Here is a 72089-nt window from a genome sequence, read left to right on the forward strand (position 1 = left end):
GTATAATAATTATAACATATATATATATTTATATATATATATATATATATATATATATATATATATATATATATATATATATATATATATATATATATATATATATATATATATATATATATATATACAGTATATATGTGTAGGTAATAATAACCGTGATATGACATTTCTTATATCGTGACATCCCCAATCCGATCTTACAGGATTCATTGTGTCATTCGCTGCACTAACATGTTCTGCACACAAACAATCCCGGTGAATAAACTAGTCAGCATTTTAGTTGTCGTATTCACAGCCATCTCTCCTTCTCCTTGGAAAAAAACCCAGCGTTTTGCCTTATCTGCTGAAGAATGTGGGAACAATAATGAGACATTAAGTGGTACTCTCATCACTCTTGAAGTAAGTGCACATGCTGAAAGCTCCTGTTACACACACACACCATCAGTGTCCGGTGAGTCAGCGTGCATGGACGTGTGATAGAACAGGTTTTTTAAAGGTCCCATCTGAGCGTTCTCACTCTGTGTTGCTACCTGCTGCTGCCATTAAGGGGGGTATGTGTCAATCCCCCCCTAAGTACAGCAAAAGGTCACCAAATGCTCTTGTTTATTAGCACGCCCCCAAACCGTCCTGTGGATTAGCTTGGAGTGCGCTCCTGCATCTTGAAGTATTTATTTGTACTGAATAAGTCTGCTACTAACAACTATTTTGATTGTCAACCATTATCTTAACCATTAATCGGATAATAAAGCGTACACATATTTATTGGCTCTAATTTTTCCATTGACTTTTAAATTTAGCGTAAGTTGTTTTAAGCATTTGCTTTCAATCAATCAATCAATTATTTATATAGCCCTAAATCACGAGTGTCTCAAAGGACTGCACAAGCCACAACGACATCCTCAGCTCAGATCCCACAAGCAACAAAGATGAATAATTTGTTCATAAATATGTATTTATACTGTAAATGTGCTGCCTATTCCACTGTTACAAAAATTAACATGATTATTAAAATGTATTCAGTACAAAGAAAGGAAAGGGAAAGTGCTAAAAAGACAGTTGACCTTGTTTATGTATTAAAAAACAGGTAATATAGCAGCAATGAAAACAAACAAACAAAACACAAAATCTAACTAAGGAAGCATTTTGTGATGTTTAAAAAGTTGCACACTGATATATTGATTATTGATTAACTGTTGGCAGTTTTATCACTCTAATAAACTCCATCCATCCGTCTTCTTCCGCTTATCCGAGGTCGGGTCGTGGGGGCAGCAGCCTAAGCAGGGAAGCCCAGACTTCCCTCTCCCCAGCCACTTCGTCCAGCTCCTTCCGGGGGATCCCGAGGCGTTCCCAGGCCAGCCGGGAGACATAGTCTTCCCAACGTGTCCTGGGTCTTCCCCGTGGCCTCCTACCGGTCGGACGTGCCCGAAACACCTCCCTAGGGAGGCGTTCGGGTGGCATCCTGACCAGATGCCCGAACCACCTCATCTGGCTCCTCTCCATGTGGAGGAGCAGCGGCTTTACTTTGAGCTCCTCCCAGATGACAGAGCTTCTCACCCTATCTCTAAGGGAGAGACCCGCCACCCGGCGGAGGAAACTCATTTGGGCCGCTTGTACCTGTGATCTTGTCCTTTCGGTCATAACCCAAAGCTCATGACCATAGGTGAGGATGGGAACGTAGATCGACCGGTAAATTGAGAGCTTTGCCTTCCGGCTCAGCTCCTTCTTCACCACAACGGATCGATACAGCGTCCGCATTACTGAAGACGCCGCACCGATCCGCCTGTCGATCTCACCATCCACTCTTCCCTCACTCGTGAACAAGACCCCGAGGTACTTGAACTCCTCCACTTGGCGCAAGATCTCCTCCCCAACCCGGAGATGGCACTCCACCTCTAATAAACTTAAAGGCCTACTGAAATGATTTTTTAAAATTTAAACGGGGATATCAGATCCATTTTTTTGTGTCATACTTGATCATTTCGCGATATTGCCATATTTTTGCTGAAAGGATTTAGTAGAGAACAACGACGATAAAGATTGCAACTTTTGGTATCTGATAAAAAAAAGCCTTGCCCCTCCTGGAAGTAGCATGACGTAGTCAGTTGAAAGGCTCCTCACATTTTCCTATTGTTTTCAATGCAGCTAGAGCGATTCGGACCGAGAAAGCGACGATTACCCCATTAATTTGAGCGAGGATGAAAGATTCGTGGATGAGGAACATTAGAGTGAAGGACTAGAATGCAGTGCAAGACATATCTTTTTTCGCTCTGACCGTAACTTAGGTACAAGCTGGCTCATTGGATTCCACACTCTCTCCTTTTTCTATTGTGGATCACGGATTTGTATTTTAAACCACCTGGGATACTATATCCTCTTGAAAATGAGAGTCGAGAACGCGAAATGGACATTCACAGTGACTTTTATCTCCACGACAATACATCGACGAAAAACTTTAGCTACGGAGCTAACGTGATAGCATCGTGCTTAACTGCATATAGAAACAAAATAAATAAATCCCTGTCTGGGAGGATAGACAGAAGATCAACAATACTATTAAACCATGGACATGTAACTACACAGTTAATGCTTTCCAGCCTGGCGAAGCTTAACAATGCTGTTGCTAACGACGCCATTGAAGCTAATTTAGCTACGGGACCTCGCAGAGCTATGCTAAAAACATTAGCTATCAACCTACGCCAGCCATCTGCTCATCAACACCCGTGCTCACCTGCGTTCCAGCGATCGACGGTGCGACGAAGGACTTCACCCGATCACAGATGCGGTCGGCGAGACGGGGGAAGTTAAGGTGAGTTCGGCGGCTAGCGCGTCTGCTATCCATCTCTGTCCTCCTGGCTGTGTTGCTTTAGTCCGCCGCTAATACACCGATCCCACCTACAACTTTCTTCTTTGCAGTCTCCATTGTTCATTAAACAAATTGCAAAAGATTCACCAACACAGATGTCCAGAATACTGTGGAATTTTGAAATGAAAACAGAGCTTTTTTGTATTGTATTCAATGGGGTACCAATACTTCCGTATCAACCGTTGACGTCACGCGCATACGTCATCATACAGAGACGTTTTCAACCGAAAGTGTGGCGGGAAATTTCAAATGTCACTTTATAAGTTAACCCGGCCGTATTGGCATGTGTTGCAATAATAAGATTTCATCATTGATATATAAACTATCAGACTGCGTGGTCGCTAGTAGTGGCTTTCAGTAGGCCTTTAATGTGTAGAATTATATCTTTGATTAATTATTAAAATGTTGGCTACTTAATAGATTGTAGAGCTGAAACGATTCCTCAAGTAATTCGATTACAAAATATATTTGAGGAATTTTCGCTGCCGTTAAGTTTTTGTTAGTTTTTTTACGGTATTTTGCCTCGTTTAGTAGTCAAAGTTCACGTTTCGCACGGACTGTTTAGGTGTTGCACCGCGTGTTTACGTCAGATCATACGCCCCCTGCACTGCACAACACCGCTCCTTTAAATACGCTTGAGTTTAGTACATTTTTTGGCCGACATAACTGGCAATGGCAGACGCCACAGAAAGCAGTGGACAGGAGCCATAGCAAAACCAGGGAGTTAAAAAAACGACACAAGTTGTCTAAGGTGTGGGAACACTTCACACTAAAATGGAAGGAGAACACAGTGGTATGCAAACATTGCAAAGTGGAGCTGGCATACCACAATAGCACAAGTTCCATGCTGTAGCACCTGTCGAGAAAGCATCCGATTTGAGGGACGTCATCTATTATCAAATGTAAACGCAAAAGTTGTGTTGGTAAAATAAATGTTATTCATTATGATAACCAGGATGTGTTCTCTCACTCCCGCCAAGTCATCAAATGCCGCCAAAAGGTGTTGAAAACTAACAACGCTATCCGAGCTGTCGTGTTCATTTAGCCTTTCATTAAAGGCCTACTGAAACCCACTACTACCGACCACGCAGTCTGATAGTTTATATATCAATGATGAAATCTTAACATTATAACACATGCCAATACGGCCGGGTTAACTTATAAAGTGACATTTTAAATTTGCCGCTAAACTTCCGGTTCGAAACGCCTCTGAGGATGACGTATGCGCGTGACGTAGCCCGACGAACACGGGTATGCCTTCCACATTGAAGCCGATACGAAAACGCTCTGTTTTCATTTCATAATTCCACAGTATTCTGGACATCTGTGTTCGTGAATCTGTTTCAATCATGTTCATTGCATTATGGAGAAGGAAGCCAAGCAAGCAAAGAAGAAAGTTGTCGGTGCGAAATGGACGTATTTTTCGAACGTAGTCAGCCACAACAGTACACAGCCGGCGCTTCTTTGTTTACATTCCCGAAAGATGCAGTCAAGATGGAAGAACTCGGATAACAGAGACTCTAACCAGGAGGACTTTTGATTTGGATACACAGACGCCTGTAGAGAACTGGGACAACACAGACTCTTACCAGGATTACTTTGATTTGGATGACAAAGACGCAGACGTGCTACTGTGAGTATGCAGCTTTGGCTTTTTTTTGCGTATGTACGTAACTTTTTTAAAATATATAAGCTTTATGAACCTTGGGTTAGGTGAACGGTCTTTTGGGCTGAGTGATTGTGTGTGTTGATCATGTGTTTGAATTGTATTGGCGTGTTCTATGGAGCTAGGAGCTAGCAGAGGAGCTAGGAGCTAGCATAACACGTACCGTACCGTAAGTGCGCGTCACGTACGTAACTTTTTAAAAATATATAAGCTTTATGAACCTTGGGTTAGGTGAACGGTCTTTTGGGCTGAGTGATTGTGTGTGTTGATCGGGTGTTTGAATTGTATTGGCGTGTTCTATGGAGCTAGGAGCTAGCAGAGGAGCTAGGAGCTAGCATAACAAACACGCAGGTGTTATTATGCAGGATTAATTTGTGGCATATTAAATATAAGCCTGGTTGTGTTGTGGCTAATAGAGTATATATATGTCTTGTGTTTATTTACTGTTGTAGTCATTCCCAGCTGAATATCAGGTACCGTGAGTATGCAGCCTTGGCTGCTAAACATTCGATAACTTGACCGTATGTGCGCGTCACGTACGTAACTTTTTAAAAATATATAAGCTTTATGAACCTTGGGTTAGGTAAACGGTCTTTTGGGCTGAGTGATTGTGTGTGTTGATCAGGTGTTTGAATTGTATTGGCGTGTTCTATGGAGCTAGGAGCTAGCAGAGGAGCTAGGAGCTAGCATAACAAACACGCAGGTGTTTTTATGCAGGATTAATTTGTGGCATATTAAATATAAGCCTGGTTGTGTTGTGGCTAATAGAGTATATATATGTCTTGTGTTTATTTACTGTTGTAGTCATTCCCAGCTGAATATCAGGTCACCCCCGGCTCTCACAGCATCTTCCCTATCTGAATAGCTTCAACTCCCCACTAGTCCTTCACTTGCACTTTACTCATCCACAAATCTTTCATCCTCGCTCAAATTAATGGGGAAATTGTCGCTTTCTCGGTCCGAATCTCTCTCACTTCATGCGGCCATCATTGTAAACAATAGGGAACTTTGCGTATATGTTCAACTGACTACGTCACGCTACTTCCGGTAGGTGCAAGCCTTTTTTTTATCAGATACCAAAAGTTGCAATCTTTATCGTCGTTGTTCTATACTAAATCCTTTCAGCAAAAATATGGCAATATCGCGAAATGATCAAGTATGACACATAGAATAGATCTGCTATCCCCGTTTAAATAAAAAAAATTCATTTCAGTAGGCCTTTAATAACCATGCGAAAGTAGTCATGCAAAGTTATTCAAGTCATGCAAGCACACGCTACTTGGATAGCTTGCACTTGCACCCAATATAGTCTCTATAGCGTAGGTGCCGATCTACATTTCTGCCAGTGGGTGCTTGGACGGGTGGTAAATCTGACGCTACTTGTTTGAGCATTCACGGTTTTTGCTTGGTGGTGACTCACCACTGGTTGCACATTTCAAATGCAGTATTAACGGCACTACCTAATCCGCTTTTTATGTTTGATATCATGAAAACTGTTCTTATTGTTTTATTTTTGATACTAAGAATATATTTTTATTTTAACTTTCTCAGGGAATATTAATTTTGAACAAATGTTATACTGTTAAGGACAAACCGTGGATCACAAAGGGACTATTGAAGTCCTGCAAAAAGAAAAATGATCTTCACAGAAGACATTTAAAGCACAGAACCAAAGAAACTGAACACAAATATAAAACGTACAAAAATAAGTTGACACAAATAATAAAGCACAGCAAAAGAACATATTACTGTAACCTATTAGAACAACATAAAAATAGCATCCAGGGTACGTGGAAAGTTTTGAATGGTATCATTAAAAAAAACATGACAAATAAGGAACATCCAAGCTATTTCATAGAAAATAATCAAACTATAAATGACCCTTAGGAAATAACGGATGCTTTTAACACCTTCTTTGTGAATGTTGCACCCAATTTAGCAAATGAAATTGTACAACCCGAAAACAGTGTCAAATTTAATGAACATACCATTCAAAGCAACTTAGAATCGTTTTTTATTTCCCCCATTCATGAAAGTGAAATCACAAAAATTGTAAATTCTCAGGAAAACAAGAAGTCAACAGACTGCTGTGACTTGGACTTTTCTCTGATCAAGGAAATTGTTGATTTTATAGCTGTTCCCTTCACTTATGTATGTAATAGTTCTTTTATAAAAGGTGTTTTCCCAAAGAAAATGAAAACGGCAAAAGTTATTCCCATCTTCAAAAGTGGAGATAAGCATCAGTTCACCAACTATAGGCCTATTTCTCTACTCTCACAATTTTCAGAAGTCCTTGAAAAATTATTTGTGTCAAGATGAGACAGTTTTATTGATAAGCATCACTTGCTAAGTGAACACCAATACAGTTTTCTACCAAACAGGTCCACTTCCATGGCAGTGATGGAACTAGTTGAGGAGGTAACCACTGCAATTGATAAGAGGGAGTTTGTTGTTGGCCTTTTTATTGACCTGAGCAAGGCCTTTGACACCATCGATCACACATTGCTTTGAAACAAAATGCAGAGGTATGGTGTCAGAGGTCTTGCTCATGATTGGTTGAAGAGTTATCTTGGTGGCAGAGAACAGTACGTGCATATGAATAATGTAGATTCAGATAAAAAGATTATAACACATGGAGTACCCCAAGGTTCTGTACTGGGACCAAAATAGTTTTTATTGTATATTAATGATATCTGTAAAAACTTTAAAAAACTCAACTGTATTCTCTTTGCTGATGATACAAGTCTGTACTGTTCTGGGCAAGACCTTGGCCAACTCTTAGGGACTGTAGAGAGTGAACTCCATATACTAAAGCAATGGTTTGATGCCAATAAACTATCAATCAACCTAAATAAAACAAAATATATAATTTTTGGAAATAGAAAAAATAACATACAGTGTCATATAATAATTGATGATTTGGAGATAGAAAGGGTGTATTCAACACAATTTTTGGGAATCTATATACATGATAAATTAAATTGGAAACTGCACATAAATATACTTAAGACAAAGATGGCAAAAAATATTGCTATGTTACATAAAATCAAAAACTCCGTAAATCAAAAGGCTCTTAAAGGCCTACTGAAAGCCACTACTACCGACCACGCAGTCTGATAGTTTATATATCAATGATGACATCTTAACATTGCAACACACGCCAATACGGCCGGGTTAACTTATAAAGTGACATTTTAAAATTTTCCGCTAAACTTCCGGTTAAAAACGCCTTTGGAGGATGACGTATGCGCGTGACGTAGCCAGGAGAACAGAGGTTTGGCTTCCCCATTGAATACAATACAAAAAAGCTCTGTTTTCATTTCATAATTCCACAGTATTCTGGACATCTGTGTTGGTGAATCTTTTGTAATTTGTTTAATGAACAATGGAGATTGCAAAGAAGAAAGTTGTAGGTGGGATCGGTGTATTAGCGGCTGGCTGTAGCAACACAACAAGAAGGACTTACTTGGATAGCAGACGCGCCAGCCGATGCTAGCCGCCAACCGCATCTGTGTTGGGGTGAAGTCCTTCGTCGCGCCGTCGATCGCTGGAACGCAGGTGAGCACGGGTGTTGATGAGCAGATGAAGGCTGGCTGGCGTAGGTGGAGCGCTAATGTTTTTATCATAGCTCTGTGAGGTCCGGTTGCTAAGTTGCTAAGTTAGCCTTAGCCTCGTTAGCAACAGAATTGTTAAGCTTTGCCAGGCTGAGAATTATTAACCGTGTAGTTACATGTCCATGGTTTAATAGTATTGTTGATCTTCTGTCTATACTTCCAGTCAGGGATTTATTTATTTTGTTTCCATCTGCATTTGAGACAGATGCTATCACGTTAGCTCAGTAGCTAAAGAGCTTCGTCGATGTATTGTCGTGGAGATAAAAGTCACTGTGAATGTCCATTTCGCGTTCTCGACTCTCATTTTCAAGAGGATATAGTATCCGAGGTGGTTTAAAATACAAATCCGTGATCCACAATAGAAAAAGGAGAGAGTGTGGAATCCAATGAGCCAGCTTGTACCTAAGTTACGGACAGAGCGAAAAAAGATATGTATTTCACTGCATTCTAGTCCGTCACTCTAACGTTCCTCATCCACAAATCTTTCATCCTCGCTCAAATTAATGGGGTAATCTTTGCTTTCTCGGTCCGAATAGCTCTAGCTGCGTTGAAAACAATAGGAAAATATGAGGAAGTGAACAACTGACAACGTCACGCTGCTTCCGGTAGGGGCAAGGCTTTTTTTTTATCAGAGAACAAAAGTTGCTAACTTTATCGTCGTTGTTCTCTACTAAATCCTTTCAGCAAAAATATGGCAATATCGCAAAATGATCAAGTATGACACATAGAATGGATCTGCTATCCCCGTTTAAATAAAAAATTTTAATTTCAGTAGGCCTTTAACATGTTATATAATTCGTTCGTACTCCCATATCTTAATTATTGTGTTGAAATCTGGGGTAAAAATTACAAAACAAACATTAACTCTGTATTCTTACTTCAAAAGAAAGTGATTAGAATTGTAAATTATGCAGATTATCATGACCATACCAATGCTCTGTTTATTAAATTAAAAACATTAAAACTGCACAATCTTGTTGACCTCAACACTGCTATTGTGACGTACAAAGCTCATAACCACATGCTGCCTGGGTGTCTACAGGAGAGGTTTAAACCCAGAGAGAATCCCTATGACCTCAGAGGTTCAGCTGTCTTCCAGGGGCCGTACTTATCAAGCTTCTTAGAGTGCCATTTTACACTTAAGTCCTGAGAATTTGCGAAATTTAGTCCTACTCTCAAACTTAAGAATAAAAGCTTTTCATCAACGTTCTTAAGTCTAAGAATCACTCCTACTCTCCACGATATTTAAGAGACCTTCAGAGGTGTCTTAAGTGGTTAGGAGTTGCCAGCAGGGGATGGCACTGAGGCGAGAGAGACGTGCGCGAACATTCAGGGAGCGGAACGATGTTCTGGATTTGTTTGATGACGAGCAGCTGATCAAACGGTATCGTTTAGACAGAGCGGGTATTATTTTTGTCACAGATTTAATACTTTTCGATTCCATGTTGATTTCTGCATGTGGCTGCAGTGGGCTAGTATATATAGAGCCACCCACACCAGTTTCAAATTAGTTGCCTAATTAATGAATTGGAAAGAAAATGTTATGACAGTAGCGTATGTGTGTGGCCGTGAGGTGAGTGACGTCAGTGAGTGTGTGGGCGAGAGAAGAGAGGGAGCGGTAGCGTGAGTGCCGACGGGGACTAGTTTGTTTTGTATTATTTTGTAGTTTATTGTCAAAATATACACTCCCATTGTCCACTTAAATATTTCCAAGATATTTCTTTATTCTTAGACAACGGATTCCATTCCGTGATTGGTCATTTCTATGGACACAGAAATGACGTCACCTAAAATTCCATTTACGGCACATAGTAATGTCGTAATTCAGCTCTGAGTGTGACACTTAAGATTCAGTCCTACACTTCGCTGAAAGTGTGAGTAAGACGCTTGATAACTAACTTTTAAGTGCAGCTTTCAGCCAAGAATTTATTTACTCTTAAGTCAACTCTTAGCAGACTTCTTAGGAGTCATTCTGAGAAGCTTGATAAGTACGGCCCCAGAAAGCTAAGATAAGAACAAGCTTAAAAAGTAGATGTGTTTCTGTCAGGGGGGTTCATCTGTGGAACAGCTTGGATGATTCCTTCAAATGTTCCACTTCCATTCACACATTTTAAAAACACTTTAAGACTAATGTCTTAAAAAATATATCACTCTTGAATCAACACAGTAGTTAATACTATGATCAATGTTAATTCAAATACTAAATGTGGGATATAAATAATAATGGAAGTACAATTGTTTGTATATAGTATATAAATTGGTACAAAGGTTTAACACGTGTACAAGGATATTTCACATGCATATAATTGAACTGTGTTTATGTTGTGTATAATGTGTATTTATAATATGTTGTACATAGGACATTTAATAATTTTCGGAAGTTCATTTTGTACTTGACATTGTTTATAGGGTTAGGCCAGGGGTCGGCAACCCGCGGCTCCGGAGCCGCATGCGGCTCTTGGACCACTCTGATGCGGCTCAGCTGCATACTTGCCGACCCTCCCGGTTTTCCCAGTATACTTAACGAACCCCCCGATTTTCCCAGGAGACTGCCTTTCCTAGAAATCTCCCAGTGCAAATATTATCCTATTTTCACTCTAATGACTTAATCAAGGGCGTGCCCTAATGGCACTGCATTAATTGTCCTCTATAGCATTTACAAACAGCGTGCCAGCCCGGCCACATGTTATATGTTGCTTGTACTTGCACACGTAGGAGACAGCAAAGCATACTTGGTCAACAGCCACACAGCTTACACTGACGGTAGTCGTACAAAAACAACTTTAACACTGTTACGTTACAAATATGCGCCACACTGTGAACCCACACCAAAAAAGAATGACAAAAACATTTCTGGAGAACATCCGCACCGTAACACAACACAACAAATACCCAGAATCCCATGCAGCCCTAACTCTTCCGGTCTACATTATACACCCCCGCTACCACCAAACCCCCCACACATCAATGCAATGAACTGTATCGCATTCTTAAAATTTGAAACTGTTGTCGCCATTATTAAGTTGTTTGTCTTTTTAGAATGTTTATGTATTGTTGGCAGGTTGAAAACAGCTCAGCGGATTTGCGTGGAGAAACCACCATTTAAACGGCACCGTATAATAATCATCAGAAAGGCGCGAGAGACAAGAACTTCGTTTATGCGGTCACACCACACAGCACGAAGGGTTGTGAGCGCACCTGTTTTTATTAGCACACACACATTGGCACAATCAACCACGGGCGCATTTCAGCTGTGCGTGTCAGCCTTCAATAATGAAAGCAGGCGTTTAGGAAATAAAAGACAATTAGGCCAAACACAATAATTGAGGGCACATCTTAGCATGTATAATTAAACCTTAATTAAGCAAAAATATCCGGCCAGGCTTCACCAAATAATAATAAAAATCCATTTAATAAAGTCAAAATACAAATAAGGCAACGAGAAATATCCCACACTTCTTTTTTGTAAAGTAATTTGTACAGCCGATATGGGCATCTACAAACCCCGTTTCCATATGAGTTGGGAAATGGTGTTAGATGTAAATATAAACGGAATACAATGATTTGCAAATCCTTTTCCAGCCATATTCAGTTGAATATGCTACAAAGACAACATATTTGATGTTCAAACTGATAAACTTTTTTTTTTTTTGCAAATAATCATTAACTTTAGAATTTGATGGCAGCAACACGTGACAAAGAAGTTGGGAAAGGTGGCAATAAATACTGATAAAGTTGAGGAATGCTCATCAAACACTTATTTGGAACATCCCACAGGTGAACAGGCTAATTGGGAACAGGTGGGTGCCATGATTGGGTATAAAAGTAGATTCCATGAAATGCTCAGTCATTCACAAACAAGGATGGGGCAAGGGTCACCACTTTGTCAACAAATGCCTGAGCAAATTGTTGAACAGTTTAAGAAGAACCTTTCTCAAGCAGCTATTGCAAGGAATTTAGGGATTTCACCATCTACGCTCCGTAATATCAGAGAATGTGGAGAAATCACTGCACGTAAGCAGCTAAGCCTGTGACCTTCCATCCCTCAGGCTGTACTGCATCAACAAGCGACATCAGTGTGTAAAGGATATCACCACATGGGCTCAGGAACACTTCAGAAACCCACTGTCAGTAACTACGGTTGGTCGCTACATCTGTAAGTGCAAGTTAGAACTCTTATGCAAGGCGAAAACCGTTTATCAACAACACCCAGAAACGCCGTCGGCTTCGCTGGGCCTGAACTCATCTAATATGGACTGATGCAAAGTGGAAAAGTGTTCTGTGGTCTGACGAGTCCACATTTCAAATTGTTTTTGGAAACTGTGGACGTCGTGTCCTCCGGACCAAAGAGGAAAAGAACCATCCGGATTGTTCTAGGTGCAAAGTGTAAAAGGCAGCATGTGTGATGGTATGGGGGTGTATTAGTGGCCAAGACATGGGTAACTTACACATCTGTGAAGGCACCATTAATGCTGAAAGGGACATACAGCTTTTGGAGCAACATATGTTGCCATCCAAGCAACGTTACCATGGACGCCCCTGCTTATTTCAGCAAGACAATGCCAAGCCAGGTGTTACATCAACGTGGCTTCATAGTAAAAGAGTGCGGGTACTAGACTGGCCTGCCTGTAGTCCAGACATTGAAAATGTGTGGCACCTAAAATATGAGAAGGGAGACCCCCGGACTGTTGAACAACTTAAGCTGTACATCAAGCAAGAATGGGAAAGAATTCCACTTCAAAAATGTGTCTCCTCACTTTCCAAACCTTTACTGAGTGTTGTTAAAAGGAAAGGCCATGTAACACAGTGGTGAACATGCCCTTTCCCAACTACTTTGGCACGTGTTGCAGCCATGACATTCTAAGTTCATTATTATTTGCAAAAAAAAAATAAAGTTTATGAGTTTGAACATGAAATATGTTGTCTTTGTAGCATATTCAACTGAATATGGCTTGAAAAGGATTTGCAAATCATTGTATTCCGTTTATATTTACATCTAACACCATTTCCCAACTCATATGGAAACGGGGTTTGTACATCTACTATATGATTTGCCTAGGAAGCTGGACAGGACCAAAAATGTAAGCAAAAATATGATTTATTCGATTAATCGATCAGGATATTCGATAGAATACTCCATTACTAAAATATTCGATAGCTGCTGCTCTAAAAGATTGTATGTTTAATCTTATGATACCTATGCATTGGTGTGTGTGTGTGTGTGTTGTTGTATTTCTTCCCTTCTTGAGACACGAAGAAGGAAAAGTATCTTCCATATGAGGAGGTGTGAACAAGTGATGACATAAATCATGGTCCCAATAACATTGCATCTAATAGACAATGTCTCATTTGCACCCCTGCTGGTGACATCTATCAACATGAGGGTGGTCCCAAAAAGGAGGGATTTTTCCCATTGATTGTGTGTCGCTTTTAAAATATGTATTTGTAAATATGTATTTCCTTAGAATATCTTATTATTTTTATTGTATTGTAAACAGGTTATGATGTATAGTACAGTACAATAAAATGCATATCTTATATATTAATTTAGTATGTGTAATCACAAACAAAAGTGAAAGAGAAAAAAACAAATATGTATATTTTTATTTTTTTTGAATAACGAGATAACTCATGGGATTAATCCCAAAATAATCATTGCATTAATCATGCATACGTGCAGATTAAACGCACACATTTCGCTTCAAAATGCACCCAGACGGAACTTTAGATATAACTTTTACTAAGTTTTGAGCAAATAAACAATGTGCATTTAAGTAAACTCATTTCAAAAATGCTCCTGACAAAAAAATTGCATTCAAATTGCAAATAACAAGCTTTTTTTTCTAAATTAATTGAAATTAATCAAGCTAATTTTAACCTAATTAATCATGATTAATCCAAATTTAAAAGTGTGATTAATTTGGTTAAAAAAATGTAATCATTTGACAGCACTCATTTTATTACATGTATTATTTATTGGGGTCCTGGGAAAAATGTTTATTGGAAAATATTTATTCAAGAATCAATTTCTAAAAATACTTTTTTAGGCCCAATTTGCACTTACATGCGGTATTAGCCATTAGCTAAGAGGAGCTTTTGTCATCTGTAACCTATTTTGTTATCATTTGTATACCAACATTTCTAGAATGGGTTTGAAGTTGATTTAAAAAATCAGAATCAAATCAAACCGTGAGTTGTTGTGAGAGTCACATCCCTAATTACTTGTATATTAAATATATGATATTACCTTTATGTTATATGTTCAAATCATTTGGAAGAACCACTTGGCTTACCAGCGGCGTAGCATCTTTGTCATCGCCATGACAACCAACACAGGCGTAGGTCCACCTCCGACCCAAAACAAAATTGTCCAATAAATGATGTAAATCAGGAATAATCCGTTCCGGTGTCAAACTGGGGCCATCATAAGAGTTTTTTAGGTGAGTTGAGTTCTGAGCGTTTTGTTCCGGGGATAATTGTGTGACTCTTAGAGCACATTTTACACTGCGGACCAGAGACGGAACGTTCTAGTTTTACATGCGGTGACCAGCAGAACGGAGAAAAGTAGGATTCAGCACACAAGACACCCCACTGTGTGCTTTGGCTCCGTCTTTGCAATTAGAATCGGATCTGCATGAGATCTCCTTGCCCGTGACACACACACACACACACACACACACACACACACACACACACACACACACACACACACACACACACACACACACACACACACACACACACACACACACACACACACACACACACACACACACACACACACACACACACACACACACACGAGTGAAATGACACCTGTCCACAATGATTAGAAATGCTATGCTAACACGTGCCCTAGCTAATGTAGGATACATTAACAGAGATGATGCATTCACTTCCAAATGTTCTTTCTTGCAGGAAGTGTGGATCTTCTGAAGGCGGAAGTCAATCTCAGGACTGTGGTAACTTGGCGGAGGTGTTGGGAAGTCGTCTCTAAGACCGTCATGTGGCTAAAAGAGGTAATAATGACATATTAGTATATAACAGCTCAGTGTAGTTTAATGCAGTCAATCAATCATCAATCAATTGTCTCAAAGGGCTGCACAAGCCACAACGACATCCCACATAATAACGTCTTATTTGTGCTTCAGGGGGTCAAACAGTAATGGCCGCCCTCTTACAAGAAATAATACATCAATATCAATGTAGAAGGACTTGCCTATGCATTCCAATAACATATATTGTTTACGGACACTGTAGACAAATTACAATATTTACATTTTATGGTTTAAAAAAAAAATTTGCACCTCAGTTGCCAAATTTTTACTGTAAAATGTGTGGTATTGCTGTCAAAGGGAAAAACAGTGGCAATGTTTTTATGGTAAAAATTACAAAACTGTACTTTAAAATTGATGGTGTTTTTTTTTTTACAGCATATTATCCTAAATGGAAAAACAGTACTGCTTATTTTTTACCGTGAAATCTGTTTTTATACCATTAAATATGTCGAATAAATGTTTTTATACGGTTTCATAAATACACCTTACGGTGCAACCTGGACACATCATCAGTGATTCTCCCGGGGTCATAGGGTGTTTCGGGTCTTAATCAAACACCCTCTCCCGGGCGACCCAGCCGAGGGTGATCAGTCCCTCGACTTGTGTCCAGGTAGCGCTCCACGCCACGCGTCCCCCCTCCGACGGTCTGCCCCGGGGTTGCGCCGGTGGTGCTTGGAGGTTCCAGGCACTGTGGGGAGTGTCCGGGCCTGGGTCCTCCTCCGTCTCATCAGGGCCGTACAAGGTACTGGCCCTGTGCGTTGCACCACGGGTTTCCTCAGGCAGCCTATCTTGATCTTATGTGTCTTCAGGGTTTTTCGCAGCGTTATATGGGCGCTCCCTTGCGGGAGCTGCAACTTGGGATGCTACCCCTCCCTGCCCCGGTTGCCGTCTTTCCGAGCTGTCAACTGTCTCTCCAGTTGTCACCACTCTTTCGGGGTTGTCATCCAGCCTCTTCCTGGAAGTCAATGGCGACGCCATACTGGATCGGTTTCATACAATTAAATATGAGAAATAACTGTTTTTATACCATTAAATGTGTCAAATAACTGTTTTTATAACAATAAATATGTCAAATAACTACTTTAATACCATTAAATATTTCAAATAACTATTTTAACCCATTAAATATGTGAAATAATTGTTTTTATACCATTAGATATGTGAAATAACTGTTTCTATACCATTAAATATATGAAGTAACTGTTTTTATACCATTAAATATGTGAAATAACTGTTTTTATACCATTAAATATGTCCAATAATTGTTTTTGTACCATTAAATATGAGAAATAACTGTTTTTATACCATTAAATGTGTCAAATAACTGTTTTTATAACAATAAGTCTGTCAAATAACTACTTTAATACCATTAAATATTTCAAATAACTGTTTTAACCCATTAAATATGTGAAATAATTGTTTTTATACCATTAAATATGTGAAATAACTGTTTCTATACCATTAAATATATGAAAGAACTGTTTTTATACCATTAAATATGTGAAATAGTTGTTTTTATACCATTAAATATGTGAAATAACTGTTTTTATACCATTAAATATGTCCAATAATTGTTTTAACCCATTAAATATGTGAAATAATTGTTTTTATACCATTAAATATGTGAAATAACTGTTTCTATACCATTAAATATATGAAAGAACTGTTTTTATACCATTAAATATGTGAAATAGTTGTTTTTATACCATTAAATATGTGAAATAACTGTTTTTATACCATTAAATATGTCCAATAATTGTTTTTGTACCATTAAATATGAGAAATAACTGTTTTTATACCATTAAATGTGTCAAATAAATGTTTTTATACCATTAAATATGTCAAAGAATTATTGTACCCCATTAAATGTGTCAAATAAATGTTTTATACCATTAAATATGTCAAAGAACTGTTGTACCCCATTAAATATGTCAAAGAACTGTTGTACCCCATTAAATATGTCAAATAACTGTTTTTATATCATTAAATATGTCAAATAACTGTTTTTATACCATTTAATATCTCAAATAACTGTTTTTATACCATTAATTATGTCCAATAATTGTTTTTATACCATTATATATGAGAAATAACAGTTTTTATACCATTAAATATGTCAAATAACTGTTTTTATACCATTAAATATGTCAAAGAACTATTGTACCCCATTAAATATGTCAAATAACTGTTTTTATATCATTAAATATGTCAAGTAACTTTTTTTATACCATTTAATATCTCAAATAACTGTTTTTATACCATTAAACGTGTCAAATAACTGTTTTTATAACACTAAATATGTCAAATAACTGTTTGTATAACATTAAATATGACAAATAACTGTTTTTATATCAATTCATATGTCAAATAACTGTTTTTAAACCATTTAATACCTCAAATAACTGTTTTTATACCATTAATTGTGTCAACTAACTGTTTTTATACCATTGAATGTGAGAAATAACTGTTATATATATGTTAAATATGTCAAATAACTGTTTTTATACCATTTAATATGTCAAATCTTTGTTTTTATACCATTAAATATGTCAAATCATTGTTTTTATACCATTAAATATGTCAAATAACTGTTTTTATACCATTAATTGTCAACTAACTGTTTTTATACCATTGAATATGAGAAATAACTGTTTTTATACCATTGAATATGTCAAATAACTGCTTTTATACAATTAGCTATGAAAAATAAGTGTTTTTATATCATTAATTGTCAACTAACTGTTTTTATACCATTGAGTATGAGAAATAACTGTTTTTATACCATTGAATATGACAAATAACTGCTTTTATACAATAAAAAATGTCAAATAACTGTTTTTATACCATTAAATATGTCAAATATGCGACTTATTTTTAGCATTTTTACCAAACTTCAGGTAAAAAAAAAGGGTACTTCCCTAAAGATAAAAAAAACCTCCATTTGAAAATGAACAACTCCAAATGGCCACCGCATGTTTAGATTTTTTCAGTGAGTGGTCCTCAGCGGACAAAGTTTGGACCGAGTGGATCAGTTTTCCTGGCTCAGGTGAAACAAACACCTGGATGATGGCACACCCACAACAAGACCAGCATGCAAATGAGTCTGCGCCCCTGCGCATGTCATTAGACACGTCATGAGGCGCGTTTGCTTCTTGACTTGTGACAAGTCGCTGTTTGCTCAGGCGTCCCCAAGATTCCCAGGAAGTGACCCGACTTCACGGCCTCTTTCCTCGGGGGGCTAATGTGTTTCCACCATCTTAATGAGCTGCCTCATAAATAAATGCATGCCTCTAATTAGAGGATGGCCACTTCTTCTGGAGATCACATGATGATGATGATGATGATGATGATGATGGCCTTTGAGCAGATGCTCACCTCCACGCCCGCCTTTCATCTAAATCTATTAAGCCGCTCCTCGCTGGGCGCCGCTCGGCCCGCCAGCTGCCGGGACCGGCCACGCCGCTAATCTGGGCCGCGACCGTCAGCAGGAGAACGAGGGCACGGGAAGTAAACACTTTATGGTGTGACACCGGCCCGCTTATGTCGACAACCGATCAGCAAGTCCACCACTAAGTTGACATGTTGGTGTGGACATGCGTCGCTATGGTAACGTGTCACTAAGCAGTAACGTATGCTTAGTTTCCACCTGGCTTGTGTCAACTTTAGTCCAAGTGTCCTCCTGAAGGACTTCCCCTGTGTTGTCAAAATCAATGGTGGTCTTGCTTTGACGGGCAGACCATCAAATGATATCAATATGTATCGCCATCGATACAACACCAAATGCCTTCCATGAAGCCTTCAATGGTGGGAGTAAAAGGGGAAAAGTCACCTTTAGGATTTTTCTCTGAAACGGACCGTAGTCAAGACCAATGTGGTCTGTAGATGATGCAAGGCAAACGCGCTGATACCAGACTACCTTAGCCACGCTCACCCTTTAGAGCACAGCTGCAGAAAATAGTTCTTCTCAGGTTTCTATGTTTACATTTTCACACTTTGCACTATTTTCTTACACTTTATGAAGCATTTCTTACATATTCTTTATTTTTTAAGATCTTATAGTTAAAGGCCTACTGAAAGCCACTACTAGCGACCACGCAGTCTGATAGTTTATATATCAATGATGAAATCTTAACATTGCAACACATGCCAATACGGCCGGGTTAACTTATAAAGTGACATTTTAAATTTCCCGCCACACTTTCGGTTGGAAACGTCTATGAATGATGACGTATGCGCGTGACGTAAACGGTTGATACGGAAGTATTGGTACCTCATTGAATACAATACAAAAAAGCTCTGTTTTCATTTCAAAATTCCACAGTATTCTGGACATCTGTGTTGGTGAATCGTTTGCAATTTGTTTAATGAACAATGGAGACTGCAAAGAAGAAAGTTGTAGGTGGGATCGGTGTATTAGCGGCTGGCTGCAGCAACACAGACAGGAGGACAGAGATGGATAGCAGACGCGCTAGCCGCCGAACTCACCTTAACTTCCCCCGCCGGGTTAACTTATAAAGTGACATTTTAAATTTCCCGCCACACTTCCAGTTGAAAAACTCCTTTGGATATGATTTATGCGCGTGACGTCACAAAAGCAACGGAAGTGGTTGGACCCCATCGGACCCGATAGAAAAACCTCTTGTTTTCTTCGACAAAATTCCACAGTATTCTGGACATCTGTGTTGGTGAATCTTTTGCAATTTGTTTAATGAACAATGGAGGCTGCAAAGAAGAACGTTGTAGGTGGGATCGATCGGTGTCTTAGCGGCTAAGTACAATACTTACAGCAACACAACAAGGACTACAGCTGTGGCTACGAAAGTAGCTTACCACCACCAGGTGTGAATGAATGATGGGTTTTTAACATGTAAAGCGACTTTGGGTACTTAGAAAAGCGCTATATAAATCCCAGGTATTATTATTATTATTATTACTTACCCTGATAGCAGACGCCTAGCCGATGCTTGCCACCAAACCCACGGATGAAGTCCTTTGTCGCGCCGTTGATCGCTGGAACGCAGGTGAGCACGGCTGTTGATGGGAAGATGAGGGCTGGCTGGCGTAGGTGGAGCGCTAATGTTTTATCATAGTTCTGTGAGGTCCGGTTGCTAAGTTGCTAAATTAGCCTTAGCGTCGTTAGCAACAGCATTGTTAAGCCTTACCAGGCTGAGAATTTGTAACCGTGTAGTTACATGTACATGGTTTAATAGTATTGTTGGTCTTCTGTCTATCCTTCCAGTCAGGGATTTATTTGTTTTGTTTCTATCTTCATTTGAGAACGATGCTATCACGTTAGCTCAGTAGCTAAGTGTGTCACCGATGTATTGTCGTGGGGATAAAAGTCACTTTAAATGTCCATTTCGCGTGCTCGACTCTCATTTTCAAGAGGATATAGTATCCGAGGTGGTTTTAAATACAAATCCGTGATCCACAATAGAAAAAGGAGAGGTTCTGTGAGGTCCGGTTGCTAAGTTGCTAAATAAGCCTTAGCGTCGTTAGCAACAGCATTGTTAAGCCTTACCAGGCTGAGAATTTTTAACCGTGTAATTACATGTACATGGTTTAATAGTATTGTTGGTCTTCTGTCTATCCTTCCAGTCAGGGATTTATTTATTTTGTTTCTATCTTCATTTGAGAACGATGCTATCACGTTAGCTCAGTAGCTAAGTGTGTCACCGATGTATTGTCGTGGAGATAAAAGTCACTTTAAATGTCCATTTCGCGTGCTCGACTCTCATTTTCAAGAGGATATAGTATCCGAGGTGGTTTTAAATACAAATCCGTGATCCACAATAGAAAAAGTAGAGAGTACATAGTTCTGTGAGGTCCGGTTGCTAAGTTGCTAAATTAGCCTTAGCGTCGTTAGCAACAGCATTGTTAAGCCTTACCAGGCTGAGAATTTTTAACCGTGTAGTTACATGTACATGGTTTAATAGTATTGTTGGTCTTCTGTCTATCCTTCCAGTCAGGGGTTTATTTATTTTGTTTCTATCTTCATTTGAGAACGATGCTATCACGTTAGCTCAGTAGCTAAGTGTGTCACAGATGTATTGTCGTGGAGATAAAAGTCACTTTAAATGTCCATTTCGCGTTCTCGACTCTCATTTTCAAGAGGATATAGTATCCGAGGTGGTTTAAAATACAAATCCGTGATCCACAATAGAAAAAGGAGAGAGTGTGGAATCCAATGAGCCAGCTTGTACCTAAGTTACGGTCAGAGCGAAAAAAGATACGTCCTGCACTGCCTCTCAAGTCCTTCACTGTAATGTTCCTCATCTACGAATCTTTCATCCTCGCTCAAATTAATGGGGTAATCGTCACTTTCTCGGTCGGAATCTCTCTCGCTCCATTGTAAACAACGGGGAATTGTGAGGAATACTAGCTCCTGTGACGTCACGCTACTTCCGCTACAGGCAAGGCTTTTTTTTTATCAGCGAACAAAATTTGCGAACTTTATCGTCGATTTTCTCTACTAAATCCTTTCAGCAAAAATATGGCAATATCGCAAAATGATCAAGTATGACACATAGAATGGATCTGCTATTCCCGTTTAAATAAAAAAAAATCATTTCAGTAGGCCTTTAAGTGTTCAATGTGATTTTACTATTTTGTTGACATTGTTTGTTCCATGCTTGTGTTGACATTTCCTTTCTGCCTTGATAGCTGAGGGATTATAATCACAGGAAGTTACATTTACAATAAAATCTTTCTTTCCTGCAAAAAAATTCCAATAATTATCAATATCGACCAATACAATAATATTTAAATAATTACTGCATAACAAAACATATTTTCCATGTTACACAGCCATTATTTCCTAGCATTAAACCTGCAGAAAATAGTTCTCAGGTTTCTCTGTTTACATTTTCTCACTTTGCACTATTTTCTTACACTTTATGAAGCATTTCTTACATATTCTTTATTTTTAAGATCTTATTGTTACATGTTTAATGTGATTTTACTATTTTGTTGACATTGTTTGTTGACATTTCCTTTCTGCCTTGATAGCTGAGGGATTATAATCACAGGAAGTTACATTTACAATACAATCTTTTTTTCCTGCAAAAAAATTCCAATAATTATCAATATCGACCGATACAATAATGATATTCAAAAAATTACTGCATAACAAAAAATAATTTCCATAGTTAAAATAGGGCATATTAATGTTACACAGCCGTTATTTCCTAGCACTAAACCTGCAGAAAATAGTTTTTCTCAGGTTTCTATGTTTACATTTTCTCACTATTTTCTTACACTTTATGAAGCATTTCTTACATATTCTTTATTTTTTAAGATCTTATAGTTAAGTGTTCAATGTGATTTTACTATTTTGTTGACATTGTTTGTTTTCCATGCTTGTGTTGCCTTGATAGCTGAGGGATTAAAATCACAAGAAGTTACATTTGACATAAAACCGTTCACATTTTCTACATTTTTTTTTACTGTTTATTTTAATACATCATAAAAATATGAATAACTATAAATATCAACCGACATAAAACACTTGTATCGTGATACAGTTTACAGCCGTATCGCCCAGTTTTAGTGACCAGGAAGGACAGCAGTTTCAAGTTTGACTATTGCAATATGCAAAATCAATAGTGTTCTTGTCCTGGTGTTGACACACAAAAGCTTTGGTATTCTTGTTTTGTGGAACAAATTGTGTATTGATCTGACGGTGCGATACAGACGATAACTTTCGCCGGCGATAGAGCTTTTAACTAGAGATGGAAGGATTATCAGTGTCGAGTAACTAAAGTGTTAAAAATAAGTCATTCTTTTTTTTAACTTCAGATCTATCTGTCGATTATAGTTTTTTATTATCATCATTATAATCATTATTTTTTTAAATTGTATGTTTTTGTGCAATAAAACGTAGTTTTTATGACAAACACACACAAATATGCAAAAAAATGTTTCAAAGTGTAATATTTGATGTGATGTCATTAGAGCCTTGACTAGTTTAATCATTCATAACAACATTGATTTTGAGTCATTATTATTTTTAGAGCAATGACAAATTTAAAGGAAAAAAAACTGCCCGCATGTCAGCTTTGTGTAATTTGAGTCAACGTTGCTACTTTTTCTGGATACATTGTAGCTGTTTGCTCTTTTATTGCACTTTGTATTGTTTTTTTTAGAATGTTCTGTTAAACATTAGGACAGCCTTAAACTAGATGAATAGAGATGATTAGGAAGTTGTGACCAGCAGATAGCCAATAAGAATTAGTGAGTGATGCCATCTTGTTTGTTGTTGGTACTAATTCAAGTCGATGGTGTTCTTGGACATGGACAAACTCAACACTAAGTTTGCTTAGTAATCACTTCCAGAAGGTCCAACGTGGAGGAAAGCTGAATACAATTATCCCTTAAGAAATAAAGTATGTACAAATAATTTTTCCAGACAGCCAACACCACATTTTATAGATAATTATATAGTTTAACATGCAGTAAACAATGAAATGTATAAATGAACGTTCAACATCACTTTTATTGAACACTTGTTGGGCATTAGGAAGAGAAGGAGAGTCACAAAAACACCACTTTTTATTTCTTCTACATTTCTTTCTTCATTTTTAAATGTCATTTAATTGTAATTATTTCTTTTCTTTTCTTTTTTGTTTTATATATACAGTATATGTATGTATGTATATACTGTACATATATATACTGTATACATACACTTGTAAAGAACATCATGTCATGGCTGTCTTGACTTTACAATAATTTCTACAACTCTTATTCTTTTGTGATGTAGTGATTGGAGCACATACTTGTTGCTCACTAAAACATTCATGAAGTTTGCTTCTTTTATGAATTTATTATGGCTCTACTGAAAATGTGAGGGTCAAAAGTATACATACAGCAATGTTAATATTTGCTTACATGTCCCTTGGCAAGTTGACCTGCAATAAGGCGCTTTTGGTAGCCATCCACAAGCTTCTGCTGGACCACTTGACCACTAAATTGCTGCAGTTCAGCTAAATGTGTTGCTTTTCTGACATGGAATTGTTTCTTCAGCATTGTCCACACCTTTAAGTCAGGACTTTGGGAAGGCCATTCTAAAACCTTCATTCGAGCCTGATTCCTTTACCACTTTTGAGGTGTGTTTGGGGTCATTGTCCTGTTGGAACACCCAACTGCGCCCAAGACCCAACCTCCGGGCTGATGATTTTAGCTTGTCCTGAACAATTTGGAGCTAATCCTCCTTTTTCAGTGTCCCATTTAAAGCAGCAGTTCCATTGGCAGCAAAACAGACCCAGAGCATAATACTACCACCACCTTGCTTGACGGTAGGGATGGTGTTCCTGGGATTAAAGGCCTACTGAAATGATTTTTTAAAATTTAAACGGGAATAGCAGATCCATTCTATATGTCATACTTGATCATTTCGCGATATTGCCATATTTTTGCTGAAAGGATTTAGTAGAGAACATTGACGATAAAGTTCGCAACTTTTGGTCGCTGATAAAAAAAAAAGCCTTGCCTGTACCGGAAGTAGCGTGACGTCACAGGTTGAAGGGCTCCTCACATTTCCCCATTGTTTACACCAGCAGCGAGAGCGATTCGGACCGAGAAAGAGACGATTACCCCATTAATTTGAGCCAGGATGAAAGATTTGTGGATGAGGAACGTGAGAGTGAAGGACTAGAGTGCAGTGCAGGACGCATCTTTTTTCGCTCTGACCGTAACTTAGGTACAAGCTGGCTCATTGGATTCCACACTTTCTCCTTTTTTCTATTGTGGATCACGGATTTGTATTTTAAATCACAAAAAAGGATTCCCGGGCGCGGCACCGCTGCTGCCCACTGCTCCCCTCACCTCCCAGGGAGTGATAAAGGGTGATGGGTCACATGCAGAGGACAAATTTCATCACACCTAGTGTGTGAGTGTGACAATCATTGGTACTTTAACTTTTTAACTTTTATCTTTAACTTTAACTTTAACTTAACTTTTTAACTTTAACTTTAAACCACCTGGGATACTATATCCTCTTGAAAATGAGAGTCGAGAACGCGAAATGGACATTCACAGTGACTTTTATCTTCACGACAATACATCGGCGAAGCACTTTAGCTACGGAGCTAACGTGATAGCATCGAGCTTAACTGCAGATAGAAACAAAAGAAATAAACCCCTGACTAGAAGGATAGACAGAAAATCAACAATACTATTAAACCATGGACATGTAACTACACGGTTAATGCTTTCCAGCCTGGCGAAGCTTAACAATGCTGTTGCTAACGACGCCATTGAAGCTAACTTAGCAACGGGACCTCACAGAGCTATGCTAAAAACATTAGCTATCCACCTACGCCAGCTAGCCCTCATCTGCTCAACACCAGTCCTGGCTTGAGGTGAAGGCTAATTCGCTTTTAGCGTAACGTTAGCTCATTTTGCGGTGTGCGTGTGCGTGTGTGTGTGTGTGTGTGTGTGTGTGTGTGTGTGTGTGTGTGTGTGTGTGTGTGTGTGTGTGTTACGGACAGCAAAGCCCTGTCTGTCTGTTATTTCACTTTACCCTTTTCTGTGTTGATTGAGCTGTGTTGAAGCAGCAAAAAAGGACATTATGTTAAATGAAGAGTTTCTGTCTCTGATAGTTGATATAATAATGTAAGTGCATCATTAAGCCTACATGAACTCCATGGTGTTCAGGGATGAATAGTCTCTCCTATTGCTATTGTACCATTTTTTCAGCTATAGTTACATGAATCATTAGTAATGCAGCAGCCTAGTTTTGAATGGCAGGGTCCCTGCTATCACATGTTGATAAAAAATATAACATTTACATAATAAAAATCAACTACAGGCTTCCCAAATGCTGTAATAAATGAAGCATGATGAGTTGACTTGAAACTGTTTAATGTCGCACTTTTTATATGTAGAAGAAAAGTTTGGTCATTTTATTTCATCTGAGCAACAACTTGAGGCAGTTTAGTGTTGATTAACGTGGGCAGAATTATTATAGTGTCCCCAATGTTAGAAGGATGAAGCCATTGTTTACAAATTTGGTAAATAAATAACCAAGAAATTTATATTTTGTTGTTTTCTTACTGTACCGAAAATGAACCGAACCGTGACCTCTAAACCGAGGTACGTACCGAACCAAAATTTTTGTGTACTGTTACACCCCTAATGTATATGTATTTATATTTGTATATATTTGCATATATATATATATATATATATATATATATACAGTATGTATACATACAGTGTACATTTATGTATTTTTGTTTTTGTGTCTTATTGAATTCAATAGTTTATCTCACCTTCTTTATCAAAGTGCTGGCAATCGCAACTTTCCTTTTCCCCCATGGTGGATTACTGGTTGACAAATAGACTAGTTTGTTTTCACACAACGTTTGGGTCGTGTACAAAATCCAAAGTTTCTGGTGAAAATGCTGTTGAGAATGGAGTTGAGCGCACACACACACACACACACACACACACACACACACACACACACACACACACACACACACACACACACACACACACACACACACACACACACACACACACACACACACACACACACACACACACACACATCTCTGGTTGGTTGGCATGGTTCAAAATCAATAGGGCTCTTTGATGCGGAAACTAAGTGATCCTGAAATCCTTGTGGCGACCTGACTGTCGTGTTGTGTTGCCTTCTAAGTTACATGGCGGCCATGAGAGGGCACACGCACACACACTCTCACACACACACTCACACACACACACATTTGTCGGAAGCAATTTGGCGAGTGCTGCGGCTCAGGGCAGTTGAGGGCGGGACATTAGGACTATGAGGGCTCCATATGTGTGGTCACCTGACGCTCCAGGTCACCTTTTGGCCGTGCACATTATTAAGTGCTTCCCCTTTAATCAAATGACCCCCCCCCCCACATTGCAAGCAGTTTATTTATAGGCCCACCAGTTGGTTTAATGTGATCGTCCCAAATAGGATTAAACATGGGAACAAATTACCTAAGTGGGCCGCTCTTTTCACAATGATGGAAACCATGAACATCATGTCTCCCGCTATTATTTCATTATTGGACTTTAGCATCTGTTGGCTGCGGCTCGCCACTCCAGACTGGCGCGCAGCTGCCGGACGCTCGCATAGACCCCCGCCACCAAAGGGGAGGGGTGGACATCAGACACTCTTATCGCTTCGTGTGTACAGAACTTCATTCGAAAAACCACAAGTTTTAAGACTGAGAACTTGCTCGATGTTGTTTAGAGTCACGATGAAGAGAAAACTATTGAAAAGTTATGAGGGAAAATTATCAATCGATCAATCAATCAATCAATCAATGTTTACTTATATAGCCCTAAATCACGAGTGTCTCAAAGGGCTGCACAAGCCACAACGATAAAATCATAAGTAAAATTTAAAAAAACTAAGAAATGGGAATCAAGTTAGATAATAAAAAAATATTTTGATAAAACTGCAAATTAAGCGGTTTAAAAGAAAAAAATATACATGCATTTTATTTGCCGGGATAGTTTGGTCTTTAAAAAAAAATCGAGAATAAACTTAAAAATAATTATCCATTTACAACTATTATATTTGACTTTGTCCCAAAATGTAATGTTTTTATAAAGTATGTTTATAAAGTATTTATACATTTTATAGAAGACTCACATTACACTAGTTTTAAAATGTCTGCATTGGCTCCCCATGTGTTTATATATTAACTGTATATTAATTTTTATTTCATTTTATTGATTTATTATTATTATTATTATCACAATTTTTTAAGTTATGAGAAAAATTATAAGATTATTATAAAATTATAATTTCAAAAAACAAAGAAAAGAGAACAGGCATCAAGTTTGATAATAGAAAAAATATTTTGATAAAATTGCAAATTAAGCTGTTTAAAAGAAAAAAGTATACATGCATTTTATTTGCCGGAATAGTTTGGTCTTTAAAAAAAATCGAGAATAAACTTAAAAATAATTATCCATTTAAAACTATTATATTTGACTTTGTTCCAAAATGTAATGTTTTTATAAAGTATTTTTATAAAGTATTTATACATTTTATAAAAGGCACACATTACACAAGTTTTAAAATGTCTGCATTGGCTCCCCATGTGTTTATATATTAACTGTATATTCATTTTTATTTTATTTTATTGATTTATTATTATTATTATTATCACTATTTTTTAAGTTATGAGAAAAATTATAAGATTATTATAAAATTATAATTTAAAAAAACAAAGAAAAGAGAACAGGCATCAAGTTTGATAATAGAAAAAATATTTTGATAAAATTGCAAATTAAGCTGTTTAAAAGAATAAAGTATACATGCATTTTATTTGCCGGAATAGTTTGGTCTTTAAAAAAAATCGAGAATAAACTTAAAAATAATTATCCATTTACAACTATTATATTTGACTTTGTCCCAAAATGTAATGTTTTTATAAAGTATGTTTATAAAGTATTTATACATTTTATAGAAGACTCACATTACACTAGTTTTAAAATGTCTGCATTGGCTCCCCATGTGTTTATATATTAACTGTATATTCATTTTTATTTTATTTTATTGATTTATTATTATTATTATTATTATCACTATTTTTTAAGTTATGAGAAAAATTATAAGATTATTATAAAATTATAATTTAAAAAAACAAAGAAAAGAGAACAGGCATCAAGTTTGATAATAGAAAAAATATTTTGATACAATTGCAAATTAAGCTGTTTAAAAGAATAAAGTATACATGCATTTTATTTGCCGAAATAGTTTGGTCTTTAAACAAAAAAGCGAGAATAAACTTAAAAATAATTATCCATTTAAAACTATTATATTTGACTTTGTCCCAAAATGTAATGTTTTTATAAAGTATTTTTATAAAGTATTTATACATTTTATAAAAGGCACACATTACACTAGTTTTAAAATGTCTGCATTGGCTCCCCATGTGTTTATATATTAACTGTATATTCATTTTTATTTTATTTTATTGATTTATTATTATTATTATTATCACTATTTTTTAAGTTATGAGAAAAATTATAAGATTATTATAAAATTATAATTTAAAAAAACAAAGAAAAGAGAACAGGCATCAAGTTTGATAATAGAAAAAATATTTTGATAAAATTGCAAATTAAGCTGTTTAAAAGAATAAAGTATACATGCATTTTATTTGCCGGAATAGTTTGGTCTTTAAAAAAAAATCGAGAATAAACTTAAAAATAACTATCCATTTACAACTATTATATTTGACTTTGTCCCAAAATGTAATGTTTTTATAAAGTATGTTTATAAAGTATTTATACATTTTATAGAAGACTCACATTACACTAGTTTTAAAATGTCTGCATTGGCTCCCCATGTGTTTATATATTAACTGCATATTCATTTTTATTTTATTTTATTGATTTATTATTATTATTATTATCACTATTTTTTAAGTTATGAGAAAAATTATAAGATTATTATAAAATTATAATTTAAAAAAACAAAGAAAAGAAAACAGGCATCAAGTTTGATAATAGAAAAAATATTTTGATAAAATTGCAAAATAAGCTGTTTAAAAGAATAACGTATACATGCATTTTATTTGCCGGAATAGTTTGGTCTTTAAAAAAAATCGAGAATAAACTTAAAAATAATTATCCATTTAAAACTATTATATTTGAGTTTGTCCCAAAATGTAATGTTTTTATAAAGTATTTTTATAAAGTATTTATACATTTTATAAAAGGCACACATTACACAAGTTCTAAAATGTCTGCATTGGCTCCCCATGTGTTTATATATTAACTGTGTATTCATTTTTTTTTTTTTTTATTGATTTATTATTATTATTATTATCATGATTTTTTAAGTTATGAGAAAAATTATAAGATTATTATAAAATTATAATTTTTAAAAAAAGAAGAAAAGAGAACAGGCATCAAATTTGATAATAGAAAAAATATTTTTATAAAATTGCAAATTAAGCTGTTTAAAAGAATGTTATAAATGCATTTTATTGGCCGGCTATATTGGAATGAATTATTTGGTATATATAAAAAAAAAATCTAGAATAAACCTAAAAATAATTAACTATTTACAACTATTATATTTCATTTTGGCCCAAAATGTAATGCAAAAAAACCCTTTTTTTTGTTTATAAAGTATTTTGTAAATTTTATAAAAGGCTCACATTACACCAGTTTTAAAATCTCTGCATTGGCTCCGCATGTGTTTCAGGATGCATTTTAAGGTTCTTCTTATGGTTTGTAAATGTTTTTTATGGTATTGGGTCTTCTAATCTTATCTTTCAGGCTAAAGACCTACCTTTTTGATTTGGCTTTTACCTAATATTAATTATTTAATTGAAGTCATTTGTATTTTGCTTTTTATCTAATTAGTTATGCAAGATTTTATTTAGTTTTATTTATTTATTATATATTAACTGTATATCCATTTTTATTTTATTTTATTTATGTATTATTATTTTTATTTTTTTTTAAGTTATAAGACAGAAATTATAAGTAAAAGAAAAAAAAGAAAAGGGAACAGGCTTCAAATTTGACAATAAAATAATAATTTTGATAAAATTGCAAATTACGCTGTTTAAAATAATAAGTTAAAAAATGCATTTCATAGGCCAGAATTATTGGACTGAATTATTTGGTATTTAAAAAAAAAAAATCTAGAATAAACCTAAAAATAATTAGGTATTTACAACTATTATATTGTATTTTGTCCCAAAATGTTTTTTTTTTGTTTATAAAGTATTTATACATTTTACAAAAGGCTCACATTACACCAGTTTTAAAATCTCTGCATTGGCTCCCCTTGATGAAGTGGCGACTTGTCCAGGGTGTACCCCGCCTTCCGCCCAAATGCAGCTGAGATAGGCTCCAGCACCCCCCGCGACCCCGAAAGGGACAAGCGGTAGAAAATGGATGGATGGATGGATGGATGGCATTGGCTCTCCCTGTGTTTCAGGATCAATTTTAAGGTTCTTCTTATGGTTTATAAATAATTGTTATGGTAATGAGTCTTCTTATCTTATATTTCAGGCTTAAGACCCACCTTTTTGATTTGGCTTTTACCTAATATTAATTATTTTATTTAAGTAATTTGCATTTTACTTTTATCTTATTAGTTATGCAAGATATAATTTAGTTTTAATGACTCATTATATATTTACTGTATATTCATTTTATTATTATTTTTATTTATTTATTATTATTTTTCTTTTTTTTTAAGTTATAAAAGAAAAATTACAAGTACAATTTAAAAAAAAAAAAAAACAAGAAAAGGGAACTGGAATGAAATTGGATAATAAAAATATATTTTGATAAAATTGCAAATTAAGCTGTTTAAAAGTATAAAATATATATGCATGTCATTGGCCGGAATTATTGGAAGGAATTATTCGGTATTTAAAAAAAAATCTAGAATAAACTTTAAAATAATTATCTATTTACATCTATTATATTAGATTTTGTCCCAAAATGTAATGCATAAAAAAGCTTTTTTTATGTTTATAAAGTATTTATACATTTTATAAAAGGCTCACACTACACCAGTTTTAAAATCTCTGCATTGGCTTTCCCTGTGTTTCAGGATCAATTTTAAGGTTCTTCTTATTGTTTATAAATATTTATATCTTATCTTTCAGGCTTAAGACCCACCTTTTCGATTTGGCTTTTACCTAATATTAATTATGTTATTGAAGTCATTTGTATTTTACTTTTTATCTTATTAGTTATGACAATTTTATTTAGTTCTATTTATTTATTATATATTTACTGTATATTAATTTTAACACCCAATGAACCTCGGTTCTTTACTGAAGATGTATCCAAGCTGCACCGCAAGGTGTTTGTCAATCTAGTATGACTGGCCTGGCCAGTGACTTCCAGGAAAGTCTGGATGACAACCGTGAAAGTGTGGTTACAACTGGAGAGACAGTGGACAGCCCGGAGAGACGGCAACGGGGCAGTAAAGGTTAGCACCCTGCACTGCAGCTCCCATGAAGGAGCACCCACAAAACCCTACAGAAAGCCCTAAAGAAAGATACCCCAGGGGTGCCCGAGAGGGGGGGAGGATGAGCATCCCAAACTGACGGATCTTTTGGTACAAGACATACGCGACGGATTATCGACAACGACAGCAACCTGTTTTTGTAGCAAGGTCTGTAAGAACCTGAGAGGCCTGAGGATCCACCAGACCAGGATGGGCTGCATAAGGAGAAAGCAAGCTGAGCAACGCACAGAGCCAGTGCCTAGTACTGACTCTGGTGAGACGGAGGAGGAGCAGGAACCGGAGTCACCCCACAGTGTTCAGAACCTCCAAACTCAACTTGCTGCACCCAGCAAACCATCTGAACAGCGCCGGGTCTTATGGACTGCTGCAAACAAGGAATCGGAATGGCGACTGTTTGACGAGGATGTTGATGCTACCCTTGATGCAGCATGCAGAGGGGAAGATGATCGCCGACTGCAGCTGATGAGCACACTGATCATCAGCATGGGTGCTGAGAGATTCGGCATCAAACAACCCAAGGCTCAGAACATCGCCAGACCAAACCGGCGGAGACCAAAATCGCCCAGCTCAGGAAAGAACTGAAGTCCTTAAAACAGCAGTATAAGAGGGCGAGTGAGGAGGAAAGACCAGCCCTGTCAGAGCTCAGGGACATCCTGAAGCAGAAGCTCATCTCTCTCCGACGTGCTGAGGGGCATAGGAGAAGGGGAAGAGAGAGGGCGCGCAAGCGCACTGCCTTCATAGCAAACCCTTTTGGATTTAGGAAACAGCTGCTGGGGCAGAAGCGGAGCGGGACCCTTGTCTGCTCTGAAGAGATCAATCAGCACCTCAGTAACACATACAGCGACAGTACGAGAGAAGAAGATCTGCCCCCCTGCAGAGTGCTACCCACACCATCAGAACCCTCCTTCCAGTTTAACATCAAAGAGCCCACCTTGACAGAAGTCAGGGACACCGTCCGAGCCGCAAGGACCAGCGCAGACCCAGGCCCGAGTGGAGTGCCATACAAAGTCTACAAGCATTGCCCGAGACTCCTGGAGAGGCTGTGGAGACTCATCAGGGTAGTATGGCGGAGGGGGAAGGCAGCCAAGCAGTGGGGCCATGCAGAGGGTGTCTGGATACCAAAGGAGGAGAATGCAAGTGACATCACGCAGTTCCGCACCATCTCCCTGCTCAGTGTGGAAGGCAAGATCTTTTTCAAGATTCTTGCCAACAAGTTGACAGAGTACCTCCTGAGGAATTCCTACATCGACACCACAGTGCAGAAGTGAGGAGTCCCAGGCATGCCAGGCTGCTTGGAACACACAGGAGTGGTTACCCAGCTGATCCGGGAGGCAAGGGAAAATCAAGGTGATCTGGCTGTCCTTTGGCTTGACCTTGCCGATGCCTATGGATCCATTCCACACAAGCTCGTGACAACAGCCTTGACGACACATCATGTTCCAGAGAAGATCACTGAACTCATACGAGACTACTGCAGTAGTTTCAGTCTGAGATTCACCTCTGTAGCTATAACATCTGCATGGCACCGCCTGGAGAAGGGCATCATCTCAGGGTGCACCATATCAGTGGCACTGTTCGCCTTAGCGATGAACATGCTGATCAAGGCAGCAGAAGTGGAATGCAGGTGTCCAAAGTCCAGTTCCGGCATTCGCCAATCTCCGATCCGAGCCTTCATGGATGATCTGACTGTCACAACAACATCAGTGACAGGGTGTCGGTGGCTCCTCCGCGGACTGGAAAGGATCATCACATGGGCGAGAATGATGTTCAAGCCAGCCAAGTCCAGGTCCCTGGTTTTGAGGAAGGGGAGAGTGGAGGACAAACACCGTTTCAGCCTGGATGGAGTCCCCATACCATCAGTGTCAGAGAAGCCTGTGAAGAGTCTGGGGAAGATCTTTGACAGCACCCTGAAGGACAAGGCAGCAGTGCAGTCAGCCCATGTGGAGCTGAAGACCTGGCTATCAGCAGTGGACAAGTCGGGCCTCCCCGGGAAGTTTAAGGCTTGGATATACCAGCATGGCATCCTACCGAGAATCCTTTGGCCGCTGCTCATCTACGAAGTCCCAGTAACCATTGTGGAGGGCTTTCAACGCAACATCAGCCAGCACCTGCGTAGGTGGCTGGGCTTGCTGAAGAGCCTAAGCAGCATCACCCTGTATGGGCACACCAACAAGCTGCAGCTTCCCTTCACCGGATTGACCGAGGAGTTTAAAGTCACCAGAGCCAGGGAGGTGTTATTTTACAGAGACTCATCTGACACCAGAGTCTCCTCTGTTGGCATCAAGGTCAGAACTGGGAGGAAGTGGAAGGCACAGGAGGCCGTTGACCAGGCAGAAGCAAGGCTGAGACATGGCGTCTTAGTAGGTGCTGTGGCAGTCGGACGAGCTGGGTTGGGTAGCCATACAAGACCACGCTACGACAAAGCCCAGGGTCGAGAGAGACGGCTGATGGTGCAGGGAGAGATCCGTGCAGAGGTTGAGGAGGAACGCCGGAGCAAGACAGTGGCCATGCGCCAGCAAGGAGCCTGGACAAATTGGGACCACGCATCTACCCGGAAGATCACCTGGACAGAACTTTGAAAGTCAGAACCAGCAAGACTCAAGTTCCTGATCCAGTCAGTGTATGATGTCCTCCCAAGTCCATCTAATCTTCATTGCTGGGGGCTAGCAGAAACACCTGAATGTCCACTGTGCAAGGCATGGGGTTCCCTGGAGCACATCCAGAGCTGCTGCCCTAAAGCCCTGGGAGAGGGGAGGTACACATGGCGCCACGACCAGGTGCTGAAGGCAGTAGCAGACACCATTGGCACTGGAATCCAGCAGAGCAAACACCAGCTCCCAGTCAGGCATAACATCTCCTTCGTCAAGGCAAGGGACAAACCACAGGCAGGACGTAAGGTCCCAACCGGACTGCTAGCCACCGCCCGTGACTGGCAGCTTCAGGTGGATGTCGACAGACAGCTGAAGTTTCCAGAGCGCATAGCAAGGACATCACTGAGGCCAGACCTTGTCTTAACTTCTGACTCAACGAAGCATGTTGTGCTGCTGGAACTTACAGTCCCCTGGGAAGACCGGATGGAGGAGGCCCATGAGCGAAAGAAGGCCAAATACCTTGAGCTGGTCGAGGCATGCAGAGAGAGCGGCTGGAGGGCCCACTGTGAGCCAATAGAAGTGGGCTGCAGGGGCTTTCTAGGGCAATCTGTGCATCGAGCATTCAGACTTCTTGGAATCAGAGGGTTGCTGGAGAGAAGAGCCAGCAGAAATATCAGCGAGGCTGCTGAGAAAGCCTCAAGGTGGTTGTGGATCAAGAGGGGAGACGGATAGACTAGTACGCTGCTTGGACACAAGCAGTCTGATCAGCCCCGGTTGGGTCGCCCAGGCGAGGGTCTATAGAGATCAAAGACCCGAAACACCCAATGAACCTCGGTTCTTTACTGAAGATGTGTCCAAGCTGCACCGCAAGGTGTTTCTCAATCTAAACTATTATCTTTTTTATTTATTTATTCATATTTTTATTTTTTATTTTAAATATTAATGTTTTACGTGTATTTATCCTTCATCTCTACTCATGGTTCTTACTATTTTACAAGTTTTATCATTTTTACTTTCCAACGTTCCTCAGAGGGAGCCATCTGCATTAATTAATTAATTGATTTACAATCAATTTTAGATTAAAAAAATGTTTTTGTATGAAGTCGACAATATTTTACTGTTTAGCAAATATAGTTTTACATTAGTTAGTTTTAGGGGTTTTCTTTTCAGGCCTCCTGCGGCAGAATCACAATATATTGACATTTTTCCCACTCCTAGTCTTCTATGTACAGTTAGAATTGCCTTTATTGACTATACAAATACATCACATTAGTCAGGAATTATTTATTTAAACAAAGAAAAAAACTTTACAAAGGTTCAACTATCATAAAGTATTTGATTAATCAGGAAAATGTATTAACTAATGTATTATTGACTATTAATTTTAGATGAAAAAAGACAAACGTATGTCATCAACAGTATTTTACTGCTTAGCAAATGTATTTAGTATTTTACTTTAGATTGGTGTTTTGTAAACACTAGAATCAAGTTGAATGTTGGAGGGTTTTGATTTAGCACACAAAGTATGAAACCTGCCAAGTCTTAAGAAATACCAGACCAAGATCTTTAACAGTCCTTAATATTGTTAGTTTACAGCACTATAAATCACAAACATCAAATTATTTTGATAGATTGGATTAATTAGACCCCAAAAATGTAATTTAATTAAAAAAAAACACGCGCCTGGCTGATGTTTTAAAAAAGGGGTGGGGCAAACAGTAAACCACCAATTAGACAGCAGTAAAATGTCACATGACCAGAAAGTAATACAGATAACAAAAATGACAAATGGAACAAAATATAATTTATGGTAAATGTCAAATATAATTTAAAAAATGTTCTAAATTAATCTTGGTCAATTAAAGTCAGGTAAGTGAACTTTATTTAATGAAACAATTAATCATTATGTCCACAATGGAAATGATCTGGTCATTACTTGTTAGCTAGCAGCATTAGCTATCATTTTGCGTGTGGCATACAAGGCAGCATGTGATATATAGCATATATGTTAGCATCTAGCATGTAGCATAGAATTTAGCATGTGGAATGCAAGGGTAGCATGTGGCATACAATATCTCATGTAGCATAAGAAAAACTGATGTCGTTTTTCCATTTACAGTAACAGGACTGTAAAAACAACAACTATAGCTTTTATGGTAAAACAAAACAAAAACAAACTACTTAAATTACTTATATAAATATTGACCTTTTGAAGCGGCCCTCTCATAACTATGATGTGGCCCTGCGTGAAAAGGAGTCCGACAGCCCTGCAATACAGGATGTGGTATACAATATTATACGACATACAACATAGTATATACCACATATTCTCACTAATTCATCGTGGCACCGTGGCAAAATAAAAACCGGCACATCTCAAATTTTTTTATTTTTTTTGCGTGAAAACAACTTGAAGTACCGTAAATTCTGGACTGCACACAAAGTAGTGCCTGGCCAGTATGAAACCTGCTAAGTCTTAAGAAATACCAGACCAATATCTTTAATAGTCCTTAATATTGTTAGTTTGCAGCACTATACATCACCAACATCAAATTCCTTTGATGGATTGGATTAATTAGACCCCAAAAATGTAATTAAGTTAACAAAAAAACATGCACTTGGGCTGATGTTTTAAAAAAAGGGGTGGGGCAAACAGTGAGCCACCAATTAGACAGCAGTAAAATGTCACATGACCAGGAAGTAACACAGACAACAACATGAGAGCAAATGGATTGATTGAATTGAAACTTGTATTAGTAGATTGCACAGTACAGTACATATTCCGTACAATTGACCGCTAAATGACAACACCCCAATAAGTTTTTCAACTTGTTTAAGTCGGGGTCCACGTTAATCAATTAATATTTTATAACTTTGTGTGTCCACGTAGTGTTTGGGCACGTTTATAATGATTGATTGATTGAAACTTGTATTAGTAGATTGCACAGTACAGTACATATTCCGTACAATTGACCACTAAATGGTAACACTCCAATACGTTTTTCAACTTGTTTAAGTCGGTGTCCACGTTAATCAATTCATGGTAAAACGGAACAAAGTACAATGGAATATAAATGTCAAATATCGTAAAAAATAACTAACCTTGGTCAATTAAAGGCCTGCTGAAATGATTTTTTTAAATTTAAACGGGAATAGCAGATCCATTCTATGTGTCATACTTGATCATTTCGCGATATTGCCATATTTTTGCTGAAAGGATTTAGTAGAGAAAATCGACGATAAAGTTCGCAACTTTTGCTCGCTGATAAAAAAAAGCCTTGCCTGTAGCGGAAGTAGCGTGACGTCACAGGAGCTAGTATTCCTCACAATTCCCCGTTGTTTACAATGGAGCGAGAGAGATTCGGACCGAGAAAGTGACGATTACCCCATTAATTTGAGCGAGGATGAAAGATTCGTAGATGAGGAACGTTACAGTGAATGACTTGAGAGGCAGTGATGGACGTATCTTTTTTCGCTCTGACCGTAACTTAGGTACAAGCTGGCTCATTGGATTCCACACTCTCCTTTTTCTATTGTAGATCACAGATTTGTATTTGAAAGCACCTGGGATACTATATCCTCTTGAAAATGAGAGTCCAGAACGCCAAATGGACATTCAGTGCCTTTTATCTCCACGACAATACATCAGCGAAATGCTTTAGCTACGAGCTAACGTGATAGCATCTTGCTTTAACTGCATATAGAAACAAAATAAATAAACCCCTGACTGGAAGGATAGATAGAAAATCAACAATACTATTAAACCGTGGACATGTAAATACACGGTTAATGCTTTCCAGGCTGGCGAAGGTTAACAATGCTGTGCTAACGACGCCATTGAAGCTAACTTAGCAACCGGACTGCACAGAGCTATGCTAAAAACATTAGCTGTCCACCTACGCCAGCCAGCCCTCATTTGCTCATCAACACCCGTGCTCACCTGCGTTCCAGCGATCGGCAGAAGGACGAAGGACTTCACCCGATGCGTTTGGCGGCCCGGAGACGTAGGAAGTCAAGGTGAAGTCGGCGGCTAGCGCGGCTAGCGCTCCAACAAAGTCCTCCTGGTTGTGTTACTGTAGTCCGCTGCTAATACACCGATCCCACCTACAACTGTCTTCTTTGCAGCCTTCATTGTTCATTAAACAAATTGCAAAAGATGTCCAGAATACTGTGGAATTATGAAATGAAAACAGAGCTTTTTGTATAGGATTCTACGGGGTACCATAACTTCCGTTACTCGGACTTCGTCACGCGCATACGTCATCATACCGCGATGTTTCAGCCGGATATTTCCCGGGAAGTTTTAAAATGTCACTTTATAAGTTAACCTGGCCGTATTGGCATGTGTTGCAATGTTAAGATGTCATCATTGATATATAAACTATCAGACTGCGTGGTCAGTAGTAGTGGCTTTCAGTAGGCCTTCAAAGTCAGGTAAGTGAACTTCATTTCATAACAAAATGGCATAATTAATCATTATGTCCACAATGGAAGTAATCTGTTCATTATTTATACTTTGTCTTGCACGTCGGTAGAAGAAGATCCTCGCTTATTTACTTTATAATCCTTTACAAATTGTTGAGTGTTGGCGACTAAAAGTGTTTCCAAACAACACGGCCATGAAGAACGCCAAGTCTCTTCCAAAAAAAAAAACCTTGTTGGGTGCGAGACTTATTTTTTTGTGGAGGAACCAGACCGGAGCCTTATTGAGCGCCACTTGGCCACAAACTTGTCTATCCCATCCCTTTGTCTTGAGTAATTAAAATGATTAGCTTAATGAGCTTAATTAAGTCAATTTGACTACAGGACACGGCCATATGGCGAAGAAAAACAAAGATGGGAGCTAATTAAAGTTAAAATAATGCAGGTTTTAATTAACTCAACCCTCAGGCATCAACATTTTCAAATGTATCCAAGCTGATAATTAAAAAGTCCTCTTGCCCGAGCGGCGTTTCTTCTCTGAGCTAATTAGATCTGGAAATAAATGAGCAACATGACGCTCCAAATATGAATTCCTGCTATAAGATGACTTCACTTGCTAATGAAATTAATTAGCTGCACTGGACCCTCCATCACATGCCATCCACTTCATGGAACGCCTCGGGCCGCACATTTACAATTGTAATGCAGACCTCTTCGGCCAATCAGCATGCAGATCTATTGATGCTCCCTCCTTTGTGGGCCCGCTCGTTCAAACTTCCAGAAAGAAGCGGGAGCGTGCCAAAGAGCCGTGCCAGGACCAGCTCCCGTACGTGCCAGCCCCTTACGCAAGACCCCTGCGGTTTACAACCACCTCCCACAACAATCTCTCAGGGGCATGACGCGTAACTCGCTAACCACACAGGAACATTTAGCATGTGGCCGTACAGCGTTCAAAGCAGTCTGTAGCATACGATGTAGCATACAAGGTAGCATGTGGCCGTACAGCGTTCAAAGCAGTCTGTAGCATACGATGTAGCATACAAGGTAGCATGTGGCCGTACAGCGTTCAAAGCAGTCTGTAGCATACGATGTAGCATACAAGGTAGCATGTGGCCGTACAGTGTTCAATGCAGTCTGTAGCATACGATGTAGCATACAAGGTAGCATGTGGCCGTACAGTGTTCAATGCAGTCTGTAGCATACGATGTAGCATACAAGGTAGCATGTGGCCGTACAGTGTTCAATGCAGTCTGTAGCATACGATGTAGCATACAAGGTAGCATGTGGCCGTACAGCGTTCAATGCAGTCTGTAGCATACGATGTAGCATACAAGGTAGCATGTGGCCGTACAGTGTTCAAAGCAGTCTGTAGCATGCGATGTAGCATACAAGGTAGCATGTGGCCGTACAGTGTTCAATGCAGTCTGTAGCATGCGATGTAGCATACAAGGTAGCATGTGGCTGTACAGTGTTCAATGCAGTCTGTAGCATACGATGTAGCATACAAGGTAGCATGTGGCCGTACAGTGTTCAATGCAGTCTGTAGCATACGATGTAGCATACAAGGTAGCATGTGGCTGTACAGTGTTCAATGCAGTCTGTAGCATACGATGTAGCATACAAGGTAGCATGTGGCTGTACAGTGTTCAATGCAGTCTGTAGCATACGATGTAGCATGTAGCATACAAGGTAGCATGTGGCCGTACAGTGTTCAAAGCAGTCTGTAGCATGCGGTGTAGCATACAAGGTAGCATGTGGCTGTACAGTTTTCAATGCAGTCTGTAGCATACGATGTAGCATACAAGGTAGCATGTGGCTGTACAGTGTTCAATGCAGTCTGTAGCATACGATGTAGCATGTAGCATACAAGGTAGCATGTGGCCGTACAGCGTTCAATGCAGTCTGTAGCATACGATGTAGCATGTAGCATACAAGGTAGCATGTGGCCGTACAGTGTTCAAAGCAGTCTGTAGCATGCGATGTAGCATACAAGGTAGCATGTGGCTGTACAGTGTTCAATGCAGTCTGTAGCATACGATGTAGCATACAAGGTAGCATGTGGCCGTACAGTGTTCAATGCAGTCTGTAGCATACGATGTAGCATACAAGGTAGCATGTGGCTGTACAGTGTTCAATGCAGTCTGTAGCATACGATGTAGCATACAAGGTAGCATGTGGCTGTACAGTGTTCAATGCAGTCTGTAGCATACGATGTAGCATGTAGCATACAAGGTAGCATGTGGCCGTACAGTGTTCAAAGCAGTCTGTAGCATGCGATGTAGCATACAAGGTAGCATGTGGCTGTACAGTGTTCAATGCAGTCTGTAGCATACGATGTAGCATACAAGGTAGCATGTGGCTGTACAGTGTTCAATGCAGTCTGTAGCATACGATGTAGCATGTAGCATACAAGGTAGCATGTGGCCGTACAGCGTTCAATGCAGTCTGTAGCATACGATGTAGCATGTAGCATACAAGGTAGCATGTGGCCGTACAGTGTTCAAAGCAGTCTGTAGCATGCGATGTAGCATACAAGGTAGCATGTGGCTGTACAGTGTTCAATGCAGTCTGTAGCATACGATGTAGCATACAAGGTAGCATGTGGCTGTACAGTGTTCAATGCAGTCTGTAGCATATGATGTAGCATGTAGCATACAAGGTAGCATGTGGCCGTACAGCGTTCAATGCAGTCTGTAGCATACGAAGTAGCATGCAGCATACAAGGTAGCATGTGGCCGTACAGTGTTCAAAGCAGTCTGTAGCATACGATGTAGCATACAAGGTAGCATGTGGCTGTACAGTGTTCAATGCAGTCTGTAGCATACGATGTAGCATGTAGCATACAAGGTAGCATGTGGCCGTACAGTGTTCAATGCAGTCTGTAGCATACGATGTAGCATGCGGCATACAAGGTAGCATGTGGCCGTACAGTGTTCAATGCAGTCTGTAGCATACGATGTAGCATGTAGCATACAAGGTAGCATGTGGCCGTACAGTGTTCAATGCAGTCTGTAGCATACGATGTAGCATGTAGCATACAAGGTAGCATGTGGCCGTACAGCGTTCAATGCAGTCTGTAGCATACGATGTAGCATACAAGGTAGCATGTGGCCGTACAGCGTTCAATGCAGTCTGTAGCGTACGACGTAGCATGCGGCATACAAGGTAGCATGTGGCCGTACAGCGTTCAATGCAGTCTGTAGCATACGACGTAGCATGTAGCGTACAAGGTAGCATGTGACCGTACAGCGTTCAATGCAGTCTGTAGCATACGACGTAGCATGTAGCATACAAGGTAGCATGTGGTCATACAGTGTTCAATGCAGTCTGTAGCATACGACGTAGCATGTAGCATACAATGTTACGTATATAGCCTGGAGCATACAAGGTAGCATGTGGCCGTACAGTGTTCAATGCAGTCTGTAGCATACGACGTAGCATGTAGCATACATTGTGACTTTTATAGCCTGGAGCATGCAAGGTAGCATGTGGCATGTAGCGTATAATTTAGCATGTAGCAAACAAGGTAGCATACAGCATGTACCTGTATCATAATTTAGCACGTAGTACACAGCATGTATCATAATTTAGCACGTAGCATGCAAGGTAGCATCTGGCATGTACCTTATTTTTGAACGTAGCATACAAGGTAGCATATGGTATGTATCATAATTTTGAATGTAGTATACAAGGTAGCATACGGCATGTATCATAATTTAGCACGTAGCATACAAGGTAGCATCTGGCATGTATCATAATTTTGAACGTAGCATGCAAGGTAGCATATGGCATGTATCATAATTTAGCACGTAACATACAAGGTAGCATCTGGCATGTATCATAACTTTGAACATAGCATACAAAGTAGCATATGGCATGTATCATAATTTAGCATGTAGCATACAAGGTAGCATCTGGCATGTACCTTATTTTTTAACATAGCATACAAGGTAGCATATGGCATGTATCATGATTTTGAACGTAGCATGCAAGGTAGCATCTGTCAGTCTACCCCAGGGCAGCTGTGGCTACGAAAGTAGCTTACCACCACCAGGTGTGAATGAATGATGGGTTTTTAACATGTAAAGCGACTTTGGGTACTTAGAAAAGCGCTATATAAATCCCAGTTATTATTATTATTATTATATGGCATGTATCATAATTTAGAATGTAACATACAAGGTAGCATCTGGCATGTACCTTATTTTTGAACGTAGCATACAAGGTAGCATCTGGCATGTATCATGATTTTGAACGTAGCATGCAAGGTAGCATCTGGCATGTATCATGATTTTGAACGTAGCATGCAAGGTAGCATCTGGCATGTACCTTATTTTTGAACCTAGCATGCAAGGTAGCATCTGGCATGTATCATAATTTTGAACGTAGCATGCAAGGTAGCATATGGTATGTATCATAATTTTGAATGTAGCATGCAAGGTAGCATCTAGCATGTATCATTATTTTGAACGTAGCATGCAAGGTAGCATCTAGCATGTATCATTATTTTGAACGTAGCATGCAAGGTAGCATCTGGCATGTATCATAATTTTGAACGTAGCATGCAAGGTAGCATATGGCATGTATCATAATTTTGAACGTAGCATGCAAGGTAGCATCTGGCATGTATTTTTAATTTAGCATGTAGCATGCAAGGTAGCATATGGTATGTATCATAATTTAGCACGTAGCATGCAAGGTAGCATCTGGCATGTATCGTTATTTTGAACGTAGCATGCAAGGTAGCATCTGGCATGTATCATAATTTTGAACGTAGCATGCAAGGTAGCATATGGCATGTATCATAATTTTGAACGTAGCATGCACAGTAGCATTTGGCATGTATCATAATTTTGAACATAGCATGCAAGGTAGCATATGGCATGTATCATAATTTTGAACGTAGCATGCACAGTAGCATCTGGCATGTATCATAATTTTGAACGTAGCATGCAAGGTAGCATATGGCATGTATCATAATTTTGAACGTAGCATGCACAGTAGCATCTGGCATGTATCATAATTTTGAACGTAGCATGCAAGGTAGCATCTGGCATGTACCTTATTTTTGAACCTAGCATGCAAGGTAGCATCTGGCATGTATAATAATTTTGAACGTAGCATGCAAGATAGCATATGGCATGTACCTTATTTTTTAACCTAACATGCAAGGTAGCATCTGGCATGTATCATAATTTTGAACGTAGCATGCAAGGTAGCATATGGCATGTATCATAATTTTGAACGTAGCATGCACAGTAAAATCTGGCATGTATCATAATTTTGAACGTAGCATGCAAGGTAGCATATGGCATGTATCATAATTTTGAACGTAGCATGCACAGTAGCATCTGGCATGTATCATAATTTTGAACGTAGCATGCAAGGTAGCATATGACATGTATCATAATTTAGCACGTAGCATGCACAGTAGCATCTGACATGTATCATAATTTAGCACGTAACATACAAGGTAGCATATGGCATGTATCATAACTTTGAGCGTAGCATGCAAAGTAGCATATGGCATCTATCATAATTTAGCATGTAGCATACAAGGTAGCATCTGGCATGTACCTTATTTTTGAACGTAGCATACAAGGTAGCATATGGCATGTATCATAATTTAGCACGTAGCATCTGGCATGTATCATGATTTTGAACGTAGCATACAAGGTAGCATCTGGCATGTATCATAATTTTGAACGTAGCATGCAAGGTAGCATCTGGCATGTATCATCATTTTGAACGTAGCATGCAAGGTAACATATGGCATGTATCATAATTTAGCATGTAGCATGCAAGATAGCATATGGTATGTATGATAATTTTGAACGTAGCATGCACAGTAAAATCTGGCATGTATCATAATTTTGAACGTAGCATGCAAGGTAGCATATGACATGTATCATAATTTAGCACGTAACATACAAGGTAGCATATGGCATGTATCATAACTTTGAACGTAGCATGCAAGGTAGCATATGGCATGTATCATAATTTAGCATGTAGCATACAAGGTAGCATCTGGCATGTACCTTATTTTTGAACGTAGCATACAAGGTAGCATATGGCATGTATCATAATTTAGCACGTAGCATCTGGCATGTATCATGATTTTGAACGTAGCATACAAGGTAGCATCTGGCATGTATCATGATTTTGAACGTAGCATACAAGGTAGCATCTGGCATGTATCATGATTTTGAACGTAGCATGCAAGGTAGCATCTGGCATGTATCATCATTTTGAACGTAGCATGCAAGGTAACATATGGCATGTATCATAATTTAGCATGTAGCATGCAAGGTAGCATATGGTATGTATCATAATTTAGCACGTAGCATGCAAGGTAGTATCTGGCATGTATCATAATTTATCATCTAGCATGCAAGGTAGCATATGGCATGTATCAAATAATTTAGCATGTAGCATACAAGGTAGCATATGGCATGTATCATATAATTTAGCATGTAGCACACAAGGTAGCATATGGCATGTATCATATAATTTAGCATGTAGCACACAAGGTAGCATATGGCATGTATTATATAATTTAGCATGTAGCACACAAGGTAGCATATGACATGTATCATAATTTAGCACGTAACATACAAGGTAGCATATGGCATATATCATAACTTTGAATGTAGCATGCAAGGTAGCATATGGCATGTATCATAATTTAGCATGTAGCATACAAGGTAGCATCTGGCATGTACCTTATTTTTGAACGTAGCATACAAGGTAGCATATGGCATGTATCATAATTTAGCACGTAGCATCTGGCATGTATCATGATTTTGAACGTAGCATACAAGGTAGCATCTGGCATGTATCATGATTTTGAACGTAGCATACAAGGTAGCATCTGGCATGTATCATGATTTTGAACGTAGCATGCAAGGTAGCATCTGGCATGTATCATGATTTTGAACGTAGCATGCAAGGTAACATATGGCATGTATCATAATTTAGCATGTAGCATGCAAGGTAGCATATGGTATGTATCATAATTTAGCACGTAGCATGCAAGGTAGTATCTGGCATGTATCATAATTGATCATCTAGCATGCAAGGTAGCATATGGCATGTATCAAATAATTTAGCATCTAGCATACAAGGTAGCATATGGCATGTATCATATAATTTAGCATGTAGCACACAAGGTAGCATATGGTATGTATCATAATTTAGCACGTAGCATGCAAGGTAGTATCTGGCATGTATCATAATTTATCATCTAGCATGCAAGGTAGCATATGGCATGTATCAAATAATTTAGCATCTAGCATACAAGGTAGCATATGGCATGTATCATATAATTTAGCATGTAGCACACAAGGTAGCATATGGTATGTATCATAATTTAGCACGTAGCATGCAAGGTAGTATCTGGCATGTATCATAATTTATCATCTAGCATGCAAGGTAGCATATGGCATGTATCAAATAATTTAGCATGTAGCATACAAGGTAGCATATGGCATGTATTGTATAATTTAGCAATGTAGTCTGTACCTTACAATGTGGACCATAACACGTAGCATGCCGTCTAGCATGTAGCCTTTAGCATACAATGTGGCATGAAGTCTGTAGCATAGCACATAACACGTAGCATGCCGTCTAGCATGTAGCCTTTAGCATACAATGTGGCATGAAGTCTGTAGCATAGCATATAACACGTAGCATGCCGTCTAGCATGTAGCCTTTAGCATACAATGTGGCATGAAGTCTGTAGCATAGCATATAACACGTAGCATGCCGTCTAGCATGTAGCCTTTAGCATACAATGTGGCATGAAGTCTGTAGCATAGCACATAACACGTAGCATGCCGTCTAGCATGTAGCCTTTAGCATACAATGTGGCATGAAGTCTGTAGCATAGCACATAACACGTAGCATATACTATGACATCCAACGAATAGATGACTAAATTAATCGCCAACTATTTTTATAATCGATTTAATCGATTAGTTGTTGCAGCCTTAATGCTAACATCGCCTTGTCGTGTTTTTATTGCTGGCTTCATATCGCTGTTTCCATGGCGACACCAGATGCTCACCAGGCTGAGGCCTCGGACGTCTAAAATGGAAATAATTGTGTTTACCGCCAGCTGAGTGGCCTTTTTTTTCTTCTTCTTCCTATCACTTTGTCAATAATGAACACTCTGCTGTGAGAGTGCTAACTCTGCTAATAAAGATGGATCACACGCTGCTAATGAAAGGTGATCACACGCCAACATCACATCGAACGTGGCCGTCACTTAAAAACATGTTAGCGCTTTTCACTCCTGCTAGCTGCTCCGCTGTTAGCATGCTAACATGAGTACGCTAACATTTTATGCCAGCATGCTAGCTAATTTTGTACTTTTTCAAAAAACAACTAATAATTGTGGATTTTGTTACTTGGCGCAATTTTAAAAGTATGCTAGCTGTTCCCCTGTTAGCATAGTACAATTTTTGCTGATTTAATTATTTTTAACCTAATCATGTATTTTGTTACTTAGCGCCATTGTAAAAGTATGTTAGCTGTTGACATGCTAACATTAAAATGCTAACAATGCCGCTGCAATTTTTATGTTAAAATTTGAGCTACTTTTGTACTTTTTAACCTCACAATCGTGGATTTTGGTACTTGGCGCCATCTTAGCAGTATGCTAGCTATTCCCCCCGTTAGCATGCTAACATTTTAGCTCATTTCATACTTTTTAACCTAAACATGTATTTTGCTACTAAGCGCCATTGTAAAAGTATGCTAGCTGATGACATGTTGACATGCTAACATTAACATGCTAACAATACCGCTGCAATTTTTATGTTAAAATTTGAGCTACTTTTGTATTTTTTAACCTAACAATCGTGGATTTTGGTACTTGGCGCCATTTTAGCAGTATGCTAGCTATTCCCCCGTTAGCATGCTAACATTTTAGCTCATTTCATACTTTTTAACCTAATCATGTATTTTGCTACTAAGCGCCATTGTAAAAGTATGCTAGCTGATGACATGTTGACATGCTAACATTAACATGCTAACAATACCACTGCAGTTTTTTATGTTAAAATTTGTGCTACTTTTGTATTTTTTAACCTAACAATCGTGGATTTTGGTACTTGGCGCCATCTTAGCAGTATGCTAGCTATTCCCCCGTTAGCATGCTAACATTTTAGCTCATCTCATACTTTTTAACCTAATCATGTATTTTGCTACTAAGCGCCATTGTAAAAGTATGTTAGCTGATGACATGTTGACATGCTAACATTAACATGCTAACAATACCACTGCAGTTTTTTATGTTAAAATTTGTGCTACTTTTGTATTTTTCTAACAATCGTGGATTTTGGTACTTGGCGCCATTTTAGCAGTATGCTAGCTATTCCCCCGTTAGCATGCTAACATTTTAGCTAATTTCATACTTTTTAACCTAATCATGTATTTTGCTACTAAGCGCCATTGTAAAAGTATGTTAGCTGATGACATGTTGACATGCTAACATTAACATGCTAACAATACCACTGCAGTTTTTTATGTTAAAATTTGTGCTACTTTTGTATTTTTTAACCTAACAATCGTGGATTTTGGTACTTGGCGCCATTTTAGCAGTATGCTAGCTATTCCCCCGTTAGCATGCTAACATTTTAGCTCATTTCATACTTTTTAACCTAATCATGTATTTTGCTACTAAGCGCCATTGTAAAAGTATGTTAGCTGATGACATGTTGACATGCTAACATTAACATGCTAACAATACCACTGCAGTTTTTTATGTTAAAATTTGTGCTACTTTTGTATTTTTTAACCTAACAATCGTGGATTTTGGTACTTGGCGCCATTTTAGCAGTACGCTAGCTATTCCCCCGTTAGCATGCTAACATTTCAGCTCATTTCATACTTATAAACCTAATCATGTATTTTGCTACTAAGCGCCATTGTAAAATTATGCTAGCTGATGACATGTTGACATGCTAACATTAACATGCTAACAATACCACTGCAATTTTTTATGTTAAAATTTGTGCTACTTTTGTATTTTTTAACCTAACAATCGTGGATTTTGGTACTTGGCGCCATCTTAGCAGTATGCTAGCTATTCCCCCGTTAGCATGCTAACATTTTAGCTCATTTCATACTTTTAAACCCTTTCGGTCTGCAACATTTTCAATTTATGAATGTACAACTGTTTGTTTATTTTGTTGACGATTGACCGAAGAATAATAAACTTGAACTAAACTTGAAACCTAATCATGTATTTTGCTACTTAGTGCCATTGTAAAAGTCTGTTAGCTGTCGACATGCTAACATTAACATGCTAACAATACCACTGCAATTTTTTATGTCAACATTTTAGCTACTTTTGTACTTCTTAACCTAACAATCCTGGAATGTTGGTACTTTCCCCCATATTAGAAGTGTGCTAGCTATTCCTCCGTTAGCATGCTAACATTTTAGCTCATTTCATACTTTTTAACCTAATCATGTATTTTGCTACTTAGCGCCATTGTAAAAGTATGTTAGCTGTTGACATGCTAACATTAAAATGCTAACAATACCGCTGCAATTTTTATGTTAAAATTTGAGCTACTTTTGTACTTTTTAACCTAACAATCGTGGATTTTGGTACTTGCCGCTATATTAGAAGTATGCTAGCTATTCCCCTGTTAGTATGCTAACATTTTAGCAAGTTTAATTATTTTTAACCTAATCATGTATTTCGTTACTTGGCACCATTGTAAAAGTATGCTAGCTGATGACATGTTGACATGTAAACATTAACATGCTAACAATACCACTGCAGTTTTTTATGTTAAAATTTGTGCTACTTTTGTATTTTTTAACCTAACAATCGTGGATTTTGGTACTTGGCGCCATCTTAGCAGTATGCTAGCTATTCCCCCGTTAGCATGCTAACATTTCAGCTCATTTCATACTTATAAACCTAATCATGTATTTTGCTATTTAGCGCCATTGTAAAAGTCTGTTAGCTGTTGACATGCTAACATTAACATGCTAACAATACCACTGCAATTTTTTATGTTAAAATTTGTGCTACTTTTGTATTTTTTAACCTAACAATCGTGGATTTTGGTACTTGGCGCCATCTTAGCAGTATGCTAGCTATTCCCCGTTAGCATGCTAACATTTTAGCTCATTTCATACTTTTTAACCTAATCATGTATTTTGCTACTAAGCGCCATTGTAAAAGTATGTTAGCTGATGACATGTTGACATGCTAACATTAACATGCTAACAATACCACTGCAGTTTTTTATGTTAAAATTTGTGCTACTTTTGTATTTTTTAACCTAACAATCGTGGATTTTGGTACTTGGCGCCATTTTAGCAGTATGCTAGCTATTCCCCCCGTTAGCATGCTAACATTTTAGCTCATTTCATACTTTTTAACCTAAACATGTATTTTGCTACTAAGCGCCATTGTAAAAGTATGCTAGCTGATGACATGTTGACATGCTAACATTAACATGCTAACAATACCACTGCAATTTTTTATGTTAAAATTTGTGCTACTTTTGTATTTTTTAACCTAACAATCGTGGATTTTGGTACTTGGCGCCATCTTAGCAGTATGCTAGCTATTTCCCCGTTAGCATGCTAACATTTTAGCTCATTTCATACTTTTAAACCCTTTCGGTCTGCAACATTTTCATTTTCAATTTATGAATGTACAACTGTTTGTTTATTTTGTTGACGATTGACCGAAGAATAATAAACTTGAACTAAACTTGAAACCTAATCATGTATTTTGCTACTTAGTGCCATTGTAAAAGTCTGTTAGCTGTCGACATGCTAACATTAACATGCTAACAATACCACTGCAATTTTTTATGTTAACATTTTAGCTACTTTTGTACTTCTTAACCTTACAATCCTGGAATGTTGGTACTTTCCCCCATATTAGAAGTGTGCTAGCTATTCCTCCGTTAGCATGCTAACATTTTAGCTCATTTCATACTTTTTAACATAATCATGTATTTTGCTACTTAGCGCCATTGTAAAAGTATGTTAGCTGATGACATGTTGACATGCTAACATTAACATGCTAACAATACCACTGCAGTTTTTTTATATTAAAATTTGAGTTACTTTTGTACTTTTTAACCTAACAATCATGGATTTTGGTACCTGCCGCTATATTAGAAGTATGCTAGCTATTCCCCTGTTAGTATGCTAACATTTTAGCAAATTTAATTATTTTTAACCTAATCATGTATTTCGTTACTTGGCACCATTGTAAAAGTATGCTAGCTGATGACATGTTGACATGTAAACATTAACATGCTAACAATACCACTGCAATTTTTTATGTTAACATTTGAGCTACTTTTGTACTTTTTAACCTAACAATCGTGGATTTTGGTACTTGGCGCCATCTTAGCAGTATGCTAGCTATTTCCCCGTTAGCATGCTAACATTTTAGCTCATTTCATACTTTTTAACCTAATCATGTAGTTTGTTACTTAGAGCCATTGTAAAAGTATGCTATTTGTTGACATGCTAACATTAGCATGCTAACAATACCACTGCAATTTTTAATGTTAAAATTTTAGCTACTTTTATACTTTTTAACCTAACAATCGTGGATTTTGGTACTTGCCGCCATATTAGAAGTATGCTAGCTATTCCCCTGGTAGTATGCTAACATTTTAGCTGATTTAATTATTTTTAACCTAATCATGTAGTTTGTTACTTAGAGCCATTGTAAAAGTATGCTATCTGTTGACATGCTAACATTAGCATGCTAACAATACCACTGCAATTTTTAATGTTAAAATTTTAGCTACTTTTGTACTTTTTAACGTAACAATCGTGGATTTTGGTACTTGCCGCAATATTAGAAGTATGCTAGCTATTCCCCTGTTAGAATGCTAACATTTTAGCAAATTTTATTATTTTTAACCTAATCATGTATTTTGTTACTTAGCGCCATTGTGAAAGTATGTTAGCTGATGACATGTTGACATGCTAACATTAACATGCTAACAATACCACTGCATTTTTTTATTTTAAAATTTTAGCTACTTTTGTACTTTTTAACCTAACAATCGTGGATTTTGGTACTTGGCGCCATCTTAGCAGTATGCTAGCTGTTCCCCAGTTAGCATGCTAACATTTGAGCTAATTTCATACTTTTTAACCTAATCATGTATTTTGCTACTTAGCGCCATTGTAAAAGTATGTTAGCTGTTGACATGCTAACATTAACATGCTAACAATACCGCTGCAATTTTCTATGTTAAAATTTTAGCTACATTTGTACTTTTAAACCTAATGATCATGTATTTTGGTACTTGGCGCCATCTTAGCAGTATGCTAGCTTTTTCCCCGTTTGCATGCTAACATTTGAGCTAATTTCATAGTTTTTAACCTAATCATGTATTTCGTTACTTAGTGCCATTGTAAAAGTATGTTAGCTGTTGACATGCTAACATTAACATGCTAACAATACCACTGCAATTTTCTATGTTAAAATTTGAGCTACTTTTGTACTTTTAAACCTAATGATCGTGTATTTTGGTACTTGGCGCCATCTTAGCAGTATTCTAGCTTTTTCCCCGTTAGCATGCTAACATTTGAGCTAATTTCATAGTATTTAACCTAATCATGTATTTTGTTACTTAGCGCCATTGTGAAAGTATGTTAGCTGATGACATGTTGACATGCTAACATTAACATGCTAACAATACCACTGCATTTTTTTATGTTAAAATTTTAGCTACATTTGTACTTTTTAACCTAACAATCGGGGATTTTGGTACTTGGCGCCATCTTAGCAGTATGCTAGCTATTCACCCGTTAGCATGCTAAAATTTTGGCTAATTTCATACTTTTTAACCTAATCATGTATTTTGCTACTTAGCGCCATTGTAAAAGTATGTTAGCTGTTGACATGCTAACATTAACATGCTAACAATACCACTGCATTTTTTTATGTTAAAATTTTAGCTACTTTTGTACTTTTTAACCTAACAATCGTGGATTTTGGTACTTGGCGCCATCTTAGCAGTATGCTAGCTATTCCCCCGTTAGCACGCTAACATTTTAGCTAATTCCATACTTTTTAACCTAATCATGTATTTTGCTACTTAGCGCCATTGTAAAAGTATGTTAGCTGTTGACATGCTAACATTAACATGCTAACAATACCGCTGCAATTTTCAATGTTAAAATTTTAGCTACTTTTGTACTTTTAAACCCAATGATCGTGTATTTTGGTACTTGGCGCCATCTTAGCAGTATGCTAGCTTTTCCCCCGTTTGCATGCTAACATTTGAGCTAATTTCATAGTTTTTAACCTAATCATGTATTTCGTTACTTAGCGCCATTGTAAAAGTATGTTAGCTGTTGACATGTTGACATGCTAACATTAACATGCTAACAATACCACTGCATTTTTTTATGTTAAAATTTTAGCTACTTTTGTACTTTTTAACCTAACAATCGTGGATTTTGGTACTTGGCGCCATCTTAGCAGTATGCTAGCTATTCCCCCGTTAGCACGCTAACATTTTAGCTAATTTCATACTTTTTAACCTAATCATGTATTTTGCTACTTAGCGCCATTGTAAAAGTATGTTAGCTGTTGACATGCTAACATTAACATGCTAACAATACCGCTGCAATTTTCTATGTTAAAATTTTAGCTACTTTTGTACTTTTAAACCCAATGATCGTGTATTTTGGTACTTGGCGCCATCTTAGCAGTATGCTAGCTTTTTCCCCGTTTGCATGCTAACATTTGAGCTAATTTCATAGTTTTTAACCTAATCATGTATTTCGTTACTTAGCGCCATTGTAAAAGTATGTTAGCTGTTGACATGCTAACATTATTATAATGTTTTTTGCCTGCAATCTAGCTGACTTTAAATGTTGAAACCTCATTTTGTTCGGAACCAGCATGACCTTCTCAAAGTGTGCTGTCAACGTTGTAAACGTCCATGGTTCAGATGAAGATTGACAGAATGCTGTCGCGTGATTGGTTAATTGAGGGAACAAGGTGTGCCTGTTGGCCGTGTAAGACACGGAGGTGCGCGCAGGGCTAGCAGATGCTCAGCCAGCCTCAGCAAACACACGTCATGCCTAATTGAAAGAAGCCGACGTCTGGCCCCGGTGCACCTGTAGCAACGTGTCAGGACCGGCCTTTTGAAATGGCTCTGAACACGTGGCGGGCTCAAAGGCGTGACGGGGTTAAAAACTCATCTGGCCTCTCTGCCCGCGTAACATCCCAATTACGCTAACAAGAGGAATAGGACAGATAAAAGTCTGTCTGCCCGAGAAGATAACTTCTTATCTCCATCTAATGACTCTGCAGCCTTCATTTGTCAGACCTGCGAGGAGCGGGAGTGTTAACAAGTGTGTGTGTGTGTGTGTGTGTGTGTTCTTGTATTTCTATCCTTCCTGAGACTTCAAGAAGGAAAAGTATCTTCCATCTGAGGAGGTGTGAACAAGTGATGACATAAATCATGGTCTCAATAACATTGCATCTAATAGAGAGCCAAATAATAGAGTCCGTGAACATTGCTCCAAAGTCAGGATTTTTTTGGTTGATTTAATGTGCATCAAAAGTAAACGTTGACAGGTGCAAAGGCAGCAACATGTGATGAATACACTACGCTACTAAGACTATAGTGGCCATTAACAGTTAGCTTCTACAGCCGGGTTGTCCAAAGTGCGGCACAGGGGCCATCTGTGGTCCCTGACTCCTTTGTCATCGGGCCTTAAGAACATTACACAAAATAGAGATCTCATTTGCACCCCTGCTGGTGGCATCTATCAAAATGAGGGTGGTCTCATAAAGGAGGGATTTTTCACATTGACTGTGTGTCGCTTTTAAAAAGTGCTCCCCCTCTGGTCAACATATGAAATAACAAGTGTGTGTAAGAAATTAAAATGCGCCCTCTTTGGCCAAAATTAATTAAAAAAATTAGAAAATATGTATATAAAGACATACTGTAATAACTTGAAGTAAATAATGAAGATTAAAAAAAAGAGAGTAAAATTCAGATTATTACTATAATATTGCCCATTTCTCATATTCTGCTTCTGTAATATTGCAATGTTTTCTTGTAAAATTATTACTTTTATGTAAAATGATGACATTTTTAATGCAAAATGGTGACATTTGTCATAAAATGATCACAATATTGCCCATTTTTTTGTAGTTCTTGTGAAATAGTGACATTTTTTGGAGTAAAATTATGACTTTTGTCATAATTTTGCAGAGTAAAATTCAGATTATTACTATAATATTGCCCATTTCTCATATTCTGCTTCTGTAATATTGCAATATTTTCTTGTAAAATTATTACTTTTATGTAAAATTATGACATTTTTAATGCAAAATGGTGACATTTGTCATAAAATGATCACAATATTGCCCATTTTTTTGTAGTTCTTGTGAAATAGCGACATTTTTTGAGTAAAATTATGACTTTTGTCATAATTTTGCAGAGTAAAATTCAGATTATTACTATAATATTGCCCATTTCTCATATTCTGCTTCTGTAATATTGCAGTATTTTCTTGTAAAATTATTACTTTTATGTAAAATTATGACATTTTTAATGCAAAATGGTGACATTTGTCATAAAATGATCACAATATTACCCATGTTTTTGTAGTTCTTGTGAAATAGTGACATTTTTTGAGTAAAATTATGACTTTTGTCATAATTTTGCAGAGTAAAATTCAGATTATTACTCTAATATTGCCCATTTCTCATATTCTGCTTCTGTAATATTGCAATATTTTCTCGTAAAATTATAACTTTTTTTTATGTAAAACAATGACTTTTTAATGCAAAATGGTAACATTTGTCATAAAATTCAGACTTTTATCACAATATTGCCATTTTGTTCTTGTAAAATAGTCATAATTTTGCCAAGTAAAATTCCAATTATTATTATAATATTGCCCACATTTTAAAGATTTCTTATAAAATTGGGAACATTTCTCATATTCTTTGTTTCTGTAATATTGCAACATTTTCTCGTAAAATTATTACTTTTTTATGTAAAATTATTACTTTTTAATGCAAAATGGTGACATTTGTCATATAAAATTCAGACATTTATCACAATATTGCCCATTTTTTTGTTGTTCTTGTAAAATAGTGAAATTTTTTTGACTAAAATTATGACTTTTGTCATAATTTTGCCAAGCGGAATTCCGATTATTATTATAATATTGCCAACATTTTGAAGTTTTCTTATAAAATTGTGACATTTGTCGTGAACAATTACGACTCTTCGCATAAAATTGCCAACATTTTAAGCTTTTTCTTGTAAAATTGCGACTGTTATTGAGTAAAATTCCAACTTTTATCATAATATTGCACAAATGTTCAGTTTTTCTTGTAAAATTTTGACTTGTGTTGAGTAAAATGACGACTTTTATTTTAATACTGCCAAAATTCTAAGTTTTCTTGTGAAATTGTGACCTTTTTCTTGTGAAATTCCAACTCATTTTTCACAACAAGCTTTTTTATATGTGCATAGTATGTATATATTATTAATGTTGTAAATACACTTCTTTATATATCTAGAAAGGCTGGTCCTAAAGAGGGAGGCATTTTTCTCATATCTCAAGAAGGTAACAAATACAAGAATGTGTGTGTGTGTGTGGGTGTGTGTGTGTGTGTGTGTGTGTGTGTGTGTGTGTGTGGTGTGTGTTCTTGTATTAATACCCTTCTTGAGACATGAAGAAGGAAAAGTAACTTCCATATGAGGGTGGTCCCAAAAAGGAGGAATTTTTCAAATTGACTGTATGTCGCTTTTAAAAGTGCTCCCCCTCTGGTCAACATATGAAATAACAAGTGTGTATAAGAAATTAAAATGCGCCCCCTTTGGCCAAAATGAATTAAAAATAAATAAATGAAATAAATATGTTTATAAAGACATACTGTAATAACTTGAAGTAAATAATGAAGATTAAAAAACAATTACAAAAAAATAAAATAATAATAAATGAACTAAAAGCAGTCTTTCTCACAATGTGTCGACTTTTTTTCTATAAAATTGGGAACAATTTCTCATATTCTTTCTGTTTCTTTAATATTGCAACATTTTCTCGTAAAATTATTACTTTTTTAATGCAAAATGGTGACATTTGTCATTTAAAATTCTGACTTTTATCACAATATTGCCAATTTTTTTGTTGTTCTTGTAAAATAGTGACATTTTTTGAGTAAAATTATGACTTTTGTCATAATTTTGCCAAGTGAAATTCTAATTATTATAATATTGCCAAAATGTTTAAGTTTTCTTATTACATTTTAACTTTTGTCAAGTAAAATTACGACCTTCAATTGCCAACATTTTAAGCTTTTTCTTGTAAATTTGCGACTGTTATTGAGTAAAATTCCAACTTTGATCATAATATTGCACAAATGTTCAGTTTTTCTTGTAAAATTTTGACTTGTGTTGAGTAAAATGAGGACTTTTATTATAATACTGCCACAATTCTAGGTTTTTCTTGTGAAATTCCAACTCATTTTTCACAACAAGCTTTTTTTATATTTGCATAGTATGTATATATTATTAATGTTGTAAATACACTTCTTTATATATCTAGAAAGGCTGGTCCTAAAGAGGGGCATTTTTCTCAGGTCTCAAGAAGGTAACACATACAAGAACATGAGTGTTTGTGTGTGTGTGTGTGTGTGTGTGTGTGTGTGTGTGTGTGTGTGTGTGTGTGTGTGTGTGTGTGTGTGTGTGTGTGTGTGTGTGTGTGTGTGTGTGTGCGTCAACAACAAGGAGATCTACCATTTGAGGTGTGTGTCTCCCGACTTGTGCTAACAGTTGCTAATTAGCACCTCATGGCCCTCCGAGGAGACGCCAAGCTGAGTATTTATAACTGGTCTCCGAGCACAGATCCACGTGGCCCGTGGCCAGCGCCCACATTTTACCACAAACTAATTAGCCGCCTCGCTCCGCGGACCGAACGTGGCGTTTTGTGTGTGTGTGTGTATGGGGGGGGCATGGCCTGATGTAACGCCAGACATGTTTGCATCTCTAAACTCACATTCTTGGTAAGACCTGGCTGCAAACACGCACATGAGGGTACTGTCCCTTTAAGAAGCAGCCGCCCACCTGATTGGTCCACGTCTGGAAGTCCGCCGAGGGGCCCAGAGAAAACATCAGTGACATGCAAACTAATTAAATGTGCTTTTGGAAGAAATACACGCACCAACGGGTTAATACAACACTAATATGTCTTAATGAAGATTGAAAAAAAGTCATAGTAGCAGGTAGGGATGATGTTTGATAAGAAATGATCGAGTTCGAGTCTATTATCGAATCCTCTTATCGAACCGATTCCTTATCGATTCTCTTATGGAGTCCAGATAGGTTGTTGTATATGGAAAAAAATACACAATATTTGGTTTAACAAAAGCTCACTTTTATTGTATAAGAAAACAATTTAATCTAAAAAATAAATAAATATTGACTGTTACCCCCCTTAAAAAAAAAAAAAAAAAAAATATTGACTGTTGTTACCCAAAGTATATTAAGTGGGATTTTTCAGAAAAACAAATATATACAGTAACACAAAAACAAGCTGTCTCTGTGATCACTATAGGTGTATAAATAATAATAGTGTTAAATAAAATCAGTCCCTTGGGCACAAAACTGGAAATAATACAGCTCTCCAAAAAGTGCAATTCTGCTGCTATTTGACATAACTGTTTGTTATGATGCTTTGACATTTTTGCACTTTATTTCTTTATTGAAAGAAAATTCTATGAAGAGAAAAGTTGTTTGCAAATGTGGATACAATGCTAAAAAAATGAAAAGTTAAAGCTAAAAAAAGAAATACACTTTATTGAGTTAACATTATTTCTTTATAGGGGGAAAGATGTTATGAGCTAGGGAATACAACAACTACACTACCCAGCATGCAACGGGAGTGACGAGCATGCGCGGTAGCCCCGAAAAGTGTTGTTGCATGTCGTCACCCGTGAAAGTAAACGTCAAGAAGTCAGCCAACACGCCTCGTCTGCATTATTTATAATTAGACAGACAACACATATACAGTGTGATTTTGTAACGTTTACAAGGAAAGAAAAACAAAAGTTAAAAAAGGGAGATATGTTGTATATATATGTATGTGCTGCGGTTGTTTTAAGAATACCTTTTGTTTTGAACTTTATTACACATTGGAGCGCTTTTTCCCGTCCATTTTTTTCCTGCTTTCGCTATCTGCGCTTAATGACCGAGCTACGTGACGTCATTTCTTGTGATGTCACACGGAGCATTTCTGGTCGGGACGGGATTCGTTCCGAGGGGTTCGAATATAGAATCAACTCTTTTTCTTTCCTATAGTGGTCTCGATAACGGGTACCGGTTCTCAAAAAGGGATTCGAGTCCGAGGACTCGGTTCTTTTCTTATCGAACAACCGGGAAAACCGGTTTCGAGTATCATCCCTAGTAGCAGGTGTAAATATTACAATATTAATAATATAATCCACTCAATGGCAAAAATATTGAATAAAAAACATGTCAATATGGTTAATATCACACTACTAACTGTCATTTTTGTGCATTTTTACACATCATTACATATATACAAACCCCAAAAGCAGTGAAGTTGTCACGTTGTGTAAATGGTCAATAAAAAGAGAATACAACAAATCCTTTTCAACTTATATTCAATTGAATAGACTGCAAAGACAACATATTTCATTTTCACACTGAGAAACTTTGTTATTGTTTGCAAATATTGAGTTTGAGTTTGAGTTTGAGTTTTTTTCGAACGTGCATGCATACAACATGATACATCACAATTTCCAGTTTCTCTTTTCAACATGTTCGAAAAGGAGTAAGAAGAAGCAGAGCTTATTTAATCCTAGCCCTTTTCTTTACATAACAGTTGCAAAACTTTTTGTTCACTTCCTGTTCACAATTTATTCACAATAAACTCCATAAGTAATCACAGTAAAAATAAATAAATAAATAATAGTAAGAATTTAATAATAATAATTGGTGAAGTAAGTCATATTTCATATGATGAGATAAGTAAGATTACTTTAAGAATGAAAGAATGGATGGATGAATACATTGAAATTGTTTGTCATGGTTCTTCTTCTTTGTACTTTGTAAACACTTTAAGTTTGAAGAGTTTCTTGAAGTGTATCATATTAGTACATTGTTTGATTGCTTCGCTTAATCCATTCCATCATTTAATTCCACATACTGATATACTGAAGGTCTTAAGTGTTGTACATGCAAACAAATGTTTTAAATTACGTTTTTCTCTAAGATTATATTTCTCCTCTTTTTTTATATATATATATATAATATTAGCCCATTTGGAATTTGATGGCTGCAACATGTTTCAAAAAAGCTGGCACAAGTGGCAAAAAAGAGTGAGAAAGTTGAGGACTGCTCGTCAAAGACTTATTTGGAACATCCCGCAGGTGAACGGGCTAATTGGGAACAGGTGGGTGCCATGATTGGGTATAAAAGCAGCTTCCGTGAAATGCTCAGTCGTTCACAAACAAAGACGGGGCGAGGGTCACCACTTTGTCAACAAATACCTGAGCAAATTGTTTAAGAACAACATTTCTCAAGCAGCTATTGCAAGGAATTTAGGGATTTCACCATCTACGCTCCGTAATATCATCAAAAGGATCAGAGAATGTGGAGAAATCACTGCACATAAGCCATGATATTACACACCTTGAATTTCTCAGGCGGTACTGCATCAAAAAGCCACATCAGTGTGTAAAGGATATCACCACATGGGCTCAGGAACACTTCAGAAAACCGCTGTCAGTAACTACAGTTGGTCGCTACATCTGTAAGTGCAAGTTCAGTGTTTCCCACACATTCATTTATTTGTGGCGGCCCGCCACGAAAGAATTACGTCCGCCACAAATTTAAAAAATAAATAAATAAAAAATAAATACAATTTTTTTTTTTTTTAATTTTTTTTTTTTTTTTTTTGTCCTGTCCAGCTTCTCAGGCAAATCATATAATTGATGTAGAAGCCCGTATCGGCTGTTCAGATTTACTTGACAAAGGAGAAGTGTAGGATACTTCTCTTGTTGCCTTATTTGTATTTGACTTTATTAAATGTATTTCTATTACAAACACAACATGTGTTTATAACAAAGGGTGCAAAGTGTGCAGGCAGTAGGAAACACATGGTTAAGTGTAGGGAGTAAAACTGATGGCAGTCTAAAGTTCAAGATTTTTGGAGCTCTTTGTTCAGTGGATCAGATGTTTGCTGAAGCTCTGTGTCTATCTACCACCTTTTCTGTTTATTTGTTACTGACTGTGGCAGGACACCTCTGCCTCTGTTTCACTTTATGTTGCTGGTAAATAATATGCTTGTAGTAGTAGGCTAAAGTTAAATTATTTAGTATGCACTAATTAAAGGGGCAGAGCTTTAAGAGACATTTTAGCTTTTATATTTTATAAGATATATTTTTTGTAAGAACCACAATTAATAAATATATTTCAGTGAATAACTTATTGTTCAAATCTGTATATAAATATGTACAGAAAGTGTTGTAATTATATTGTAAAATGGATGGATGGGCGTTTAAAACAAAACTGTTATTATTAATTAGTAAGTATACATTTTTTGAGCCTTTTTAGAGAAAATCATATCATTGTAGTAAATTATGCAAATTACTCGATGATGTCATGGTGACCACGCCCATAGCCACGCCCCCACCGCCACAGGTATCTTGGCAGTTTATGGGAAACACTGAAGTTAAAACTCTACTATGTAAAGCCAAAGCCATTTATCAACAACACCCAGAAACGCCCCTGGCTTCGCTAGTATTTGACTTCATTGAATGTTTGGGTAGAATTTTATTCAACAAAACCAGTTTTATTTAAGTAATATATACATTTATCAGAGCTGTTGTTTACGGAGTAATGTAATTAATCATAGAGCTTATAGACTTTGAATTGAGAATGGATTCTGAATGGAATCTTAATAGGATGAAATGTTTAGTTGGCCAAATATTCACACTAGTGTACTCAAAGTTTCACACCCCTAGTGTACTCAAAGTTGGAATGTTAGCATCAATATGTGTATTATTATTATTATTATCATCATAATGAATGACATACATTATGTATTTAAGAATGTTAGAGATTGTTGTCAGTAGCAAACGTTAGCCATAAAGTGTACCCAGTGAGCGCTAATGCTAATGCTAATGCTAGTAGTTCTGTGGCGAGATGTTTTGGAAAGCGGCCTCCAAAGATAGCAGCCATGCTTTGCTACCCGCGGACGTCTCTGGCGAGAGGCAGGAGTGGCAAGCGTTGTGCGCGACAAACCCCCGTGGATGAATTAGAGGTGCTCACTGACTTGTGCTTCCTTTTAATTAATGAGAGAACTAGCGGCTGTGTCCACGCACTCCTGGAGGAGACGAGCTGGCGGCCAACAAAAGGAGGACGCCTCTCTGCTGACGTTAGCGCCGCCTTTTGTCCGCCAGGAGGTGTTTGCACGCGCTTTTATTGTGGAAGAACAATTCAACCTGTTTCTTCTAAGACCCGTGAAGGGTGTTAACTTCTTTATACGCTTGCATCGCACTTCACACGTTTGGGACGGCCACAGTTTTACCCTGGAACAGACCAGAGTCCTTTTTGCTCGGCAAGGTCACTTTGTAGTTAAGTGTGAACACAGGCTAGGACACAGGCTAGGACAGGAGGGTCCAGAGTGCAGCGCAATTTACTGTTTAAAAAAATCAGTGTAAAATAATTCCGTGTAAAAAAAAAAAAAAAGTGTATAAAAATTCTGTGTAAAAAAAATTAAGTAGAATTTTGTGAACTGAATTTTATTTTACTTCAAATTATGCTGTCAATTTCATTGAAAAAAAAATCAGAGTATAAAAATTCAATTGATAAAAATTCAGTGTGAAAAAATTCACTGTTTAAAAATCCAGTGTAAAATAATTCAGTGTAAAAAAAAGTAAGTAGATAAAAATTGTGTAAAAAAAAATTAAGTAGAATTTTGTGAACTGACTTTTATTTTACTTAAATTATGCTGTCAAATTTAAAAAATCAGTGTATAAAAATTTTGGGTAAAAAAAAAAGTAAGTTTATAAAAATTCTGTGTAAAAAAATTCAATGTATAACAATTCAGTGTAAAAAACATAAGTTTATAAAAATTGTGTAAAAAAAATTAAGTAGAATTTTGTGAATTGAATTTTATTTTACTTCAATATGCTGTCAACTTCATTGAAAAAAATCAGTGTATAAAAATTAAATTTATAAAAATTCGGTGTAAAAAAATTCAGTTTATAAAAATTCAGTGTAGAAAAAATTATGTGCGTAACTATTCAGTGTAAAAAAAATTAAATATAATTTTGTGAACTGAATTTTATTTTACTTCAAATTATGCTGTCAATTTCATTGAAAAAAAATCAGTGTATAAAAATTTCATTCATAATAATTCCGTTTATAAAAATTCAGTGTAAAAAGATTCAGTGTATAAAAAATCAGTGTAAAATACTTCAGTGTATACAAATTCAGTGTAAAAAAATGTGTAAAAAAAATGTGTTTATAAAAATTATGTGTAATTTTTTTTTAAATAAAAATTATGTGTAAAAAAAATTAAGTAGAATTGTGTGAAGTGAATTTTATTTTACTTCAAATTATGCTGTCAATTTCATTGAAAAAAATAAGTGTATAAAAATTAAATTTATAAAAATTCAGTGTAAAAAAATTCAGTTTATAAAAATTCAGTGTAAAAAAATGAACTGTATAAAAATTCAGTGTAAAATAATTCAGTGTATAAAAACTCAGTGTAAAAGTAACCAAGTTCATAAAAAATATGTGTAAAAAAATGTAAGGAAAATTTTGTGAACCGATTTTTATTTGACTTCAAATTATGCTGTCAATTTAATTGAAAAAAAAAAATCAGTGTATAAAAATTCAGTTTGTAAAAATTCTGTGTAAAAAACCTTAGTGCTTTGTGTATCAGTCAGTTTTGCTGCATATGATGACACGTAGTAACTGCTGTGACACTCACAAGTGCAGATTGTAACCATTGGAATCATTTCTATAGTTTAAAAACATCCAGCAGGCTGCATTGAAGTGTTAATTTTGTTTTACTACGTCCAGATAACTGCCTTTTTTAGGCTGTTTTGCAAGACCTTTGTCATGTGACTTCAAACTTGACAGGATCTGAGACAGGATCGATTGCTTCAGTCTTATTTTACCGGAAGTAAGTCTTGATTTTTGAAGCAGCACATTTTTCAACACTGAATTTTATACAATTGATTTTTTTTTACATAACATTTTTATACAATTGATTTTTTTACACTGAATTTATACACAATTATTTTTTTACACTGAATTTTTATACAATTATTTTTTTTACAATTAACTTTTGTACAATTATTTTTTTACACTGAATTTTTAGACGATTAATTTTTTCCACTAATTTTTTCCACTTAATTTTTATACAATAAAAAATGTTCCCACTGAATTTTCATACAATTAATTTTTTTACACTAAATTTTTATAGACTGACTTTTTTTACACTGAATTTTTATAACATTTATTTTTTTACACTGTATTTTTGTACAATTTATTTTTTTATACAGAATTTTTATACAATGCTTATTTTACACTGAATTTTTATACAATTCATTTTTTACACTCATTTTTTTACACACATTTTTATACACTGAATTTTGATACCATTTTTTTTTTTACAATTCATTTTTATACAATCATTTTTTCCACTTAATTTTTATACAATTCATTTTTTTACACTGAATTTTCATACCATTAATTTTTTTACACTAAATTTTTATACCGAATTTTCATACAATTAATTTTTTTTTTACACATTTTTTATAGACTGACTTTTTTTACACTGAATTTTTATACTATTTATTTTTTTTACACTGAATTTTTGTAAACAATTTTTTCTTACACTGATTTTTTCTACAGTGAATATTTTCTACACTGAACTTCACACTGAACACTGAATTTGTATACAATTAATTTATTCACACCCATTTCCATACCCTGAATTTTTATACAATATTTTTTTTTACAATTCATTTTTTACACAGATTTTTTTATACGATTTTTTTACACTGAATTTTTATACAATTAATTTTTTTACACTAATTTTTTTTCCAATATATTTGTCGCCATAATTCGATGTAAAAAAACTAATCCGTTTGCAAAATTCAAATGCAAAAAAATCAGTAAGAAAAATTGATTGTCAAATAAAATCTTTCGTAATAGAGGCACAAATAAAGAGCATTATTCAAACCAGAGCACACTAAAGACCAGCAGATGTAGTTTTTAATCAAGGTCTGGTCTGAACCTGACTACAAGTTCTAGGTCTTGTCCAGTGTGGGACTTTAAAATGGACAAGAAGGCCAAACCTGTAAAAGGACTTGAAAGAGACTCCCATAGTGGGAAAGAAAGACTTCACCTGTGGGCTGCGAGCAGGAAGCAGACAAATGTCACCTTGTGTGAGCGTCACCCCCTCCACCCTCCCCCCTCCCCCCGACCCTGCTGCCGCCTGTCGAGCATGATGTACGTAGCGGCCCATATCTCCCGCCGCACAGCCCATTGTTGTGATATTTTTATTAAGGCGTCCTCAATCATAAATCCTCAGATTACAGCCGGCCAGTTATCGGACGCCTTCCGCTCGGACTTCATCCCCGCATTAGCCCGGGCTAGCATACTCACCTTATTATGTAAATAGCATCTGCTTGGAATCACCTCTCAGTGCCATGTTATCTGTCTGAGGCCGCCATTTGCATCACAATATCCTGTCCGCACCCAGCCCTCCTGCACGCCACAGCGGGCACCACTGTCAGCTCCCCCGCGGGCTGCCGGCTGCCACGTGTAATTCTTTTAACGCCCACGTCCTTATCATCGCGCTAATGGCCTGCGCACGCCACCCTGCATCGGCCGCGCTGGCACGGGGCAGCTGGTAATTGCTTTAATTCATTCCACTGGACTCAGACCATCCTTGGAGAGACAATTACAGCCCTAAAAAACATCACTTTTTCTTTCTACTCCAACACAAAAGGAATTTATGACAACCGAGGCCCTAAATTAGGCTACTTTTTTTCCCTACGCTTTGCAAACCGCGGCTTATAAAACGGTGCCGCCAATTTATGGATTTTTCTTCCATTGAGTATGATTCCCAGGTATAGAATAGAATAGAAAGTACTTTATTGATCCCTGGGGGAAATTCAGCACCACAGTTTGCTCATAATAATCTTAAAACACTTAGGTATTTTTTTACATGTGAATAATATAAATACAGTCTATTATACAGCATTATTCACATGAGGACTTTGAATATGACCAATGTATGATCCTGTAACTACTTGGTATCGGATCAATACCTAAGTGTGTGGTATCATCCAAAACTAATGTAAAGTATCAAAGAAGAGAAGAATAAGTGATTATTACATTTGAACAGAAGTGTAGATAGAACATGTTAAAACAGAAAATAAGCAGATATTAACAGTAAATGAACAAGTAGATTAATAATCAATTTTTACAGTTTGTCCCTCATAATGTGTACACAATACTAGGTGTATAAATGACACAATATGTTACTGCATAGACTAATTAGGAGTCTTTGTTTGTTTACTTACTACTAAAAGACAAGTTGTCAAGAATGTTCATTATTTTATTTAAGGACTAAATTACAACAATAAACATATGTTTCATGTACACTAACATTTTGTGTTACAATAAAGACAATAATGACATTTTTTGTGGTGCCCTTTATTTAGAAAAGTATCGAAATACATTTTGGGACCGGTACCGGTACTAAAATATTGTTATCGTGACAACACTACTAACAACAAAGATGACTAATTCATTCATAAATATATATTCATATTGTAACTGGGCTGCTCATTCAGATGCTACAAAAAGTAAAATGACTAATAAAATGTTGTCCATTGAAAAGAATTGTGTGTGTGTGTGTTTGTGTATGTGTTCTTGTATTTCGACCCTTCTTGAGATGTGAAGAAGGAAAAGTATCTTCCATATGAGGAGGTGTGAACAAGTGATGACATAAATCATGGTCCCAATAACATTGCATCTAATAGAGAGCCAAATTCTAGAGTCCGTGAACATTGCTCCAAAGTCAGGATTTTTGGTCGATTTAATGTGCATACAAAAGTAAACATTGACAGGTGCAAAGGCAGCAATATGTGATGAATACACTACGCTACTAAGACTATAGTGGCCATTAACAGTTAGCTTCTACAGCCGGGTTGCCCAAAGTGCGGCACAGGGGCCATCTGTGGTCCCTGACTCCTTTGTCATCGGACTTAAACACATTACACAAAATAGAGATCTCATTTGCACCCCTGCTGATGACATCTATCAAAATGAGGGTGGTGCCAAAAAGGAGGGATTTTTCACATTGACTGTGTGTCGCTTTTAAAAGTGCTCCCCCTCTGGTCAACATATGAAATAACAAGTGTGTGTAAGAAATTGTAATGTGCCAAAATTAATTAAAAAAAAAAAAAAAAAAAATTATATATATATATATATATATATATATATATATATATATATATATATATATATATATATATATATATATATATATATATATATATATGTATGTGGGAAAAAAAATCACAAGACTATTTCATCTCTACAGGCCTGTTTCATGAGGGGTTTTCCTCAAGCCTCAGGAGATTTTTTCTCCTGAGGCTTGAGGAAAACCCCTCATGAAACAGGCCTGTAGAGATGAAATAGTCTTGTGATTTTTTTTCCCACACATACATATTACGCTCTACCACGGTATCAAGCACTATTTTTTTGGATAATCTAATTAAGACATATATATATATATATATATATATATATATATATATATATATATATATATATATATATATATATATATGTATATGTGTGTGGGGAAAAAATCACAAGACTATTTCATCTCTACAGGCCTGTTTCATGAGGGGTTTTCCTCAATCCTCAGGAGATTTAAATATCCTGAGGATTGAGGAAAACCCCTCATGAAACAGGCCTGTAGAGATGAAATAGTCTTGTGATTTTTTCCCCACACATACATATTACGCTCTACCACGGTATCGAGCACTATTTTTTGGATAATCTAATTAAGACATATATATATATATATATATATATATATATATATATATATATATATATATATATATATATATATATATATATATATATATATATATATATATATATATAGTAGAGATGCGCGGATAGGCAATTATTTCATCCGCAACCGCATCACAAAAGTCGTCATCCACCCGCCATCCACCCGAACTAACATTTGATCAAAACCACAACCGCCCGCCACCCGCCCGTTGTTATATATCTAATATAGACGATGCAAGGCATTCCTGTTAAAGAAAGGAGACTGATCCAATGCAGCAGAGATATTAATGCGTGCCACGCATTAATATCTCTTGGCCACACATTAGAGACTAAGAGATATTAATGCGTGATAATATTATTTATCATTATTATAATATTATTGTCATTTCCATTAAGAAAGTGTTGACTATTGTTATTTTTTTCCCTGGTCTTTAGTATTCCCTTTTTTAGTTTGTCGCGTACAACGTTTGCAGCCGGCGTTGCAATCCATTAATTTTTTTCTTCTTCTTCTGTTGTGTTGTGGTGTGCTGTGTCACGCCAAATTTATTCCCCCTACAAAAACCTTCCCCCCATTTACTTCCGTGGTCATGTTTCCTCTTACGTCATTGACAGCGATCGATAGCACTTCGGCTTTGACTGCTCGTCGCTGGAAGGATACTTCGTCTTTGACAGCCGCTGGAATCTGAAGAAATCCATTATTGTTTTTTTTTGTACAGGCGCGAAACAGGACAGTCACGTGCCGGTTAAGGACCCCCGGCAACTTTGTGATTTTATTGGACGCAGCCCCGGAAGTAAATGGGTGGGGAAGGTTTTTGTAGGGGGTAAGAAATTTGGCGTGACAGCTGCAGCAGTGCCTGATGAATAATTGCCTGTTTCAAAGAGTGCTGCTCCTTTTTCCTATGTGGGTAACAACATTTAACTATGTATTTTTTTTTTTCTGAATTGGTTCAACCGCCACCCGCCCGAATCTATTTAAAACCTATTTTTTTCGTCATGCATCCGCCCGACCCGCGGATTATCCGCGGTCTCCGCGGTTGTGTCCGCAAACCGCGCATCTCTAATATATAGAGAGTGACATACTGTAATAACGAAGTAAATAATGAAGATTAAAAAACAATTACAAAGAAAAAAAATTTAATAATTAACTAAAAGCTTACCTTTTTTATATGTGCATAGTATGTACTGTATATATTATTAATGTTGTACATACACCTCTTTATATATCTAGAAAGGCGGGTGCTAAAGAGGGAGGCATTTTTCTCAGGTCTCAAGAAGGTAACAAATACAAGAATGTGTGCGTGTGCGTGTGTGTGTGTGTGCGTGTGTGTGTGTGTGTGTGACGCGTGACTATTGCAGCACGTTTGTCAATATAAATGGGTTATACTAAACTAGTCTCAAATAATTACAGTTGCATATCACTAGTTACTTCAATAGAAAGTGTCCAGTAACAAACGTGTCCGCATCATTCAGCTTAACTTCATGAAATATTGTGACCGGTAGGTGTCACCGAAAAAACAATTACTACTCCCCTTCAACTTAAAGACAGCATGGGTCTATTCCACATTGTTAACAATACATAGTTTATTGTTAGGGCTGTGAAAGCTAATGCGATAATAACATTTTTTTTTTCTTTTTTCAAGCACACGTCTTTACTCCATCTTGACCATTCCATAGCGTGGGGAAATGTAACGGCGTCCAGTTACTGTTGAGCCACAAGCTGGGAAATAGCGAAGAGAAATGCGCAAAGTTAAGGGTTCATTATAGAAGTCTCAGATCCAAAGACAAGACTATTTTATAGGACGGTCTCGAGTCACTTTTATCGGAGGCAAAACATGTCAAGACACCTCTTCTCTTACCAATCACACACTTCCGGCTTCACAATAAAAGCGCAATGCATAACAAAATGAAACATGGTCTTAAATAACTATCATGTCAAATATGTTTTGTAATGTAATCTGTGATATTTCTACTTAAATACCACAGTATTTAAGTATTTCATGGCAGATTGAAAAATTTATATTTTTTTCATTACCTGTTCTGAATAATTGTCTGAAATTACATTTTAATAATAAATTGAGAAAGTTAAAACATTGCCATGCAGAGATATGAATACCATTAACTTGAACAACATGTAGAAAATATCAGAAGCATTTATTCAGGTAGAAATATCACAGATTACACTCGCAACAAACCACATTTGGTGTTATTAATGCGTGGAACATGGAAGTGTAGCTCCTCTTCTGAATGCAAGTGCTCCTACAGCAGGGATACCAATTCTGTATTCCTACAAAATACAAATATTGCAGGTAATTTATTGTATTCTCATAAAAAGTGTATTTATGTACTTTTTGTGTTGAGCTGTTCAAAACAACATTTCATTAAATCAAACTAACTATCTGCCAATAATTGAGGTTAATTTTGAGTTAACTACGCACAAACTGCGATTAATGGCATTTAAATATTTGGATTGTTTGACAGCCCAAACTCCTCTCTGAGCTGCCACCTTACCGTGGTAGAGGAGTTTGCGTGTCCCAATGATCCTAGGAGCTATGTTGTCCGGGGGCTTTATGCCCCCTGGTAGGGTCTCCCAAGACAAACTGGTCCTTGGCGAGGTATCAGACAAAGAGCAGCTCGAAGACCTCCATGAAGAATAAAAACAAAGGACCCAGATTTCCCTCGCCCGGACTCGGGTCACCGGGGCCCCCCTCTGGAGCCAGGCCCGGAGGTGGGGCACAATGGCGAGCGCCTGCCCGAAGAGGCAACGTGGGTCTCCCCTGGGGGGGAAAGAGCCTGAGCTAGTGCGCGAGGTGGAGAAGTTCCGGCTAGATATAGTCGGAATTCGACGCACAGCAAGGGCTCTGGAACCAGTTCTCTCGAGAGGGACTGGACTCTCTTCCACTCTGGCGTTGCCAGCAGTGAGAGGTGACGGGCTGGGGTGGCAATTCTTGTTGCCCCCCGGCTCAGAGCCTGCACGTTGGAGTTCAACCCAGTGGACAAGAAGGTAGCTTCCCTCCACCTTCGGGTGGGGGGACGGGTCCTGACTGTGGTTTGCGCTTACGCGCCAAACGGCAGCTCAGAGTACCCACCCTTTTTGGATTCACTCCAGGGAGTACTTGAGAGTGCTCCCCCGGGTGATTCCCTTGTTCTACTGGGGGACTGGAGGATGCCAAACAGACCTGGCAGGCCCAAACGCATTGTGAGGGTTTGCTGGGAACGTCTGGCAGAGTCTCCTGTCAGAGAGAGTTTCAATTCCCACCTCCGGAAGAACTTTGAACATGTCACGAGGGAGGTGCTGGACATTGAGTCCGAGTGGACCATGTTCCGCACCTCTATTGTCGAGGCGGCTGATTGGAGCTCTGGCCGCAAGGTAGTTGGTGCCTGTCGTGGCGGTATTCCTAGAACCCGTTGGTGGACACCGGCGGTGAGGGATGCCGTCAAGCTGAAGAAGGAGTCCTATCGGGTTCTTTTGGCACATAGGGCAGCGGACAGGTACCGACAGGCCAAGCGGTGTGCGGCTTCAGCGGTCGCGGAGGCAAAAACTCGGGACATGGGAGGAATTCGGGGAAGCCATGGAAAACGACTTCCGGACGGCTTCGAAACGATTCTGGACCACCATCCGCCGCCTCAGGAAGGGGAAGCAGTGCACTATCAACACCGTGTATGGTGAGGATGGTGTTCTGCTGACCTCGACTGCGGATGTTGTGGATCGGTGGAAGGAATACTTCGAAGACCTCCTCAATCCCACCAACACGT

The sequence above is a fragment of the Entelurus aequoreus genome, linkage group LG27, assembly GCF_033978785.1.
Source record: "Entelurus aequoreus isolate RoL-2023_Sb linkage group LG27, RoL_Eaeq_v1.1, whole genome shotgun sequence".
NCBI lineage: Eukaryota > Metazoa > Chordata > Actinopteri > Syngnathiformes > Syngnathidae > Entelurus > Entelurus aequoreus.